This window comes from Oncorhynchus tshawytscha, linkage group LG06 (assembly GCF_018296145.1).
Source record: "Oncorhynchus tshawytscha isolate Ot180627B linkage group LG06, Otsh_v2.0, whole genome shotgun sequence".
In the NCBI taxonomy this organism is placed as follows: domain Eukaryota; kingdom Metazoa; phylum Chordata; class Actinopteri; order Salmoniformes; family Salmonidae; genus Oncorhynchus; species Oncorhynchus tshawytscha.
Window position 1 is genome coordinate 17,558,973 of NC_056434.1, and position 72,089 is coordinate 17,631,061.

Genomic DNA, 72,089 nt, shown 5'->3' on the forward strand with positions numbered 1-72,089 from the left:
ATGCTGCCATTCAGGGTCTTGATGTAGATGCTGGTGTAAGGAAGGTTGTTGGCTCCCACAATGTACTCCACCCTCATTCGCACAGCAGCTAGGTAAACCATTCCTTAACATCCATTGGTGTTGCGTTTCTATGGGAGGTTGCTGCTGGTCCTGAGGTTGAGACAAAACCAAGAGCTGCCTAACTTCACTTGACTCATTGCCTTTCATAGGTATATTGAGCGAAGGTTCTGGTTTTTCAGAAGTCAATACTGGTGGTAGGTTATGCTCTTTAAGCTTGAAATTATTATGGGTCTGCTGCCATTGACTATACTCCTTCAGCCTGTATTTTCCTCTGCATCGGGATTTGAAATTATCCTGCTGGTGATCAATGGTCTCTGTTGAGGGATCTGCTTGATTTGGATTCTGCGTGAAAAACTGGGATGACGATGAGGCCAGGGTGTTCTGAGGATAGGAGTGGGTATACTGCAGAGAAGGAGGAGTTCCCTTAGAAAATGTGGAGAGGCAGTCCTTCAGGAAGCCCTGCTTTGATCGTGGCTGGAAACCTGCCACCCCTGAACCATGTTTTGTACTCGGAGAATAGCAGACAGAGCCACAGTCATCATTAGGACGTTCCACCGTGGTCCCATGCCACTCGGCCATGAGTGGGCTTCCGCGCTGCAGTTCAAGAGTACCACCCACCTGGCTACAAAAGCGTAGGAGTTCTTGATTGCTCAGATGGGAAAGTGTCATTTTTAATGGTGGAGATTTCCTTGGTGGAGCGACTCCATTCGAAGTAGCCAGTGGCAGAGAAGTGGAAGGGGACATGCTGTTAGTGCTCTGCTCTGGTACTAACGTTTGGTGGTGGAGGGCAGTTCCAGAGTAGCAATCCTGCATGACATCAGGGGCTTTGTCTGGTAGGGACTGCCCTCTTGGGTTACTGTGATCGGGGTCTCGGTCATTGCAAGCATCTCCTGTTGAATCAAGCCGAAGTGTTGCATTGGTGGGTTTGACTAGAACCAGCCTCATAATTAATGTATGATGATGATGGTTTATTTACTTTCATGTGTACTATGGCAGCTAAAAGCTAAATTGCAGTAATACATACAAGTAACCACATTTCATTTAATAAAATGTGATTCAAGAAAATGTAAAAGTCAGGGAGTTGAGGCAAGAATGGAAGTAGAACGATCCAAGTGGTGGTGGGAGGGGGGAGCGTCTTGGTTACAGCGAGGGAGGTCAGTAGTCATATCAGAGTCAGTCAGAGACAGGCGCGGAACCTTTAGCACACCTCATTGTCCTCAGCCTCTCCTTATGGACTCCATAGCTAGCTATGAGAAGAGACGCACGCCAACAGAAAGACACATCTCAGTTAAAGCATCAGAGCAAGTAAAACAGCGCCCCTCTGTCTCAGTATGTGTAGAACATGTATCTGATGCTGCCTGGACCAAAAGAGTATGGCATGTCATACTATGTCTGGCCAGACAGCATCAGATACATGGGCTACATATGTAGTGCTGTTTCGCTCGCTCAGATGCTTTCTCTAGCGATATACTGTAGTTTCGGCAGAGAGGAAGAGACGAAGGGAGAGGGCTAACTCTAGTCAAAATATGTCCAGAATAAGCCCAATGCATTTATATGGGAATAAAATGCAGCCCTAAACTTGTCATCTGCCTTCCCGCCTTTAGGACAAAGACTCCCATTGTTAGGGCAGACATGAGCATCTCGTCATTATGTACAGATCTCTGGATTAAGCCTCTTGCAAATTGGAAAGAAAAGTTGGCCTGGATTCAATCTAATCACGTTTTGTCTCCAAAATGTACCTTTTAAAAAGGCAATGTTAACGCATTCACGGAGTCTGCATTCATGGTAAAGGCTGCATGCCTGCTCAATCAGAAATGAACTGTGTCAACAAAGCATGATTGGATTGAATCCCGGCCTAAAGTTGAAGTGTTACAGATTCCACGATAGAAATGTAAAGGTCATTTCCAATTAAGCCGACATATGCAGCATTTACGCTGAATGCTGTCTCCACTAAAGCGGGAACATTGAAATTTCAATTTCAGTCACCGATGATGCAGATTAAATAGAGCCCTACATTTCTGCTCTGTTTGTACAGGATGTGCTATTTTCCAGAATTTTGACTACATAATGTAGCCTACTGTTCTCAGCAACTAGGCTAAAATGAATAATATTGATAACATTTAAATATTTTTAGCTCCTGATGTGTTAAATTATTCACTTTTTATTACTAAATCAGACAATATTGCACCAGGGAATTTATGGAAATGTGTATTAATACCATAATCCCGCTTGTTTTATCATTGTTAAATCCATGCGAGATATGGTTCTGGGTGCAAACATTATAGTGTGCAACATGCTATGCTGAAGAGGTTCCCAACTTTGGCCTCCCCCTGACAGTTTTGTCTGTATGCGTAGCAATTGCCAAAATGGATCTGGGACAATGGCTTGAACAGGCACCTCGACAAGTTCATCAAATAGTACTATAGAGAAAGGTGCTTTACACTGTACAAAAATATAAATGCAACCATTTCAAAGATTTTTCTGATGTAGCAGTGTTGCTTCCGTCCCTCTCTTCACCCCAACCTGGTCTTGAGCCAGGATCCCTCTAAACACATAAACAACTGCCTCCCACTAAGCATCGTTACCTATCGCTCCACAAAATCCTCAGCCCTTGCAGAGCAAGGGAAACAACTACTTCAGGAGCGAGTGACATCACTGATTGACCCGCTAACTAGCTAGCCATTTCACAGCGGTTACACAGAGTTACACAGTTAAGGAAATAAATTCATTAGGCCCTAATCTATGGATTTCATGACTGGGAATACAGATATTCATCTATTAGTCACAACTTTTTATTTTAAGTAGGGGCATGGGTCAGAAAACCAGTCAGTCTGGTGTGACCAACACAAAAAGTTCATCAGGCCGTTGATTGTGACCTCTTCAATGGAATTCTGTCCCACTCCTCTTCAATGGCTGTGCGAAGCTGCTGGATATTGGCGGGAACTGGAACACACTGTCTTACATGTTGACCCAGTGCATCCCAAACATGCTCAATGGGTGATATGTCTGGTGAGTATGCAGGCCATGGAAGAACTGGGACATTTTCAGCTTCCAGGAATTATGTACAGGTCCGTGCGACACGGGGCCATGCATTATCATGTTGAACCATGAGGTGATGGTGGCGGATGAACGGCACGATAATGGGCCTCAGGATCTCATCACAGTATCTCTGTGCATTCAAATTGCCATCGATAAAATGCAATTGTGTTCGTAGCTTATACCTGCCCATACCATAACCCCAACACCACAGGGCACTCTGTTCACAACGTTGACATCAGCAAACCGCTCGTCCATAGGATGCCATGCCATTATGAACATTTATTAGATATCTCAATTATGTTTAATTTAAATTTAAGTTCAATAATCGGTTTAATCGGGAAGAAAAAGTCTGTTGAAACCAGGATTTATCCATGAAGCGCACACTTCTCCGGCATGCCAATGGCCATTTGTCCACTGAAGTCGGTTATGAAGCCAAACTGCAGCCGGGCCAAGACCCTGGTGAGGATGACGAGCTTCCCTGAGACGGTTTCTGACAGTTAGGCCTGAAATTCTTTGGTTGTACAAACCCACAATTTCATCAGCTGTCCGGGTGACGTGTCTCAGATGATCACGCAGGTGATGAAGCCTGATGTGGAGGTCCTGGGCTGGCGTGGTTACACATGATGTGTGGTTGTGAGGCCGGTGGGACATACTGCCAAATTCTCTAAAACGACAGAGAAATGTACATTCAATTCTGTTGTAACAGCTCTGGTGGACATTCCTGCAGTCAGCATGCCAATTGCATGCACCCTAAAAACTTGCGACATCTGTGGTACTGTGTTGTGTGACAAAACTGCACATTTTAGTGTGGCCTTTTACTGTCCCCAGCACAAGGTGCATCGGTGTAATGCTGTTTAATCAGCTTCTTGATATGCCACACCTGTCAGGTGGATGGATTATCTTGGTTTAGGAGAAATGCTCACTAACAGGGATGTAAACAAATTTGTTAACACAATGAGAGAAATAAGCTTTTTGTGTGTTTGCAAAAATGTATGGGATCATTTATTTAAGCTCATGAAACATGGAACCAACACTACTTTATATTTTTGTTCAGTATACTTTAACCTGAAAAAGTAGTCAAAAAAATAAACATCTATTTGACAACCACATTTATTGAAAAGAAAACGAAAGAAAATTAGAAATACAATACTAAGTAAAGAAATACAAATAAATACAAATAAATTACAAGTACAAAAATTTGCTAAGTAATTTACATTTACAAAAGTTTTTTTTCTTTTTCAGAGAAGCCTCTTAAGAGTTTGGGAGATTGCTTGTTGTGCTACCAAATCCAATCTACATACAATAGAACTGTAATAAAATGTTTACCAACAGGATTGTTTTTTAATTCAGTTAGGTAATTAACTTCATTGTATTTCTTGATTTGTTACAAATACACATTTCCCTGAGGAAACAATTCCACTGGAAGTTCAGACTCAGTGTCTGATATGTTCTAAATGCCTCTTAAATGGTTTGTTTCAAACACCGAAATAAAAAGCAGGTGATTAGCGATGTCAACAGGTGGTATAATGTACCTTAAAAAAGAATTTCAACATACACTTAATCGCTTTGATTTAGCAGATAGATTCTTTGTAAGTGAAGGGGAAAATGAGGAAGCATACTAACTATTTGCAAGTTTTAGGGTAATCATCATTGATTGAAAGTTGAAGCATTAAGGTTAGTCTGAATCATTCCCCTAGCAGCAAAATTATCCCTTCTAGACAAGAGAGAGAATACCGGTTGCAATATCCACAGCAATGCACATTCTTCAGCCTATAACATTGAGATTTGACAAAAAAGACAGACAGCGTATATAAAACTCAAAGCATGGTTTACACGTTTAATGTGACAGGTGCTAGTGAAAATGAACATTGAGCTAAAAGGTCAGAATATTTCTGCCCAGAAACAGTGTTTGTCGAGCTGAGGTGCCAATATATTAATAGAATCCCTTACTTCAATCATTAGATTCATGGTAACCGTTTACAGTGAGCACTGAGAGGATATTTCTCACGACTAGATATTCGTTGTAGAGCACAGGCGTCAAAACTAATTTAATGGAGGGCTGAGCGTCTGCATGTTTTCACTCCTTCCTTGTACTTGATTGCTAAATTTAAGGTTATTGATTAGTTGGGAACTGCCTAGGTCTTAATTGGACACAAATTGAAAGGAAAAAACCATTAGACCCTCGGCCCTACATGGAATGAGTTTGACACCCCTGCTTTAGAGATAACTAGACCCCAGTTTTTCCCTGGTTAGGTCACAAGCCCTATTGCAGGGGTATTTAACTTTCACCCTACGACATGTGTCCAACTCATTTCAGAGAGACCATTGTCTGCAGGTTTGCGCTCCTCCCTTGTACTTGATTTATGAATTAAGGTCACTAACTAAAAACTCCCCATCACCTGGTTGTCTAGGCCTTAATTGAATGGAAAAAAACTAAAACCTGCAGACACTAGGCCCTCCACAGACGGAGTTTGACACCCCTTCCCTACGAGGTCCGGCGCCTACCAGTTCTGTTCTACCTGATAATTAATTGCACACACCTAAAATCAGTCCCTGATTAGAGGGGAACAATGGAGAGAAAGAAGAAAAAGGCTAACTGGCTTCGAGGTCCAAAGTTTAGTTTGAGGGCCCTAGTAGTATCAGACAATTGCACCTCAACATCATTGACTTAAATAATTATAGAAATGCCCAATGGACTCATGTCTGATTCAGGAAGATAAACACATAGCATCGCTTGTTCCATAACATTGATAGTGACAAAACACTGGAAAGAAATCCAAACATTACAACAACAAAAAAAGTGTACAAACAACTGATTGTGACAAAACAGTACCGAGAGTAGAAAGCACCACTACAGCCCTTCGATATAAGCGCATTATCCATATTTCAAGCACATCTCTAAACAATGTTTTTGAAGGTACATCTAAAAACACATACTGTAAATGTACATTTTTAAAAATACAGCTAGTCCAATTTTCTTTGTATTATTAACATTAAAAAGTCCATAATGTTCCAGTCTGATTTGGAGGTGGGCTTTTTTGAACTTTCTGGAAACATGACTTGTTTACAACCACTTAAACATTTAAAATGTTTTTACTCTATAATCATTCAACAAAAATTACATTTTTAATTTGAATAACTAAATGTAAAATTGAACATTTTGTTCTGAAAATAAAAATTTGCATCTTGTAGATATTTAGGAAAGATCCCCTCAACATAATTAAATATCAACACCAATGTAAATCATTCTTCAGAAACATTGAGTAAATATACCTTTACTAAAAGCAGAACTGTCATGGATTCAATCTAGAGTTGGTTTGCAGAAACAGGTTAATTGTCACAGGAGGATGTACTCTTGTTCCTGGTCATATATTGTCAATGACCAAAATTGCTGGATATTCCTGGAGAATGTGCTCTCTACTGTGCATTCTTTATACACCTGTGTCATATTACCAACACTCCAAAATCACCTGTGTCATATTACCAACGCTCCAAAATCACCTGTGTCATATTACCAACACTCCAAATATCAGGAACAATATACACTACCGTTCAAGTTGAGTCACTTAGAAATGTCCTTGTTTTGAAAGAAAAGCACATTTTTTGTCCATTAGAATAACAAAATTGATCAGAAATACATTGTGGACATTGATGTTGTAAATGAATATTGGAGCTGGTAACAGCAGATTTTTTAAATGGAATATCTACATAGGTGTACAGAAGCCCATTATCAGCAACCATCAGTCCTGCGTTCCAATGGCATGTTGTGTTAGCTAATCCAAGTTTATCATTTTAATAGGCTAATTGATCATTAGAAAACCCTTTTGCAATTATGTTAGCACAGCTGAAAACTGTCATTCTGATTAAAGAATCAATAAAACTGTCCTTTAGTCTAGTTGAGTATCTGGAGCATCAGCATTTGTGGGTTCCGATTACAGGTTAAAAATGGCTAGAATCAAAACTTTCTTCTGAAACCCGTCAGTCTATTCTTGTTCTGAGAAATGAAGGCTATTCAATGCGAGAAATTACCAAGAAACGGAAGATCCCATACAACGCTGTGTACTACTCTTCACAGAACAGCACAAACTGTCTAACCAGAATAGAAAGAGGAGTGGGAGGCCACAACTGAGAAAGAAGACAAGTACATTAGAGTATCTAGTTTGCGAAAGATGCCTCACAAGTCGTCAACTAGTAGCTTCAATAGTATCCACAAAAAACAAGTCTCAACGTCAATAGCGAAGTGGCGACTCCGGGACGCTGGCCTTCTAGGCAGAGCTGCAAAGCAAAAGCCACTTCAGACTGGCCAATAAAAAGAAAAGATTAAGATAGTCAAAAGAACACAGAGGAACTCTGCCTAGAAGGCCAGCATCCCGGAGTCGCCTCTTCACTGTTGACGTTGAGACTGGTGTTTTGTGGGTACTATTTAATGAAGCTGCCAGTTGAGGACTTGTGAGGCGTCTGTTTCTCAAACTAGACACTAATGTACTTGTCCACTTGCTCAGTTGTGTACCGGGGCCTCCCACTCTTTCTATTCTGGTTAGAGAAAGTTTGTGCTGTTCTGTGAAGGGTGTAGTACACAACGTTGTGCGGGATCTTCTTGGCAATTTCTAGCATGGAATAGACTGACGAGTTTTAGAAGAAACTTATTTGTTTCTGGCCATTTTGAGCCTGTAATCGAACCCACAAATGCTGATGCTCCAGATACTCAACTAGTCTAAAGAAGGCCAGTTTAAAAGCTTCTTTAAAATCAGCACAAGTCTTCAACTGTGCTAACATAATTGCAAAAGGGTTTAATGATCAATTATCCTTCTAAAATAACTTTAATTAGCTAAAAATGTGCCATTGGAACACAGGAGTGATGGTTGCTGAAAATGGGCCTCTGTAGATATTCCATTTGAAAAGAATCCGCTGTTTGCAGCAACAATAGTCATTTACAACATTAACTATGTCTACCCTGTATTTCTGATCAATTGTATGTTATTTTAATGGACAAAAAAAGTGTTTTTCTTTCAAAAACAAGGACATTTCTAAGTGACCCCACACCTTGGAACGGTAGTATGTCTAGTAGAGATCTGGAAGATTTGATCATGCAAATAATGTATAACTAGGACATCTGTTGCTGTCATTCCTGAAATTGAAATGTGAATCTGAAAAATAAAATGAGTTAACACTTTGCCTTAATGGCCCAGTGAAGTCAAAAACGTGATTTTTCTCTGTTTTATATTTTCACACTGAGCTTGGGATAATACTGTGAACTTGTAAAAATGATAACCACTTAGTATAAGAGCTGTTGGGGTGGAGTTTTGGCCTGCCTGGTGACTCCACCAGGTGGTAAATTAGTTAATAGACCAAAAAGAAAGAGGTCAAAACCTCTGCCAATAAATAATAGCTCATTCTCAGTTTTCCCTGCTCCACTCGGAACACTCCCAGCAAAATTGCTATTTGCTAAGAAGCCATTTTTGCTTAGAGCTCACATATAGCCTAAATGAGATTATTATTATGGACAAAGGAGCAAGACTATTTTTATTTGTCAAACTGCAGCCAAGGATGAATTATGTCACCAAAATAAGCCCCTCGATATTTACTGGAAAGAATTAAGCGCATCTACTTGTACTTTCACCACCCTTTGAAGTTCATCATCAATTATTTAGATCTGTAACAAACTGCATGCTTTCCTGATGAGTATTAGTGGGAGGACTACACGTCATCGCGTGACTCCAAGTTCACATCGATATGATGGTTACTATATCATAAAAGCATTACTATTTCCCCCGCATAATAATTTTTACTGATCCCACCTTGTCTAGCGGATTTTATTTTGTCGACATTTGGAAAGTTTCCCGGAAAAAATGGTTTCCATCAGGCCTGTCATGACATTTTTTATCCGACATGTACTTTACTTGCATAAAAAGGTTGGATGTAAACCTGGTTAGTCAGGTACTTAATTGTTACCCAGAAATGATTTGATATTGAGATAAAAACAGCTGCATTGGACCTTTAACACCAAGTAAATACATCATATTTAAAGATTTGAACTTGCATTCTTAGCGATACCTCTCAGTATTGTGTTTCCGGCAATTCTGACACACATTTGGAATGTCATCAAATAAAATATTTACATCAGATGAACACAAACTAGGATCTCTGACGATATGTGACGACCTGCTACTATGAGGAGAAAGACTGGCTTATGACTGACTGGCAGAAAATATGACATGTACAACACATCATGAGGCTGGACAGCAATGCACAATGTACATTTTCTGTTATGAAATAAACTGTTGAGAAAATATATACAGTGACAGAGTGTGTATTGTATCTTTGAGAATTTGGACAACAATGGTGGCTAGTGGGCGGAGATATAGGAGGACGGACTTGTAATGGTTGGAATGAAATTAATTCATCCATTCCAGCCATTACAATGAGCACGTCATCCTATATCTCTACACAGCAGCCTCCTCTGATGGACAATGAGTTTTAAGCCCTTTGATTTCTCTTTTGACTGTGCAGTGAGCAATGCTAATACAATACATTCATGCTACCATGGCTTTAGTAGAGTATACATTGGTAGTACAGTATCTTGCCAGTTGCATGGTTGTATGGAGAGAGCGCACGCATACGGCTAGGTAATGAATTTCACAATGCCTCGCCTTTCACCATTATCATATCATTTTTTTTCTTTTTTAAAGACAGACCTTCTCCATGTGGAGCAACGCTAGCCCATGCGAGGCCAGTTTGACATGATTTTGCAAGTCTATTTGCCTTTAGATGGTTTCTACATGCAGGGGGGTGGGTTGCTGCTACCTGTGATTCCAAGCTGTTTGCATACTGCCTCTTGTTATGCCTAGTTTCATAATACAAAAAGGTTCTGGTCCCTGTTCAGCAATATTAATACTACAGTACTGTTGGGTAAGCAGTAGTATTCCAACCACCATATAACAATGGCTAAACGGAGCTGGGTTCATGCACATCCATGCTTCAAGTCCCCTGTATGATAACCATGTTAGTGGAGATGGCTGGTGGCTGCTTACAAACAAAAGCAAAAATGCGAGAAGGTCTGGAGCTCATGGAGGAATCACGGCAATACCAATTACAATTGTAAAAATCATTACCGTTTTAAGACTACGATTGGAGTTTCGTCAGTTCGCTGCATAGTTCTGCAAGGGTTAAAAAGCAGTGAGGCAATGATTAAACTCATAATAATGACACAGGGGTCTGACTCTGCCACAGGACCCAGCCTGTGGACAACATGGACTCTTGGACTGCAGGTAGACCAGCTGAAGGCGGGGTGGATATAGAGTAGACCATACTGGGGGTGTATTTGTGTAGTAGACAAACCATTGTATACCAGGGGGTGGTGGCAGGTTGAGGGGTTTGGTTGGTGAGGGTTACGTAGACCAGCCAGGGTCTGAACAGTGTGCTGGATCTGAGCAGCAAAGAGCATGGAGAGATCCACACTACCATTACTTCACCCCAAAATCCTTTTCTACCATCACCCCATCTTTCGCCTTGTTCTTTCCATAGACCACTGTTTCTTTTTGTCCTTTTGGTTGGGAGTGTGTGTTTTTGCTTTAGCCAAGAGTGGGGCGGGGGGGTGCTAGGAGTCGGCCATTATCTGGTAGGAGGAGCCATTTTCAGGGGGGTTGCCGGGCAGTGGGTGCTTGGCCTCGGTGGTGGTGGTGGGTTTGGGGGGCCAGTCGGGGTCCACGCTAAGCTCCTGGGCCAGGTGCATGTAGCGCGCCTTGGGTACCTTCCTCCGGCGGCAGCACAGCCACGACAGACACTTGGCTCCCCAGAGGTCGATGCCCCCCTGGAAACAGCACGATAACAACGATGAGAAAAGGGCAAAGGAAACGGCAAAGAAAACAATGAATATTCCCCACTCATTCCCTTTCCAATTGATCCCTTTAAATTAGATTTTTCTTTTCATGCCTTTAGACAGTAGAATGACATCACATGCTTATGTCACCACATGCACTATATAACCAAAAGAAGGTAGCGATGGGATTCAGATTGGTTCACTTTATTGCAGAATGCACATTGTTTTATAATGGTTAATAATTGAGACAATTAAATAATTTCCTGGGGAACTTTCCCCTCAACAGAAAATGTTCTTAGGCCATTCAAATTAACATCCAGCATTGCAATACGTTTTGGGGATTGAAGTTTTTCTGCCAGAGAATTACCTCAAAACAAGCAGACAAGCTAAGATGCTGCAGTTCAGAAAAAAAGGTCATTGTGACTATTTGCAATTGGAAATGGGAGTCCATTTTACCTGCTACATATGGAAGGAGGCCAAGAGTGACTGTGTGGGACATACCAGCTAACCTGCAGTGTATACATACCTGATCTAGGCCATGCTATTTCCACTCTTAGCGGCTTACAGGAAAGCTGTGAGGTACATGCAACAGGGGGAGCTTACTGGAGCAATATCTGTACTACTGCTGGAGCTTTAGATAGGAGGGAAGACTGGGGCAATCTTGTTCCCAGAGGAGAGTAATAACACAGGCGACCCACCAGGGGGCAGAAGAGGGGCCAGAGCACAATCAGGTCTGCACATGCAAGGTCTGGGGAGGGTATATAGAATGAAGGAAAGAAAGAAGAGGGGGGCACAGGGGGAGGTGAAAAGCGACGGTGGAAGAGGAGGAGCGTCAGATTTCCCAACCTGTGTTGTTGGAGCGGCATGGGTGGTGCCATAGCCGCCCTGCTTGTCTCGGCTGAAGACAAGCTTCCATAAGACGACGTCAAGGACGAGGGTCTATGGAATAATAGGCGCAGTGGGCAGGAAAGAATTACAAAGAGTAGAGTGGCTACTTGATCACACAGCGTCTCTCAAGAAGATTTTGTACATTCGTTTTTTTTGAATAGTCAAACTATTGAAAGGACATTAAGGGTGATTTCAGGGCTGTGCCTTAGTCGTGATGATAGGCAAAAGGAGTTACTCTCAAAATAAATGAAAACAAATAAAGCGAGAGAGTGTTAACTTCATCTACAACAGAAGAACGGTGCTTTTTGGAATTTGTTGTGATGATTTTGTTTTGTGACAGATCCGTTGCTGGTGATTATCCATTGAATGTCATTGGTTGGGGAGTGAGGTTGGCAGCTTTGGAGAGAGCACCATTTTGTCACTGCTAAGCTGTTCTTGGGCTTGTGAGGCTCAAGAGGGGGGATAAGAGCAGCACAGTAATATAGTGTCTTCTGAAAGTATTCATACCCCTGGACTTGTTCCAATTTTTTTTGCATTACAGCCTGCATTACAAATGTTTTCCCCCCTCACCCATCTACACACAATACCAAAGTAAAAACATGTTTTTAGAAAATGTTGCACATTTATTGAAAAAGATATACAGAACTATCTATTTTACTTAAGTATTCACACCCTTGAGTCAATCCCCTTTGGCAGTGATTACATCTGTGAGTATTTCTGGGTAAGTCTAAGAGCTGTGCACACCTGGATTGTACAATATTTGCCCACAGAATTTTCTAAATTCTTCAAGTTCTCAAATTGTTGCTGATCATTGCTAGACATCTATTTTCAAGTCTTGCCATAGATTGTCAAGCAAATTTAGGTCAAAACTAACACGGCCACTCAGGAACATTCACTGTCTTCTTGGTAAGCAACCCCAGTGTAGATTTGGCCTTGTGTTTTAGGTTATTGTTCTGCTGAAAGGTGAATTCATATCCCAGTGTCTGGTGGAAAGCAGACAACCAGGTAGTTGCCTGTGCTTAGCTCCATTCCATTTTTTTGGGGACTTTTTCTTATTTTACTCCAGTCCTTAATGATTACAAGTATACCCACAAGATGCATTGGAAATATGGAGAGTGTATTAGTTTGCCCCAAACACAACACTTTGCATTCAGGACCAAAAGTGAATTTCATTGCCTCATTTTTTGCAGTATTACTTTAGTGCCTTGTTGCAAACAGGATGAATGTTTTGGAATATTCTGTACAAGCTTCCTTTTCACTCTTGCAAATAGGTTAGTATTGTGAGGTAAATACAATGTGGATCCATCCTCAATTTTCTCCTATCACAGCCATTAAATGCAAACTGTTTTAAAGTGACCATTGGCCTAATGGTGAAATCCCTGAGCAGTTTAATCCCCCCCCTCCTGTAACTGAGTTAGGAAAGACACCTGTATCGTTGTATTGATACACCATCCAAAGTGTAATGAATAACTTCACCATGCTCAAACGGATACTCAATATCTGCTTTTTGTATTTTTACCCATCAACTAATAGGTGCCCTTCTTAGCGAGACATTGGAAAACTGTGGTTGAATCAGTGTTTGAAATTCACTGCTCGACTGAGGTACCTCACAGATAAACTGTATGTGTGGGGTAGTCATTAACAAATCATATTAACACAAGTACTACACACAATGAGTCCATGTCCTATTAAGCACATTTTTATCCCTGAACTTAATTATGCTTGCCATAACAAAGAGGTTGAATACTTATTGACTCAAGACATTTCAGCTTTTCATTTTGTATTAATTAGTCAAAATAAACATAATGCCACTTTGACGTTATGGGGTATTGTGTGTAGGCCAGTGAAATGTTTTCTTCTCTATTTTAAATTCAGACTGTAACAACATGGAAAAGGTCAAGGGGCGTGAATACTTCCTGAAGGCACTGTAGTGCTACTACTCTACTGTGCAGGGTAAGCCAGGGACATTTTATAATATTAAATCACTGGTGAGCCATTATCATTGGGCCACAAATCTTTAGGTCATCATTTTCTGACACCTGGAGATTGAGAGAGAAAAGGAACTAGGTGTGTAACCAACCACCCATTAGGTTGAATGAGTGGACTACAGTATGGCAGTCACTGTGGTGATTGCAGGTTGTATTTACAGGTAGGAATTATGCGATGAAGGCGATTAAGCCAAAACTTTAAGCCTGTTTTTGTATATCCCGTCAATGAATGTCAAATCTAGGCAGAAATTGAGTGTTCCTTATGTTCCTGGATAGTCACCCGTTGAAGTCCTGGGGTAAGGAATGTTTTTTGGGAGGAATTGTGTGTATGTGTCCGCTAAAAGGTAGAGTTTCATTGGGTTACATCAATGAAAGACAATGAAGAATGTCTGGCTTTTTCATAATGAAAAAGGTAGTCAAATGGTATGTCAGACAGACATTGGCTCAGCCCTCAGCTTCATCTGTTAATATTCTGCGACAGTCACTCTCCAGTCGGTCAGTAGGCCAGTCACTCTCCAGTCGGTCAGTAGGCCAGTCACTCTCCAGTCGGTCAGTAGGCCAGTCACTCTCCAGTCGGTAGGAAACAGTCAACACACAATCCAGCACCTGACTGAAACTAAGTGCCACTAATGAAAACATTGCATGACAAAACAAAAATTGTACATGAGAAAATGACCTATGTAACATGGTGTAAAGAGAGCTCAGAATAATGCAAAATGGACAGCGCACATCTCACTTTGATGTTCATGCGTTAGTGTGTGTGTCTTACCTCCACCAATACAGACACGGCTGCATTGACTATGATGATGAAGAACAGAGTGATTCTCCATTCAAACGGAACACACACAATCTATATAAAAAAGAGAAACAGATTCACAAGAGTACATTTAACAGACAGTGGAGCAGTGCCATGTTAATTCACAATGTCACTATTGTAGGACTCAATTCAACCAAAGCTTGAGGCTAATATCTGTATAAAGCTCGTCTCTCATGGTTGACGTCAACTCACCTCTAGGAATTCATCGATAGCAGACACAGGGTAAAACATGATGAAGAACATAAATATGTACAGGCCAATACATGACACCACAAAAGGCCCTGCAGAGACGGAAGAGAGACGATAAAACCAACATGTCAGTCACACAGCAAAAGACACTCCCCCCAATGTTGCACTTTCAACAAATCTCAATCCGTCAACTGATTTTAGAACCAACACTTAAACCTTTATCTGATTTTCAGGTAGGTATGTGGGAACATTGGTGTAAGTAGTGATCCTCACAGTTTTTGTAGCTGGGCTGTCTGAAGGGCTTCCCCTTGGAGAAGACGATGGCCACGATGAGGTACTGGAAGGAGGAGACGTAGAACAGGGAGGTGTTCTCGTAGTTCTTGATGTTGTGGTCGTCCCTCTCCTCTGAGGAGTTGTGTTCTGGCCCCAAGTTGGCACGGAGGGACGAGTTGCAGGCACTGGGAGAGGAGACACACAGGGCACACACACAGATGTTTTGCAGGAAGCAGCTTTACAAGTCAAAAGCTTACTGGCGACGTCCCTACTCTTTGAGGTAATGACATACAGGAAGACAATCACGGCTAATGTTAGTGTTTACAGTTGGTTATTGGTTTGTTTTGGGTCTGGTACAGTTGTCTCATTGGTCCAATTGGTGTTTTGTTACAGGTGTCTTATTTGTGATTTTAGACTGATACAGCCATCCTCCAAATAGTGTGTTTTGAATAGGTCCAGTAGTTATTGTGGGGGTTGAACTTGGACTCACTCGGACTGTGGCGTCCAGATGTGGTACCAGGCCTGGTGTCGGACCCAGAGGAAGGCAATGGTCTGGAAGCCCAGACAGATGAGGATCTGAGTCAGCACGGAAAACAGCAGAGGGCCTGAGATCAGACCTGAGGGGGGACGCCTCGACACCAGCTCCTTCCACGCTGGGTTCAGAGACACTGGACAGAGAAGGTGGGAGAGAAAAAGAGAAGTAAGGAACCAGAAGATAGAAAGTTGGTACTAGATCAAACAAGTAATGTCTGCAGCATCAAAAAAGGGAATTTTGCAATAACATAATGCTCCATCTAACTGGTGTTGTTTACTTACTGGTGAAGACTACGAGGAGGATGATTGCGATGTCGATGAAGAGGAACTGGAAGTCTCCCAGGTTACTGAGGATCTGACAGGGTTAGAGAGAGAAGGTCAGAGGTCAGCTACTGTATACACCAGAGAGTAATATCCATAGAATGACATATTTAATAGGATCTCTGAGGTATTCTCCTGACAGGAGTGCAGAGACTAAAGGAGGGGTACTGTACTCACAGAGTAGAGCAGGGTGACACTGATGTACTGGATGATGCTGTAGAGGGCCATGAACTTGAATACACAGAAGGAGGTGATGAGAGCCGCTCGCCCTTCTCTGTGGAAAAAAGAGTCGTTTTTTATTGCGGCGCAAACGAGTGAGTCAGCATGCAAGTTCATAAGGCTGACTGATTAGCCTGGAAGCTTGGTAGTAGGATGGTGTTAGTTTGTTAGCCATGTTCAGCTGATGGTGTAGGGTAGTATTGTGGTGCTCGAGGTCCAGGGCAGGCCTACCTGATGAGGCTAGGCACACAGGAGATGTTGGGTGTCCTGGAAGTGAAGGGAGAGGCTACAGAGGCCTCCAGCTCAGAGAGAGAGATCCCACCGTGAGCCCTCTTCAAAGCCTGGAGAGCGAGGGTGGAGGAGACGGTAGAAAGTTGTCAGAAACAAGAACATTTAAAGGAATGATGGTGTCTTTACTTCTATTTGCATGCTTTCAAAGAGTCTGTACTTACACCACAATCGTTTGCGCCGTCTCCACACATGCCCACAAAATAACTGCAGATGGGGAAAAAGAAAAGATCATTTGACTGTGGTAAATGTAATTAATGAAATGTTTAAATATTTGAAAAGATCTATGAAGAGGGTGAACTGAGTCAACAGGGTTTCTACTCACTCCACACTCTGCAGTGCCTCAATGAGCTCGGTCTTCTGGTCGGGGGCCATTCTGGCAAACACGGTGCCATGCAGCACCAACTACACCAGATAGGTCAACAACAATGCATTAGACACAACCAAATCACAACAGCAGTAGCTATGCGTTTATAGGGGAATGGAGGGGTGGTGTACCTTTTGCAGCAGGTCCTGAAAGTGCTCGGTGATGACAGCAAAGGACTTGCCACTCATAGCAAAGTGGTACTGGTCCTGAGGCTTTTGAGTGTGATGCACATCCTCTAGATTGATCTGTACTTCCTGTTGGGACAGGAAGGGGCAGGGAAAAGCAGGTGCAGGTGAGCAAGGGAAGAATGACATCTTGTAAATGATTGAATGGTACAACATGGCCTTTGTAGATTAACAATCGTTCAAGATAGAGACGAACAACTTCAGTTTCCATATAAACTGACGTGGAGACCTCGAGGTATGCCACTAAATATACATATCCCTGATAGCATCTAGATACAATCTGACACAATGACTGGCTGGCGGTGTGACCTCTGTGTGTGCCAGTGTCTGGAACACAGAACACACACATTCATTCATCCATCCATTCCTGCTGCGTGTGCTCACTGGGCAATTTCTGAGTTCTGATGTTTTCCTGCATGGATCTAAGGGGGATCAGTGTGTGTGTACATTTGTGTGTGTGTGTGTGTGTGTGTGTGTGTCTGTCGGAGCTGTAATGAGCCACACCCACCACCAGGGGTCCCTCACCTCCAGGCGTGGTGCTTTGCCCACATGTTTGCTGGGGTTATCTGCGTAGCGCCAAGTGATCTTGGCCGCCTGGCCATCTTTAGGGGGCAGCGCGTCGGCGATGATGACCTGGTCCTGAGGGGGAATCATGCCACAGTCCCTAGCCACCGAGATGGCCGTTAACATGTTGTCACCTGGAGGAGAGATGTTTTACACTGAGTATACAAAACATTAAAAACACACATTCCATGACAGACTGACCAGATTAATTCAGGTGAAAACTATGATCCCTTATTGATGTCATTGGGAAGGTGTGCAACTCAATATTATGAAGGTGTTCCTAATGTTTGGTATACTCCGTGTATGTTGCCCTTAAGCACAAACCTATTCAAAACCATGAGGGGGAACTCCAAACAAATAATTTCCTAAGAGGGGACTTCATTCTATCCTCGAGTGTGAGACAGGGGTATTGTCCTGGCGCTCTCCCCATTGTGACACTCCAAACCTGGGTAGGGGTTGTGAGTGGGATCGGGTGGCCTGCGGGTACTGGCTCTGGACCAGCGACCTGCATGAAAGGACTTGGCGGGCGCTGAAATTCTATCTGATAGTTTGATTACATTTACACTGCTGAAAGCGACAGAGAGAGAGAGCGCGAGCGAGCGAGAGACAAAAAGAGAGAAAGAGAGAGAGAGAAAAAAAGAGGGGGACAGGCTGGACTTTGGAGCTTTCTGCCTGTTAAGCTGCAAGACCCAGAACTATATTCGTCAGGATTCCAGGAATACCCCCATCAAACTTTGAAAACGACAACAAAAAGTAAAGTCTACTGCAGGGAGGAAGGATAGATTTAGTGTGTTACGGAATGTCTGTTTATATGTTAAACATGTTGGTGTGCCAGCTTTCTCACCAGTGACCATGACAGTGCGGATGTGTGCCCTGCGGAGGTCCTGCAGTACCCCGGAGGTCTCAGCCTTCAGCTTGTTCTGCATGATGATCAGCCCCAGGAACTCCATGTTGGCCTCCATCTGATCCCTGTTGACATTCTGTACTTTGTGCCAGGTGAGTTTGGACTCGAGGCGGCGGTGGGCCAGGGCGATGACCCGGAAGCCCTGCTTGGTGTAGTCCTCCAGAACCTCTGCAAAGTCTTCTGGAACTACACACACACAGACAGAGAGACAAAGAGACAGACAGAGACGCACAGACGGAGAGAGACGCACAGACGGAGAGAGACAGGAGAATTAGACCCAACCAAATCATGAGAAAAACAAAAAGATAATTACTTGACACATTGGAAAAACAGAGCAAACTAGAATGCTATTTGGCCCTAAACAGAGAGTACACAGTGGCAGAATACCTGACCACTGTGACTGACTCAAACTTAAGGAAAGCTTTGACTATGTACAGACTCAGTGAGCATAGCCTTGCTATTGAGAAAGGCCGCCGTAGGCAGACCTGGCTCTCAAGAGAAGACAGGCTATGTGCACACTGCCCACAAAATGATGTGGAAACTGAGCTGCACTTCCTAACCTCCTGCCAATGTATGACAATATTAGAGACACATATTTCCCTCAGATTACACAGACCCACAAATAATTAAAGAACAAATCCAATTTTGATAAACTTCCATATCTATTGGGTGAAATACCAGTGTGCCATCACAGCAGATTTGTGACCTGCTGCCACAAGAAAAAGGGCAACCAGTGAAGAACAAAAACCATTGTAAACACAACCTATATTTATGTTTATTCATGTTATGTATTTGCACATCATTACAACACTGTATAAATTCAGCAAAAAAAAGAAATGTCCCTTTTTCAGGACCCTGTCTTTCAAAGATAATTCGTAAAAATCCAGATCTTCATTGTAAAGGGTTTAAACACTGTTTCCTATGCTTGTTCAATGAACCATAAACAATTAATGAACATGCACCTGTGGACCGGTCATTAAGACACTAACAGCTTACAGACGGTAGGCATTCAAGGTCACATTTCTGAAAACTTAGGACACGAAAGAGGCCTTTCTACTGAGGAAAACACCAAAAGAAAGATGCCCAGGGTCTCTGCTCATCTGCGTGAACGTGCCTTAGGCATGCTGCTAGGAGGCATGAGGACTGCAGATGTGGCCAGGCAAATAAATTGCAATGTTCGTACTGTGAGATGCCTAAGAGACAATACGGACAGCTGATCGTCCTCGCAGTGGCAGATTACGTGTAACAACACCAGCACAGGATCAGTACATCCGAACATCACACCTGCGGAAAGGTACAGGATGGCAACAACTGCCAGAGTTACACCAGGAATGCACAATCCCTCCATCAGTGCTCAGACTGTCCGCAATAGGCTGAGAGGCTGGAATGAGGGCTTGTAGGCCTGTTGTAAGGCAGGTCCTCACCAGACATCACCGGCAACAACGTTGCCTATGGGCACAAACCCACTGTTGCTGGACCAGACAAGACTGGCAAAAAGTGCTCTTCACTGACGAGTTGCGGTTTTGTCTCACCTGAGGTAATGGTCGGATTTGCGTTTATCGTTGAAGGAATGAGCGTAACACCGAGGCCTGTACTCTGGAGCGGGATCGATTTGGAGGTGGAGGGTCCGTCATGGTCTGGAGCGGTGTGTCACAGCATCATCGGACTGAGCTTGTTGTCATTGCAGGCAATCTCAACGCTGTGCGTTACAGGGAAGACGTCCTTCTCCCTCATGTGGTACCCTTCCTGCAGGCTCATCCTGACATAACCCTCCAGCATGACAATGCCACCAGTCATACTGCTCGTTCTGTGCGTGAATTCCTGCAAGAGAGGAATGTTCGTGTTCTGCCATGGCCAGTGAAGAGCCCGGATCTCTTTGAGCACGTCTGGGACCTGTTGGATCGGAGGGTGAGGGATAGGGCCATTCCCCCCAGCAATGTCTGGGAACTTGCAGGTGCCTTGGTGGAAGAGTGGGGTAACATCTCACAGCAAGAACAGGCAAATCTGATGCAATCCATGAGGAGGAGACGCACTACAGTACTTAATGCAGCTGGTGGCCACACCAGATACTGACTGTTACTTTTGATTTTGACCCCCCCTTTGTTCAGGGACACATTATTACATTTCTGTTAGTCACATGTCTGTGGAACTTGTTCAGTTTGTATCGGTTGTTGAATCTTATGTTCAAACAAATATTTACACATGTTAAGTTTGCTGAAAATAAACGCAGTTGACAGGGGACATTTCTTTTTTTGCTGAGTTTAGACATATGACATTGAAATGTCTATTATTTTAGAACTTGTGTAAGTGTAATGTTCTCAGTAAATGTTTTATAGTTTATTATCCATTTCACTTGCTTTGGCAAAGTAAACATTGGTTTCCCATGCCAATATAGCCCTTAAATAGACATTGTTTGTGTGTGTGAGAGAGAGTGAGAGATGGGTTCAGAAACTTCTTGGAAATGAAGGAAAAGACAAGATTCCAGGCAGTAAACCTTTGAAACTGCTGGTCTTTGATCATGCCACTACACCGTTGACATCAAAGCGGTCAATTATCTCACTTGGTTAGACCAAGGGACTAACAATTCAGTAGCAGAGCATTCGTTCATTACTACACTGACCGTAACTTCTTCTCAATAGGAGCGTCTGCAAAGTGTATAAGCATATTCAGAGTAAACAGTTAAGAGACCAACCAGTGTCTTTCTTGCAGAGGCTGGCCACCACCTCTGGCGCCCCCTTGAGGTAGGCATCCATGCGCTTCTCCCCCAGCAGACGGGCCACCACACACATCCTCTGCAGCGCCGAGGAGAAGGGGAACTGACGCACGATACCAATCTCATAGGCCGACTGCATGAGGACACAACACACAGAATGACCTTTAACCTCCAGATCTTTCACCTCTACGTAAAGGTACAATAAATATTAAAAACTTGAGATAGCACTACTTACCGCCAAGTCATACAGCTCCTACAATGTAAAAGACAAGAACATAGAGTGAACGTACAGTCAAACAGTGCATTTCAAAGAATGCGAGAGCAACATAGAATGTGAACATAGAAAATCCAGATACCATTCAGAACTATGATTAACATGACAAAGAGCTAACAGCAACAGACCAAATCAACATGTGATGAAGGAGACATGATCAATGCTGAGGGTGTGTGTCCATTGGGGGCAGCACTGAGCCTTGCTCTAAGGAGGGGTAACCTGTTCGCACCATGTCCTGTTCAGGTGACATGACGGGCTCGGGGGGCATCAGTTGCTTGGGGGGCCGCACCACGGTGGGCATGATACGGTTGTGGAGGGAGGTCTCCTCCTCAGTGGCCTCCTCCAGGATCTGACAGGGAGAGCAGTCAACATTAGAAAATCTAAGCAGCATCGAAAGTCAAGATTTCAGCTGACCAGCATCTCAAAATGGATACCATAAGTGTGATCGGAACAACATTGAAAGTCAGGGAGAAGCAAATACATGTCTGAAAATAGAAGCCGGAAAATCTCTCAAAGCAACATATTTTGAGTCAACATTTCTGAGCATGAAACACATTGTTTGGGTAAAGAAAGAGTGAAGGACACACAGGTTAGAGATTAAGGGTAAAGTTTCAGTCACTCACCCAGCCTGTGGCCTCGAACATCTTCAGATCCAGAGGGTCTCCGGACAGCTTGCCATCGATATTGGTAAGAGAGTGGCAGGTGGCCATGCAGGCTACAAACTGGGACTTAACCAGAGTGTCCTTGTAGGCATTCTCCTCTGACAGGTGGAAAGTCCCCTTCTCCACTCTCTGGACTCCCCACAGGTCTAATCCATCCTCTGTGAGTGTACCTGTCTGAAGACAAAGGCACAAAGTGAATAGGGGAGATATATAGCACTAACTGTTGAGCAGGGCGATTACCATACCGGATCACCACACCACGACTAGTTTCCCCAGCACAGCCTCTCCTCTACCAATGTGTGTGTGTGTGTGTGTGTGTGCCTACCTTGTCGAAGCAGACCAGGTTGAGCTGGCCACAGATGTTGATCCTCTGGGGGCTGATGCAGAAGATGCCGATGCGTTTGAGGCGGCGCTGGGCGTACACGATGCCTGCCGTCATGGCAGCGGGCAGCGCGGGGGGCACAGTGATGGTGATGATGTCTAGGGACTCAATGATGATGGTCTTGGCTGGCACCTGGGGTACAGTAGACAAGGAAAAAAATGACAATACAGCAGGGGTTACTGTAGGGATTGAATTGGTCGTGAAGCTAACTAGCCATAATAGTCCACTGTGACCTAGAAACCTTCTACAGCCTCTATAGGACTAGTCACTCTCCCTCCCACTCCCTCCCTCCCCAGCCCAGCCAGAGTATAGTGTACTGTGTGGCCCAGTACATTGTTCATGATGCTGAGGACGATGGAGTAGACAAAGCCGATGCCAGCTATAGCCACCAGGCACAGCAGGAAGAGGTAGGCGTCGCGGTACAGCTTGAAGTCGGTGGGCTTGGGGTACAGAATGGAGCGCACCAGCTGGCCCTTAGCTGTGCTGAAACCTGGGGGGATGGAGGAGGAGCTACATTCAGAATATGGTAAACACTCCTTATTTTATTATCCAAAATCAGATCATGATCGTACAACAATTTGAAAAGGCATACTGTGTGTGTTGTGACTGAGGACACGAACGGACACACAGACGGCTAACCTGTGCGGACCACCACTGCCTTGACCAGCTCCCCTGAGTAGAAGCGGGTCTGTATGACGTGCGTGCCACAGAAGAGGGTGTGTCTCTTGTGCTCCTCCATGCTGTAAGCTGCGTCACCCTCCTTGTCCCCTTCGCCCGGGTTGGGGAGGTTGGTCTTGGTGACTGGCACACTCTCGCCTTGGGGGAGGGGGAAGAGCTAGGTATTTACAGAGTGTAGTGTTGTGTGAGGCTTTGCACAAATGTCAAATAAATGTATTTTAGAATTCTGTATTTGGCAAGTGACCAGCAGTGAGAGAATGAGAAGGCATAATCTCCAAGTCTCACCTGTCAGCATGCTCTCGTTGACGATGCAGGTGCCGCTGATCAGCACCGCGTCGCAGGGCATAATGGTCCCATTGCTAGGGATGACCATGACGTCGCCGGGCACCAGGTCAGTGGACAGGGCCTCCTCGATGTCTATTAGGATTCAACAGAGGGGAGAGCAGGTGTGGAGAGGAGGAGAATGCAGGGAAAGTACAGAGGGAGAGAGAAGTGGAAGGAAGGGAGGAGGATAAAAGAGGTATTCTGTGCGTCAGAGCCCCAGTCTTGTTCAGAACATCTCTCATTACTCACGCCCTTCTGGGCAGCAGGGGGAAAATGCTGAGGCATCACATGCACAGCCTGAGCCCGCTGTGGGAGCGCACACACACACACGGATAAGTGTGCCGTTCTACTGGTGAATTGAACACTAGTCAAAGTGCATGAAATCTTAGTTAGTGAGTTATATTAGACAAACCGTTGCTGGCTCTGCAGACTGAAACTCGGACAATACTGTGTGCTGACACCATGTCATGAAGCGTGACATATTGCTGAAAAGGAGAGAACAGCCAATAAGCATAACCACACATCAGGTGCTACAAAACCAGTTAATAGATTCTCAATGTCCTTTGAAATTCCCAGAGAAGCCTTTGCTGCCCCCTCCCCATCCATCCAACCTCTCTCTTTATCTCCCTCTTCCATATGCTGTGTGATTCTAAGGGGGCGATCTCCTTCTTTGTGTAAACCTAGGGCCCCAGGTGAAGCCTCCACCCCTTCACCTCCCTCCATCTCTCTACTTATGCATTGTGATTGTAAGGGGGTGAACCCAGGGCCCTAGAGTGGGGAGGGGGCTAAAGTCTGTTTTAGTCCAGATGAGCCTAATTCAGCCTGGTTCCAGCCAGTTCAGAAAGGCCCCAGACTCACCTTTTGATTATTGAATACATTTTTCCAAATTGTGGAAGGAATAATAAGATTGGGGATGAGAGGGGTTGAGAAAGAGAGGACAGACAAAAAGGGATAGATCAAAATCAAAGTTTATTTGTCACGTATTTGTCATAGACCTTACAGTGAAATGCTTACTTACAGGCTCTAACCAATAGTGCTGAGAAAAAAAAGTGTGCGCGTAGGTAAGTAAAGAAATAAGAGGAGACCAAGGGGCGGGGACAGACATACCTTTTTGATGGTGTACAGCGAGGTAGCTATGGAAATGACCGACATAAAGACGATGGCTGCGGCATAGTAGTAGTACTCATCAGCGCTCCACAGGATCACACTGAAGAGCTGGAAGATGTAGAAAGGGTTGAGGACCTGCAGGAGGGAAGGAAAGGAGGGAAAGAAAGAGGCATGTCAAACAACTTCTTCAAAACAACAAGCTGCAACAAGACATCCACTTTGATATTCACTAGAATAATGCCTGATTAAGCCCTATAGCAGGCTAACCATAATATGTCATGTTTGGCTCAATAGTGGGAAAAGGGTATAAATGTGAAATACCTCGACACATATGGTTCAATTTGTTTCTTTATACAGAGAGTGCAGCATACAGAGTGAGGGAGACAGACAGAGCACAGAGACATGGAGACTGTCGCAGAGACCGTGGGGTCAAAGAGAGCGAGAGAGACGTCAGAGAAATAGAAAGACAATAAGGAGCTGAGCGGAACTGCGGAGGTGGAAAATGCTGTTTTTACTGCCATTGTTGGCCCTGTTCACAGTGTTCACTCATTAGACTAAAGACAACCTCCCTGCAACAACTCAGAATCTAAATCTGTCTGGTCAGAAAAAAAAGCTTAAAGCCAAGTTGGCTTCCATTCAACAGAACTTTCCCATTAAAATGCCAGGCACAGGAGCTCATTATCTTGATCATTATCTCAGCTAAATTAGCTATTGATTTTGATAGGCACCTTTGGATGTAAATAATTCATATAGACTTATGTTATCAATTAGGTGTCAGAGAAAATGAGCTCTGGTAAGAAAATCAAGCATCCTTTAAGTACTGGGTATGAACACCGTATTCACATTTACACCCAAAACCTCTCATACCTCTTTGATTAGAAGCTTGAAAACTGAAGGCACTTTCACTGCAATTTCATTCACTCCGAAAAACAGTCTCCTGTGGGAAAGCACGAGAGAACAAAGGTTTAACATTTACAGTTCAAACTAACAACTCATTCAACTTTATAACAAATGTTTGTCTCTCACACACACAGACACAATGTGTCTAATAAATCCATTGATAAGGTGTGACACTAACAGTGCTACATTAAGTAGGTCAGAGTCACACACATGAACACACTCACTCCCTCTAGATGCTGGGTGAGTGACACATGGGGAACAGAAGGCCAGCTCTGAGCAGACTGACACCCAACAGGGCTATTAGAAGGTGTTGTCAGGGCATAGAGAGGCTGCTGTGGCCTGCAGTATCTGCTTTCAACCGTGAGGTCTGGGCGCCTAAGGTGACAGAGAGGCTGCTGTGGCCTGCAGTATCTGCTTTCAACCGTGAGGTCTGGGCGTCTAAGGTGACAGAGAGGCTGCTGTGGCCTACAGTATCTGCTTTCAACCGTGAAGTCTGGGCGTCTAAGGTGACAGAGAGGCTGCTGTGGCCTGCAGTATCTGCTTTCAACTGTGAAGTCTGGGCGTCTAAGGTGACAGAGAGGCTGCTGTGGCCTGCAGTATCTGCTTTCAACCGTGAAGTCTGGGCGTCTAAGGTGACAGAGAGGCTGCTGTGGCCTGCAGTATCTGCTTTCAACCGTGAAGTCTGGCAGTGGGGGATGGGGGTAATGAATCTACCGTAGGAAGGCCAGGGTTAAGTGTAATAGAGTAACAATATACATTTTGCGGGTACCAGTACCACCTTTGAGTGACTTAGCTAATGCACCAAAACCAAGCATTCCTATGGGGTGAATTTAACCTCAACACATCACATTGCTCAAACCATACATACCGTACAAGGTGTTTGGTATAAGTTACCTGTACTCCTGCTGGTTGCTGGTGAGCCCCGTGCTGTGCTCTGAGTGGACGGTGGAACAGGTCACCTCCCGGTCCTCCAGGCCCCTGTGTGTGTGTGTGTGTGTGTGTGTGTGTGTGTGAGTGAGTGAGTGAAAGAAGGGAAACGAGGCCTCCATTAGAATATTTGCTTGGACATGCATTACACAAACCATTTGGAAAGTATCCAGGTCACTAGCTATAATAATGGTCTGTTAAATTGCTTACGTTAATACTTCAAAATTGTGGACCTCGTCGTTCCAGTAGTACTTTGTGCTATGGAGTGTAAAATAGCGAATCTGAAGGGAGAAAGAAATAAGAATGTTAGCAAAAATAACTAAGGCAGAAACTTTTTTGATTTGTGCTTTTCCCTTCCCATTTCATTGACCATGAAGATATATACTTTTGAGCGTGAGCGTATGTGAGAAAGAAACTAGTAAAGAAAGCAAAAAGACAGATGTGTGTTATTGTGTGTGCCATCGAGTGGTATTACCTGAGTGGGTTGGTACTCTGCGTACTTCCTGATTAACTCCTGGGTGAAGCCGTCTGAGGGGTGGGGGGAGTGTCCATTGGTCATGGGGGGAGTGGTCTGGGTCTCCAGGCTGTCAAAGGGGTTTCTTCCAGGGGCCAGCATCACACGCACCTTGGCCAGGAACCAGCGCTTAAAGTCATCCTGAGACACACACATACCATCAGCGGTGACAGGTTCTCTGGTATTCACGTATTTGGACAGTGAAGCTAAATTTCCTTCGTATGTGAAGAGCCTACGATTCAGTGAAGGACATTTAGATTTTGATGCATTATACATGTTTGTACAGGTGGTGCAAAAAGTCAGATTGATACCTTAAGTCAACTTCTCTCATATCCTACAGTAGGAAGGAACATTAATATGATTGATAAGATTCCCAATAAGTATTGAATGGTGACGTGTGTCCTGAAAGTGGCCATTGTGATTACCATGGAAGTTTCGATGCTAATTGTTTACGTCACATTTTTTGTTGAATGTTGGCTGTATTTCATGAACCTACACAAATCCAGTGTCAGGAAATCCTTATAAACTTTTGCTCATGGGTGTGGAGATGGTTATTAAGGATTGTCCAATAACACATGACTTATGTTTGAATAAGACAACACTTAATTAAGGACTAATAAATGGCTAATAAGATACTTAAAAATACACTAATGAACTACAAATTGGTGGCTGATATGTCTACTTTAAAGTCTTGTGAAAATATTCAGAATGGCTTACGGTTGATTGGAGCAACACCACTTCGGCCTCTCTGACGGTGGTCCGGGTGCAGGTAGCCTTCACACACCATTCTGGCATCCAGTAGAGCAGCAGCAGGAGGAAACCCCCTGTACACAGCACCCCCAGGCTCACCACTGCCACACGCCACCGACACACACGGTACCCCTGGAGCTCCTAGCGGGGGCCAGAGGGGACGATTAAAATGGCAGTTCATATGGGGTCATCAGGGGAGTTTGAGTCAAGTTTTAACATGAGTTCGTATCCCATTTGATAAACTATTAGGCGTTGGCATATGTGCAATTCAGAGCGGGAAAGAAATTGCGAGAGAGCGGGAGGGGTAGGAAGAGTGGGAGGGAAAAGAAGAGCGGGAGGGAAAAGAAGAGTGGGAGGGAAAAGAACTCAGAGGTAAAATAAGAAAACACACCATCTCATCCTCCTCATCCTTATTCACGATCTTCAGTTCTTCCTTCTCCATTCTGCAGATAAGTCACCAAGGCCACAGAGCACAGCTTCATTGAAACAAGAACACAATGACACCACTACATGAGAATGTGAGTCTTCCCCAGTACGAGAGGAAAAGTATATCCCAGAGTATGTGTCCAACCCAGTGCATACTAGAATGTGAATCAACCACACCACTAGTGTAGTGACTGAAACCAGAACCATATACACACAGACATCTGAATGAATGATGAACTAGAATAGACCGGACAGGGCTTGAATATTTGGGAGCAAACATTAGGGTTGGCAATTGCCAGGGACCTCACGATACGATATAATCACGATTCTTAGTTGCCAATACAATATGTATTTGATACTGAAATATTATTGTGATTTGATGTTCCAAACATATTACTCACTATTAGGGTTGCACATTTTGGGGAATATTCAGGAGGTGGAAACTATGTGGGAATTAACGGGAATATATGGGAATTAATATTAATACCATTTAAAATGTAGATGTTTATTTGCATTGGATATATTTACCATATCATATGGAGACAAACATTTGACCTAGACATAATTGCAAATGATTAAATCCTTCCAATAGAAAAAACAAAAAAACTGAACTTTAATTAAATGAGTTGACTCTTCACATGGGATGATTTCATTGAACAAAAAAGGGAATATTGAATGACCCCCAATGATCCATTGCATCTCCCAAAAACGTTTTCAACATACATCTGTAAAATTCCTTAACTATTTATCTGTAGATGGAATTCTATTTGGGGAAACATTTTTTCTTCTTCTAATCTTTACAGGAAAATGCCACGGGCACTATCTGATGTGTGGAGACATTTCACTGCAGCTAATGTATAAGGAAAAGCTGTGTACATTTTGCAAATACTGTGCTAAATCATGTGTGAAGAATGCAACAAAGTGTATAAAGTTCTCAGCGCTCACAACAAGCAACCTCTGACAAAAGTCCCGCTACTTCTATTCGAGGTGAAAATGATGAATCAGATAGATACCTTATAGATAGCAACAAATCATGACACGCCTGGATTCAGAAGTGTTGTAGGCTCAATGGAGGAACAATCAGAAATGCCGATGATTGTCTCGCTCAAGCTGTGTATCGCAACTGGTTCACCTCTGATGCTCACAGGCAAGGTGTATTGGAAGAGATTTCTGAATGTACTTCACCCAGCATACACCCCTCCAACCAGACATGCTTTATCTACTTATTTGCTGGAGGCAGAGTTCAAGAGTTCAAGTGAAGGTCAAGCAAATCATAGAGACCGCAGACTGTATTGCAGTCATCTCTGATGGGTGGTCGAATGTTCGTGGGCAAGGAATAATTAACTACATCATCTCCACCCCTCAACCAGCATTCTACAAGAGTAGAGACACAAGGGACAACAGACACACCGGACTCTACATTGCAGATGTCATCAATGACCTTGGACCACAGAAGGTATTTGCACTGGTGGCAGACAATGCTGTGAACATGAAGGCTGCTTGGTCTAAAGTGGAGGAGTCTCTCCAAGAAATGTCCATATCACAGTCTGCCGATATGGACAGCCCCATCAACAGGATCCTCCTGGATGATGTATTTTGGGAGAGAGTGGTAAGCAGCCTGAAACTCCTGAAACATATTGCAGTAGCCATTGCACAGATTGAGGGAGACAATGCCATCCTGATGTTCAGACTCTGCTTGCAGATGGAGGAGAAGAAATCCATACTGCCCTGCCCACTTCACTGTTGCTCCAAGCAGAGGAAACTGCAGTTTTGAAATGCTTCAAAAAGCGTGAAGACTTCTGCCTGAAGCCCATACACACCACTACATGCATGTTGTACCCCAAGTATGCTGGCAAGAGCATACTGTCTGGCGCAGAGATCAACAAGGCCTATGGTGTCATCACTACCGTGTCCCACCACCTTGGCCTGGATGAGGGCAAGGTTCTTGACAGTCTGGCAAAGTACACTTCCAAGCAAGGGCTTTGGGATGGAGATACAATATGGCAGTCGTGCCAACATATCTCATCAGCCAGCTGTTGGAAGGGACTTTGTGGATCTGAGGCTCTTTCCCCTGTTGCCTCAATCATCCTCCAAATCCCACCAACATCAGCCGCCTCAGAGCGCAACTGGTCCTTGTTTGGGAACACACACACGCACCAAAGCACGCAACAGGCTGACCAATACAAGGGTTGAAAAATTGGTGGCCATCTGGGCAAATTTGAGGCTTTTTGAGCATGACAACGAGCCATCCTCAACAAGGTTGGAAAGTGACAGTGAAGATGAGACCTCAGAGTCTGATGTTCAAGAGGTGGACATTGAGGAGGTCCAGGGAGAAGATATGGAAGCCTGAGAGGAAGACAACCAAAGCTTAAGTTTCTGGACTATAATTTTACAGATGTATGTTGAAAATGTTTTTGGGAGATGCAATGTATCATTGGGGATCATTCAATATTCCCTTTCTTTTGTTGTTCAGTGAAATCATCCCATGTGAAGAGTCAACCCATTTAATTAAAGTTCTATTCGTAACTAAAAAGTTTGTTTTATTTCAATTGGAAGGATTTAATAATTTGCCATTATGACTACTTATGATAAGGTAAAAGGTTTACGTTTGAAATGAAAAAGGTAGCGGAGATGGCTAGAAGGCCGGTGACGCCGAACGCCGCCCGAACAAGGAGAGGAGCTGACTTCGGTGGAAGTCGTGACACATTCACCCATTTAAATTTGTGTGTATTAGGTAGTTGTTGGGGAAATGTTAGATTACTTGTTAGATATTACTGCACTGTCGGAATTAGAAGCACAAGCATTTTGCTACACTCTCATTAACATCTCCTAACCATGTGTATGTGACCAATAACATTTGATTTTGAAGTAGCGACGTAATCTATAAAAACGGACGTTACACACAGCGTATAACATTTAACAAAACAAAACATTCAAATACCGCTATAAAGTAAAAACCCAAACCGGTTCGAGCATCAGTACCTGTATATCGTAAAATATGGTACACCGCCCAGCCCTAGTATCACATTCTAAAATGAAGCAGTGTTGCACAGGAACTCTTATTCTTCTTTCCAAACTAAACTCAGCAAAAAAAGAAATGTCCCTTTTCAGTCCCTGTCTTTCAAAGATAATTTGTAAAAATCCAAATAACTTCACAGATCTTCATGGTAAAGGGTTTAAACGCTGTTTCCCATGCTTGTTCAATGAACCATAAACAACTAATGAACGTGCACCTGTGGAACGGTCGTTAAGATACTAACAGCTTTCAGATAGTAGGCAATTAAGGTCACATTTATGAAAACTTAGGACACGAGAGAGGCCTTTCTACGGACTCTGAAAAACCCCAAAAGAAGGATGTCCAGGGTCCCTTCTCACCTGCGTGAACGTGCCTTAGGCATGCTATAAGGAGACATGAGGATTGCAGATGTGGCCAGGGCAATAAATTGCAATGTCCGTACTGTGAGATGCCTAAGACAGCACTACAGGGAGACAGGATGGACAGCTGATCGTCCTCGCAGTGGCAGACCACATGTAACACCTGCACAAGATTGGTACATCAGAAAATCACACCTGCGGGACAGGTACAGGATGGCAACAACTGCCCAAGTTACACCAGGAACGCACAATCCCTCCATCAGTGCTCAGACTGTCCGCAATAGGCTGAGAGGCTGGACTGAGGGCTTGTAGGCCTATTGTAAGGCAGGTCCTCACCAAACATCACCGGCAACAACGTCACCTATGGGCACAAACCCACCGTTGCTGGACCAGATAGGACTGGCAAAAAGTGCTCATCACTGACGAGTCGCGGTTTTGTCTCACCAGGGGTGATGGTCGGATTCGCATTTATCGTCTAAGGAATGAGCGTTTCGCCGGGGCTTGATTTGGAGGTGGAGGGTTCGTCATGGTCTGGGGCGGTGTGACATAGCATCATCGGACTGAGCTTGTTGTCATTGCAGGCAATCTCAACACTGTGCGGTACAGGGAAGACGTCCTTCTCCCTCATGTGGTACCCTTCCTGCAGGCTCATCCTGACATAACCCTCCAGCATGACAATGCTACCAGTCATACGGCTCGTTCTGTGCGTGATTTCCTGCAAGACAGGAATGTCAGTGTTCTGCCAAGAGTCCGGATCTCAATCCCATTGAGCATGTCTGGGACCTGTTGGATCAGAGAGTGAGGGCTAGGGCCATTCCCCCAAGAAATGTCCGGGAACTTGCAGGTGCCTTATTGAGAAATGTATTGAAAATAAACAAATATTACATTTACTTAAGTATTCAGACCCTTAGTACTTTGCTGATGCACCTTTGGCAGCGATTACAGCCTCGAGTCTTCTTGGGTATGACATTCCAAGCTTGTCACACCTGTATTCGGGGCGTTTCTCCCGTTATTCTCTGCAGATCCTCTCAAGATCTGTCAGGTTGGATGGGGAGCGTCGCTGCACAGCTATTTTCAGGTCTCTCCAGATACAGTGGGGAGAACAAGTATTTGATAACCTGCAAAATCGGCAGTGTTCCTACTCACAAAGCATGTAGAGGTCTGTCATTTTTAACATAGGTACACTTCAACTGTGAGAGACAGTATTTGATACATCAGAAAAGCAGAACTTAATATTTGGTACAGAAACCTTTGTTTGCAATTACAGAGATCATACGTTTCCTGTAGTTCTTGACCAGGTTTGCACACACTGCAGCAGGGATTATGGCCCACTCCTCCATACAGACCTTCTCCAGATCCTTCAGGTTTCGGGGCTGTCGCTGGGCAATACGGACTTTCAGCTCCCTCCAAAGATTTTCTATTGGGTTCAGGTCTGGAGACTGGCTAGGCCACTCCAGGACCTTGAGATGCTTCTTACGGAGCCACTCCTTAGTTGCCCTGGCTGTGTGTTTCGGGTCCTTGTCATGCTGGAAGACCGTGCCACGACCCATCTTCAATGCTCTTAGTGAGGGAAGGAGGTTGTTGGCCAAGATCTCGTGATACATGGCCCCATCCATCCTCCCCTCAATACGGTGCAGTCGTCCTGTCCCCTTTGCAGAAAAGCATCCCCAAAGAATGATGTTTCCACCTCAATGCTTCACAGTTGGGATGGTGTTCTTGGGGTTGTACTCATCCTTCTTTCTCCAAACACGGCGAGTGGAGTTTAGACCAAAAAGCTCTATTTTTGTCTCATCAGACCACATGACCTTCTCCCATTCCTCCTCTGGATCATCCAGATGGTCATTGGCAAGCTTCAGATGGGCCCAGACATGCGCTGGCTTGAGCAGGGGGACCTTGCGTGCGCTGCAGGATTTTAATCCATGACGGCGTAGTGTGTTACTAATTCTTTCAGACTGTGGTCCCAGCTCTCTTCAGGTCATTGACCAGGTCCTGCCGTGTAGTTCTGAGCTGATCCCTCACCTTCCTCATGATCATTGATGCCCCACGAGGTGAGATCTTGCATGGAGCCCCAGACCGAGGGTGATTGACCGTCATCTTCTTCCATTTTCTAATAATTGCACCAACAGTTGTTGCCTTCTCACCAAGCTGCTTGCCTATTGTCCTGTAGCCCATCCCAGCCTTGTGCAGGTCTACAATTTTATCCCTGATGTCCTTACACAGCTCTCTGGTCTTGGTCATTGTGGAGAGGTTGGAGTCTGTTTGATTGTGTGTGGACAGGTGTCTTTTATACAGGTAACGAGTTCAAACAGGTGCAGTTAATACAGGTAATGAGTGGAGAACAGGAGGGCTTCTTAAAGAAAAACGAACAGGTCTGTGAAAGCCAGAATTCTTACTGGTTGGTAGGTGATCAAATACTTATGTCATACAATAAAATGCAAATTCATTACTTAAAAATCATACAATGTGGTTTTCTGGATTTTTGTTTTAGATTCCGTCCCTCACAGTTGAAGTGTACCTATGATAAAAATTACAGACCTCTACATGCTTTGTAAGTAGGAAAACCTGCAAAATCGGCAGTGTATCAAATACTTGTTCTCCCCACTGTATACCACACACACACACACACACACACGTGACAAATCCAATGGATGATGCTGCCTCAAATTACCCCAGTGCTCTGCTTTGTGCATTGACTTCAGTGCAAACCATCCAGCAATGTTTAACAATGAGTGGCCTCAAAAGTCCCATACTGGTATACTGTCGACACTTGGGGTGTTCCACTAACTTTGCCCTGGGGGCTGCATTTGGTCTTCAATGAGGTCCGGAAGGCCACACTGCAAATTGGTTATATTTCCTTGCGGTCAAAATTAGCAAAAAAAAATAGTGCTCTATTCATCGTTTTTGGAATTTACGATGCTCACTAACGGTTTAGCTTTAATTTAGATGAGTATTAGCGAGCAGGACACAGTCAAGAAACTAAAGTCATTTTAAAGTATCTTGAGTTTGTCCCCTTCCCCCAAACTACCAGCGACCCTGGGCCGGCTTGGACCCTCTCTCGGGCTGGATCCGGCACTCGGGCCATATGTTTGACACCCCTGGTATAAACTGTTATGAAATGTCTACTTGTCTTTAATACACAGCCCATGTCATTTCCACACACTAGAGGGTGACCTGCCCAGCTCGGGATCCTGACCTGCTGTTAAATAGTAGGAAGGGCTTGGTCCCAAGAAAAATATCCCGCTGTGTGCGGGGAGGGGAAGAAAGGGCCAGAGCGCTGGGGTCAGATAAGATCAGGGCCGGGGGCCAGTGGCACAGGGCAGGGGCACGTTGCAAAGGGACGGCCCAACCCACTGCTCCAGCCCCGACAGTCAGCCAGGGTCAGTCCCTCTGCTGGGCCCCCCTTCTTTGCTCCCTCTCTCCCCATCTCTTTTCCCTTGCGTCGCTCCATTGTTTATACAATGGCATGTTCTGCCAAAAGTCTTTTAAAACGCTGCCGACCGGCCTCCCTCAGGCGTCTTTTTTTCTTCACCTTTGGGCCTCGAGTAAAGACAGTCCCTTGAGAGCACAGGCAAAGTGTCTGCTCAGAGGCCTTGTTGGGGTAGGAATAGTCTCTGTAGTCTGTACCATAGAGTGACCTACACTGTGTATGCAGAAGCAGGAGGCACCTGCTGTGTGCAATGCTTCAATGGGGCTCGACCTATATGTTGCTGCACAACTACGGAATCTGTTTGTGTTTTTAGTGGACACCTAATAAAAGTTGAGGCTTTGATGATTATAATAACCACTGGCAGCAAAAAGCTTGTCGGTTTCCAATGTTAACTGGCAAGCTTAATCCTGTAAGAGCAACAGAGTTGGAGCCTTTTGTCCTTATGAGTGCTGTGGTGCGCACAGCCCCCGCTGCAGATATACATGAACTCATCGGGATTCTCTCCAGCATGATACGACACCAGCCCAGCGATGGTAAAACCCACCCTGTTTATGTTGGGTGTGTGTGTTTAAACGTGCATCTCCCTTGCTGCAGCTAATCACAGACATGCATGCACGGGCTAGCCAGTTTTCCCCCTAAGCCCCCCTCTCAGCAATTAGCCCAGATAAATAATCTGGCCTTCCAGCACCACACTACCGGCACATGTATAAGGAGAGGATGAACCTCCCTCTGGGTCAACCAGGCTTGCTATTGTAAAAAAATAATTTAATAGTGTTTTATTTATATTTTCATTGCTACCCAGTGCACCTGGCACAATGTTTTTTTTAATGTGGGGAATTTCAACCTTCTGCCGCCATACTCTGGTGGGCTTCATGAAGTCGAACGCGGTTATCCATCGGGAAGCCTTCTGTAGTGACTTCCTGGTCCCTTGCTTTGGGCATCATGTCAGGATATATGATAAAACATTCCATGGGTTATTCGGTTGGATTTCAGTCTAGGGCTGATGTGTTGATGTTGGACGCGTTGATTGAAAGAAGACGATGTAAGGGAATGCAGTCCCTTCATGACCAAAACACTGGGGAAGTTTTAGAGTGGAGCAATCAGGCCCATGGGAGGTTAACTAATTGTTTTGAAACAGACCGTTGCTGCAGACACTACACATATAGTTGAATGAATAGATGTTTATTTAGCCAGCTGCACTTTCTGTAGCGTCTCTTGGTGCATCTTTGATTCTCCTTTTATCGTTGGCTGTACTGGTTTATTCCAACTGCCCGTTGACCCTGACATTCCCCTTCAACACCGTCCTCTCTGGTACAGAGGCCTAGGTCAGGTTCAACTCATACAGGTGGCGGGAGCCTTCAAGATCATTGCAGAACACACGCACAGAGACTCCTGAGTCATCAGATGGGTGTTACTCAATGTCCCCCATGCCTCTTCTCTCTCCCTCTCAGCTGTCCTACAGGGCAGGCCAGCTGTTTGGAAAGGAGCTTGTCATTGTCTGTGGGAGTGTTCATACTGGGTGTCATAGCTTCGCCACTCAGGTGCTCTCAGGTCAACCGACTGTCTATGCCTGTAGGACCCCGCATAGGCAAGCCCAGTCATACGCAAGCCCACGGTCATACAGTAGGGATACATAGACTGTCGGAGCTAGAAACACAAGCATTTTGCTTCACCTGCAACAACATCTGCTAAACACACGCATGTGACCAATAAAATTTGATTTGATTTTACTTAATTTGGCAGACTCGAGTAGGACAGTGTGTTTGCTTGTGATGGGGGGGGGGGTTAATCGATAGATGCATATCCCAATGTTATTTTGAACGATGTTATATAGATACTTTGACTGCAAGTAGGGTTACGCATTTTGGGGAATATTCAGAGATGGACACTTTCCGTGGGATTTAACAGAAATATATGTAAATTATAATAATACCATTTAAAATGTTTTTTTTTTTTGCATTGGACATATTTACCAGAGACAGAAACGTAAAGGTAAAAGGTTTATCATAAGTAGACATAATTGGAAATTATTAAATCCTTCCAATAGAAATAAAAATATATATTTAGTTACAAATTGAACTTTAATTAAATTAGTTGACTCTTCACATGGGATGATTTCACTGCAACAAAAGAAAAGGAATATTGAATGATCACCAATGATCCATTGCATCTCCCAAAAACATCTTTAACATGCATCTGTAAATTTATAGTCTAGAAACTAAAGATTTGGTTGTCTTCCTCTCAGGCTTCCATGTCTTCTCCCTGGACCTCCTCAATGTCCACCTTGAACATCAGACTCTTGACGCCTCATCTTCACTGTCACTTTCCAACCTTGTTGAGGATGGCTCGTTGTCAGGCTCAAAAAGCCTCAAATTTGCCCGGATGGCCACCAATTTTCAACCCTTGTATTGGTCAGCCTGTTGCGTGCTTTGGTGTGTGTGTTCCCAAATAAGGACCAATTGCGCTCTGAAGCGGCTGATGTTGGGTGGGATTTGGAGGATGATGGAGGCAACAGGGGAAAGAGCCTCAGATCCACAAAGTCCCTTCCACCAGGTGGCTGATGAGATATTTTGACTGCCATATTGCATCTCCATTCCAAAGCCCTTGTTTGGAAGTGTACTTCGCCAGGCTGCCAAGAACCTTGCCCTCACGGTAGTGATGACACCATAGGCCTTGTTGATCTCTGCGCCAGACAGGATGCTCTTGCCAGCATACTTGGGGTCCAACATGTACGTAGCGGCGTGTATGGGCTTCAGGCAGAAGTCTTCACGCTTTTTGATGTATTTCAAAATTGCAGTTTCCTCTGCTTGGAGCAACAGTGAAGTGGGCAGGGCAGTATGGATTTCTTCTCCTACATCTGCAAGCAGAGTCTGAACATCAGGATGGCATTGTCTCCCTCAATCTGTGCAATGGTTACTGCTATAGGTTTCAGGAGTTTCAGGCTGCTTACCACTCTCTCCCAAAATGATTCATCCAGGAGGATCCTATTGATGGGGCTGTTCATGTCGGCAGACTGTGATATAGCCATTTCTTGGCGAGACTCCTTCCCCTCCAGGAGACTGTCAAACATGATAACTCCACCCCAACAGGTGTCGCTGGGCAGCTTCAATGTGGTGCTCTTATTCTTCTCACTTTGCTTGGTGAGGTAGATTGCTGCTATAACTTGATGAAGCTTCAAATACCTAACCATTTCCTTGGCTCTCTTGTAGAGTGTATCCATTGTTTTCAGTGCCATGTCGTCCTTGAGGAGCAGATTCAATGCATGAGCAGCACAGCCAATGGGTGTGATGTGAGGGTAGAACTCCTCCACTTTAGACCAAGCAGCCTTTATTTTCACAGCATTGTCTGTCACCTGTGCAAATACCTTCTGTGGTTCAAGGTCGTTGATGACTGCCTTCAGCTCATCTGCAATGTAGAGACCGGTGTGTCTGTTGTCCCTTGTGTCTGTGCTCTTGTGGAATGCTAGTTAAGGGGTGGAGATGATGTAGTTAATTAGTCCTTGCCCACGAACATTCGACCACGCATCAGAGATGATTGCAATACAGCCTGCCATCTCTGATTTGCTTGACCATTACTTGAATTCTGTATCCATCAAATGAGTAGATAAAGCATGTCTGGTTGGAGGGGTGTATGCTTGGTGAAAAACATTCAGAAATCTCTTCCAATACACCTTGCCTGTGAGCATCAGAGGTGAACCAGTTGCAATACACAGCTTTAGTCAGAGGTTGCTTGTTGTGAGCGCTAAGGGAACTTCGTGGACTTGGCCAGATGATTCTACATCTTTGTTGCATTCTTTACATATGATTTTGCACAGTATTTGCAAAATGTACACAGCTTTTCCTTCTACATTAGCTGCAGTGAAATGTCTCCACACATCAGATAGTGCCCGTGGCATTTTCCTGTAAAGATTAGAAAAAAATGTATTAAGAAAATGAATAAATACAATTCCATGTACAGATAAATAGTTAAGCAGTTAGATTAAACTCCTTTGTAAGATAAATGTTTTTAAATGAAACATGTATGGAAACAGGTGAATTAGCACTCAGTTAGCAGGCTCAAGCAAGCTAAAACCTACATGGTAGCAAAAACTAACCAGCAGAAATTGTTAAAAGATTAGAAATGATTTAAACACACTTTCCTGTAGGCTACTATTTACTAGTTAACAAAAAATAATGTGTCACAGAAAATATATTCACCCCACCCAGTATTGTAATCAAAACTTACCAGAAAGCATGTAGTCCTTGGCTCAGACAGTGTAGTAGTGTGGGCTCAATTAGCATCTTACTAGTGTGCAAGATCTTGAGAATCAGCTGTGCATGTGATGGAAGAATGCACTGTGCATGCAGAGGGTTGCAATTCCATTGAATTGGGGAGTTTCACAAAACAATATCCAACAAGATCTAGAATTGCCTTGTGTATCCCACAAAAAAAGTTAACTGTTATAAGCTAACTTTTGATGAATTTAAGCAAAATTCCGCAAATTCCCATGGAAAATTCCCAGAAATTTACCGGGAAAGTTTCCGATCCTTTGCAACCCTAAAAGGGACTTCCGCACATCACGGACAAACCTGCAGCACCGCCCATATTTTACAACAGGCGAACGGACACACAGTTCCACAGGCAGTTTGTAGTTGTACTTCATGTTGCCTTTTCTACGAGAGACTCAAACAAAGCTTGGTTTTCTAACAACGTTCTGAGTGAAATCAGTTCAATACATTCAAATAGGGCTGGGCGATATGACGATATACACTGCACAAAAAAAAGGGAACACTTAAACACAATGTAACTCCAAGTCAATCACACTTCTGTGAAATCAAACATGCTGTTTGCAAATGGAATAGACAACAGGTGGAAATTATAGGCAATTAGCAAGACACCCCCAATAAAGGAGTGGTTCTGCAGGTGGTGACCACAGACCACTTCTCAGTTCCTATGCTTTCTGGCTGATGTTTTGGTCACTTTAGAATGCTGGCGGTGCTTTCACTCTAGTGGTAGCATGAGAGGAAGTCTACAACCCACACAAGTGGTTCAGGTAGTGCAGCTCATCCAGGATGGCACATCAATGCGAGCTGTGGCAAGAAGGTTTGCTGTGTCTGTCAGCGTAGTGTCCAGAGCAGGGAGGCGCTACCAGGAGACAGGCCAGTACATCAGGAGACGTGGAGGAGGCCGTAGGAGGGCAACAACCCAGCAGCAGGACCGCTACATCCGCCTTTGTGCAGGAAGGAGCACTGCCAGAGCCCTGCAAAATGACCTCCAGCAGGCCACAAATGTGCATGTGTCTGCGCAAACGGTCAGAAACAGACTCCATGAGGGCATGACGTCCACAGGTGGGGGTTGTGCTTGCAGCCCAACACCGTGCAGGACGTTTGGCATTTGCCAGAGAACACCAAGATTGGCAAATTCGCCACTGGCGCCCTGTGCTCTTCACAGATGAAAGCAGGTTCACACTGAGCACATGTGACAGACGTGACAGAGTCTGGAGATGCCGTGGAGAACGTTCTTTGGGGGGGCCGCACAGCCCTCCATGTGCTCGCCAGAGGTAGCCTGACTGCCATTAGGTATCGAGATGAGATGGGTTCCTCCTAATGCAAGACAATGCTAGACCTCATGTGGCTGGAGTGTGTCAGGAGTTCCTGCAAGAGGAAGGCATTGATGCTATGGACTGGCCCGCCCGTTCCCCAGACCCGAATCCAATTGAGCACATCTGGGACATCATGTCTCGCTCCATCCACCAACGCCACGTTGCACCACAGACTGTCCAGGAGTTGGCGGATGCTTTAGTCCAGGTCTGGGAGGAGATCCCACAGGAGACCATCCGCCACCTCATCAGGAGCATGCCCAGGCGTTGTAGGGAGGCCACACACACACACACACACACACACACACACACACACACACACACACACTACTGAGCCTCATTTTGACTTGTTTTAAGGACATTACATCAAAGTTGGATCAGCCTGTAGTGTGGTTTTCCACTTTAATTTTGAGTGTGACTCCAAATCCAGACCTCCATGAGTTGATAAATTTGATTTCCATTGATTATTTGTGTGTGATTTTGTTGTCAGCACATTCAACTATGTAAAGAAAAAAGTATTTAATAAGAATATTTCATTCATTCAGATCTAGGATGTGTTATTTTAGTGTTCCCTTTATTTTTTTGAGCAGTGTATCGTGTGATGATATAAAAACATCTATTGTTTCATATTATGCTCATCGTTTATTTAGTTGCGTTGCAAATCACACTTCGCGGCAATATTTTGTCAATAGGACGATGCTTTGCGCTCTTACATAAGTGCCGTGTGGAAGGAAATTTGCAACACAAAAAAAAACATGGAGTGAACATGACACAGAGCTCGTATCTAAAAGAGGGGCTACTTCGGTCGCATGGACGGGATTTGGGTATGAAAAGTCTGGACACGGACCAGAAATCCGTCCTCTGCAAAATATGCCGCAGGGAGGTCCCGACAACAGGCTCAAACAACTACGCAAAAATCATGTGAAACAGTACGGAGAGTCTACGGATGAGACCCAAAAAGGTAGAGCTGAGAGCTCAAAACAAACGCCCGACTCAGACGTTGCAAGAGGGTTTTTGCCTGCGGCACAACATATGGCAAAGAATCACGAAGATGGAAGGAGATAACAGCTGCCGTTACAACTTACATCTGCAAAAACATGGCCCCAAATTTACACGGTCGAGAAACGGGGGTTTCCTGAGTTGGTGCTAACACTCGATCCAAGATACCAAATGCAAATTGATATGTAACAAAATAATATGCAAAACAGGCAAGTCCCCAAACATATTTTTTAGGCCTATATTTATTTTGAAGTGTTTTCTATTTACCTTTTTAGATTTTATACATCAATATATTTTGTTACATGCTTAATTGAAAATTTGCACAAAGGTTCTAAATAAAAGGAGAAATAATTAAAGGACTCTGATCAGTCTTTACCCAGCAGGTTTGTTTTGTATTCTTTAACATTTTTGTCCTAAATGTCATGAGTTTGTTCTCAGGATGAAAACAGTTGATGGCAGCCGGGCAGATTTGTACACGCCACTCTATGGTTGAGCACTCTCTGTCATCGAGGAGGCTTTTCTTAGTCAGCAGCAACAATTCAGCCACCCACACCGGCTGCATACATTTCAAAACAACCTGAATGAAAGGCTTGACTTCAGGGAAACCAAGCCTTCAAAAACCAGTAACTCAGCAATTTGGATGGCTCAGAAGAGACAGACGCCAGTCCTTCTCTTGTTTTCCCTCTCCTGTTCTTGGACACTGAGAGAATAGCTAACAATGAGCCCTGACCCAATGACGGAGGTCATAATTCATGGAAGCATTTGGAGGAAAAATGTTTTGTTGCAGTCATGCTCTCAACTCAATACGCTTTCTTTATCACTTCCCCTCCTAATCACAGGGCTTTGTTCCCGGCCATGCTAACATTCAGTGGTATATCACCCCCCGCCAGTGGCCTTGGTCACCTGCTCTCAGATCAGCTCTGGCCAGGACCCTGGACCCCCTGCCTCGACTCGCAGGTCAGTGCTGCCTTGGCTTTTGTTCTAGTGTGAACCCCCCTCCTGTTAGAGCCTCTACTGAGCCAAGTACCAGACAAGGTACTGTGAAATCCATGGTTGCAATTCATGTGTCCCTCTCTCGACTGTACATTTTGTGGTATGAGATTAATTCAAAGAGCAATAATTTCTGTTAAACGGGTGCAATTAAAGTTGAATTGAACTGGATTGATTGTAGAGGTAAAGTAGAAACATGTTTTACAACCAATGCAAATGGCAGGAGTATTTAGATCAAAAAAAAAAAAAATTTAAAACCTTGACGTTTTAACAGAAAGAGCACCAGCCTTTTGCAAATGTATATGCAATGCTGAACTCAATCCCAACCTGTCAAAACAACATGACTCACCTAGTCAAACTCACCTTAAGATGCAGTAGGAGTCCCTAACTCTAAGCCATAGCCAAAAGTAGTAGTCAGGTCTCACTCAATCTTATTAGTGTCAAGATGAGGGACTCAAGTAATCCTAGGTAGAGACCGCTCAAACTCTATATCTCAGAACAGACAAGACCATGGAGCTAATGTTAGAGATGGCATTCATACACCAACCAGGACGGGGGAGAAAAAAAATGTAAAATACATTTCTTTAAATCAAGAGATGAGATCGGGGAGTGAGGTTAAAAATGGTCTAATGCAGCCGTTACCTCAATATCAAATCGTAGTACCTTAGTACCGTAGTACCGTAGTATCGAAGTACCTTACTCGGTTTCCAATTAAAATGGTCAAAAATAAAACAAAAATAGCTTAGCTTCTTAGCTAAGAGAAATTTCTCAAGCAAGAATTTCTGGAAGTGGTATGAGTAGAGATGAGAAAAATGAAAACCAGATGTTATTAACTATTAACTAATTTATCGCCTGGTATCACCAGGCAGATCAAAACTCCATCCCATCAGGCAGAACTTTTAGGCAGTCCTCAAAACAGGGCAGTGTGGAAATACATAAAACACAGAAACATCTACACCCTGGTTAGAGGTGTGTGTAGGCCAGGAGAGAGGAACTCAGAGGAGAAGACAAAAATAAAATGTAGACATCAAAACGGCCGTGGAGCCCTAAATCAGAACACATGCTCCTGGATTAGCCGTGGCATGGCCCTACAGCCTGGGAAAAACTGCTGATAACACCCTCAGAGAGATTAAGCAATGTTTTTTACATAAGAGACACATGCTTCTTGGCACGGCAAGTGTAGGTCCTCAGAACAAACCTAGGAACTCTTTATGAATGAATTTTGTAATACAAAAAACACGAGAGGTAATGACTTCCCTCTGATCCAGAACTAACTAGCTAGATCTCTAGCAAAGTGCCTTTCAAGGAGAGACATGCTTGATAAGCACTTCAAAGTGGAGGGAGGTCCACATATCACAAGTCTATGTCCACATGCAACAGTGAGGCTATAAAACCCACTGAGCTTAGTGAGTATACATGTGAGGACTCAACCCTTGGGATATAGTTTCAGTGTGACATAACATCTCACTTCAATGTTCAGTCCTTGAGGGCACAAGTTTGGAATCCTCGTTTTGGCCGAAAAGCTTGTCTCTGGTTCACGCCGCTGTGCAAAATTACAAGGTTGTTTCTATTTTAAATCAAAAGCTCTTAAATCATGCTTCCAGTGATGGGGGTTGCTGGTTTGTCTTGGGCTTGTTGGAGGTAAACCGCAGGGCCGGGACTAGAAAGGCCTGCTTATCTGCAACGCGGCCAGGGGGCTCGGAGTGCAAACAGTGCCTGGCTGCTGAAGGGACTTGCATCATGTCAGAATATTTCTCACCCCAGCATTGGCAGACCTTCTGTCATAGGCTGCTGTATTTCAGCTCACCTGTGAAAAGTACACAGGCCTCGGCTCAAAGGCCTAGGGGAGATTGGCGCCGCGCTTCCCAAGCCTTCACTAACCACCTCCAAATCTCCAGTTTGGCCAGGACATCCTGTATGCATTTGAACTTTCCAGAAAGCAGGGAGTTCAGGGGTCAACTGGGCAAGGTCAATAAGAGGCATTTCTAACCGTGATCCTGAACCCTGCAGCCAGACGCAGAAAAAGCAACAAGGTACTGGTCTACATCCTGAGAATGAAATAGACATTATCAATGGGATACAAATCAAGGCGAAAAATTATGCTCAAGAGCCTTGCATCAAGATTTTCTCTGCAGTTGGAGCATTCATGAGGAAACTAAGGTGAAAACTTGAGGCCAAGAGGAGACTGTCAAGTCTTAACTTAAACTAAAGCTGATACAGCCAGGCTAATCTCCTATTATCAAAGATTTAGCCTACCTCCACGATGCTCCTGATCACAGAAAATAAAAATAGGCTAGTAGAAGTCATTTTATTCCTCCCAAGCAGTTTAGTTATTTTTTCAAATAAACATATTTCCTGTTCACTTTTATCCCAAGGTTCAATCAAGTTCCTTGATTTGGGGTAAGCTCTAATTTCCTTAAGGGCCTAGTTGACACACCAAGTGAAGGCCAGAAATGACTCAAGGAGTAAACACTCCGGGGAGAGAGAGGTCTCATGATGATTTGTAATTTCAAAGAGTGACTCATCCTTCCCAATTGAAGGGTGATTGTGACAATGATATCATCATATCCCTGAAAGGGAATAGTGAATCAGTCAGTAGTAAAAACCCGCTATGGGTCAACAGAACCTACAGCGTCATATTTAGTTTGGCAAGTCTTGGCATTGACCGGTGAACCACTACAGGAAAGGTCAGACTCATACTTAAAGCCACACAAACAATGGGTTAATCATTGGCATGACAGCACCTCTGGATTGTTAGAGGAGAAATACCATTAACACTATCTGCCTTAGATATGGTAAAGTCTAGCCTATTTCTAAAATGACAAACTAGGAAACGGGCAAAAGCAGTGCGGGAGGAGCGCCCTTCTTAAAGCTAACATTAAATCTGCGCTGCTCAGTCGTGTTGTCAACAACGGAGCAGGATACATTTTCAGAAACATATCAAATCAAATTCATAGAACATCTCTTTTCGATAAAACATGTTTTGAAATGTCAAATTAGTCTTTATCTGCCTTCCCAATAAAAACTATCAAAAGAAATCACTTTTGAATTTGAAAACAGATTCCTACTCATTACTCTGCATGCTTTTGTTTTGAGTAGACATCACACTCGGCTAAGACAGGCCACCTGGCTCACGCCCGGGAGAAAGCCTGGTTCCAAAATAAGGTTATGCAACGTAGGCATACAGTATCAAATGATATTGATACCCTATGCCTACTAATACAAAGAGCAAAAAAAAATTAAGGAACCGGAAAGAAAGTTGCGCATATTATATTTGTGCAGAGTTCCATATAGTTCTCCACTTCCTTCTTGGTCTTTCTATTCAACCTTCATTCATTGCTTTTACATGGATCATATCTACTAGAAAAACCCACAAATTTCTATACACTCATGGATAACGTTTATTCTCAAGCCCTGAAAAGCATTTCAGTGGACAAAAGAAAATATGCTATGTCACAAAACATGACAACTAAGTTACTTCCACAGAAGTAGAATGCGGTTTAGCCAACAGGAACAATAAGCTAGCCCACTTAACTAGAAACAACTGTTGGATTTAATTGATTTTTCATTATCATTCAATTTGAATAAGAATCCAGATTCAACAATGAAAGAATGTTCCACAAAATGTGAACTAATTTTTAAAGAGAATAATGTATGACAGAAAAATGCAGATAATTTCCAAACCAAGCTGTAGCAGTCTTAAAAATCTAAATACAATTCAACCATCAAGCTTAAAATCATGGGAAGAAATGATTTACCAATGATGTCTAACCTTTATCAAACCAGTATGTAGTACGGAGTAACTATCGCTGTAACAAAAATTGAGAAAGCATAGCATACACTACAGAAGGGAACATTGATATGACTAACTGGCACTGACTATCATCCAATCAAAAACAAAACACTATAATGAACATTGGGGTTCAGTGTAGAGGTCAACCGATTAATTAGGGCCGATTTCAAGTTTTCATAACAATCGGAAATCTGTATTTTTGGGGCGCCATTTTATTTTTTTATACCTTTATTTAACTAGGCAAGTCTGTTAAGAACACATTCTTATTTTCAATAACGGTGGGTTAACTGCCTCGTTCAGGGGCAGAACGGCAGATTTTTACCTTGTCAGCTCAGGGGATCCAATCTTGCAACCTTACAGTTAACCAGACCAACGCTCTAACCACCTGATTACAATTGCACTCCACGAGGAGCCTGCCTGTTATGCAAATGCAGTAAGCCAAGGTAAGTTGCTAGCTAGCATTAAACTTATCTTATAAAAAAAACAATCAACGACTGTCGTTGCTCCAATGTGTACTTAACCATAAACATCAATGCCTTTTTTAAAATCAATACACAAGTATACATTTTTAAACCTGCATATTTAGCTAAAAGAAATCCAGGTTAGCAGGCAATATTAACCAGGTGAAATTGTGTCACCTCGAGTTCATTGCACAGAGTCAGTGTATATGCAACAGTTTGGGCGGCCTAATTTGCCAGAATTTTACATAATTATGACATAACATTGAAGGTTGTGCAATATAACAGGAATAGTTAGACTCATGGATGCCACCCGTTAAGATAAAATACGGAACGGAATAAACGTTTTGTTTGAGGTGATAGTTTTCGGATTTGACCTAAGGCTCGTATTTCTGTGTGTTTATTATAGTTAAGTCTATGATAGCACAGTCTGATTGAGGGGTGGTAGGCAGCAGCAGACTCATAGTCAAAGGTATGTGGTTTAGAGAGAAATAGTCGACGCATTATAATTCCTGTAATAACTTGCGGCTTAACTTGAAAGGGGTTCCTTCGTTATTTTACCGTTCATGTCTTCCATAGTAGATCAAGACATTCTCTTCAAATAAGGTCTGTGTTTCGTGCAGGCTTAAACCGCCTCAGCGTTTTGATACCTGTGTAAATTTCACTAGGATAAGGTAACGTTTGTCAACATATTTTCATAAATCCACTCTAAAAAATATGATCTTCGCTTATATTTAGCCAATATTGATCAGAGTTACCTTGTCCTATGAAAATCTACAGTTATAAAATTGGCAAGGTGGTGTAAGCCTACACGAAACACAGACCTTATTTTAAGTGAATCTAAAAATATCCTATGGAATAAATGAATGAAGGAACCGCTTTTCAGATTTTGCTAGAAGGTATCATGGGAATTATGACTCACACTTTGGTAGTCAATTCTTACCAAGCCCATTATTAAAATAAGATTTCCTGCATATAGAAATTATAGTTTTGTGTTCAACATTCATCACAGGTAACTTAAAACACTATTTTTATTCAAACAGTTGAGAGTATTTGTCTCCTAAGCAGACTCTTCAGTATCATTGACACTTCAGAGCTGTGTGTGTGTGTGTTTTACAGATGGCAGAGAAAAGCAGAGCACCAGTGTGGGACTGTTACATGGAATTGGCACCAGGGAAAGCAAGGTGTCTTATTTGTGATAAAGATGTAAGCATGGGGTCAGCAACGGCTAATGGGAATTTAAAAAACACCAACCTGTGGAATCACCTTAAGAACACCCATCCAAAAGTATTGTTGCAATTGACATTATTACAAACGTGTGTGTGTATATATATATATATATATATATTTATTTATTTTTAAATCGGCATCGGCTCTTTTTGTCCTCCAATAATCGGTATCAACATTGAAAAATCATAATCGGTCGACCATTAGTTCAGTGTTTGGGTAGTGTCAACTGTCATTCAAATAGCTGGCCATCAGTTGTGAAAGCTATACTGACTGACTTGACAGGTAGCTGAGCTGGCAAGTTCACAGCTGAGAGAGAAAACTGCCAGAAGACATCTAACAATCAAGTTTACCTCCCCATTCTCCATCTGACAACTCTCGAGTTACATTGTTGAATGATTTCTAGTGCTCCCACTGAGTCAGTCAGGACATGGAAAAGAGAATAACGTTGGTCACACTTACTTATAATCATTATTTAAAATCACTTATTCACATCCTGGGCTGTGTGATGTTGCTGACTGTGTGTGATGTTGCTGACCCATCTTATGGCAAATCCTAATCATTCTGCGATGATGGAATGCACATGTAGACCGGGCAGTGGACCAGACAGCGATGATACGGTGCATTTGGAAAGTATTCAGACTCCTTACATTGTCACGTTACAGCCTTATTCTAAAATGGACTAAATAGTTTCTCCCTCTCAATCTACACACAATACCCCATAATGACAAAGCAAAAACAGGTTTTTAGAAAGTTTTGCAAATGTATATAAAAAAATATTTAAAAAATGAAATCACATTTATATAAGTACACAGAACCGTTAATCAGTAATTTGTTGAAGCACCTTTGGAAGCAATTACAGCCTCGATTCTTTTTGCGTATGACGCTACAAGCTTGGCACACCAGTATTTGTGGAGTTTATCCCATTCTTCTCTGCAGAACAAAAGGTTCTACAGCTGTACCATCGAGAGCATCCTGACGGGTTGCATGAGTGCCTGGTATGGCAACTGCTCGGCCTCCGACCGCAAGACACTACAGAGGGTAGTGCGTACGGCCCAGTACATCACTGGGGCCAAGCTTCCTGCCATCCAGGACCTCTATACCAGGGGGTGCCAGGAGGAAGGACCTAATAATTGTCAGACTCCAGCCACCCTAGTCACAGACTGTTCTCTGCTACCGCATGGCAAGCGGTACCGGAGCGCCAAGTCTAGGACCAAAGGGCTTCCAGACTATTTGCTTTGCCCCCCTTTTACGCTACCGTTACTGATATTATCTATGCATAGTCACTTTAATAACTCCACCTACATATTACCACAATTACCTTGAATAACCGGTTTCCCCACACATTGACTCTGTACCGGTACCCCCTGTATATAGCCTCGCTAGTGTTATTTTACTGCTGCTCTAAATATTTCTTACTTTTATTGCTTATATTTCTAACAACTGCATTGTTGGTTAAGGGCTTGTAAGTAGCATTTCACTGTAAGATCTACACCTGTTGAATTCAGCGCGTGTGACAAATAAAATTTGATTTTGAGATCCTCAAGCTCTGTCAGGTTGGATGGGGAGCGTTGTTGCACAGCTATTTTCAGGTCTCTCCAGAGATGTTCGATCAGGTTCAAGTCCGGGCTCTGGTTGCGCCACTTCAGAGACTTATCCCGAAGCCACTCCTGCATTGTCTTGGCTGTGTATTTAGGGTCGTTATCCTGTTGGAATGTGAACCGTCACCCTAGTCTAAGGCCCTGAGCCCTCAGGAGCAGGTTGTCATCAAGGCTCTCTCTGTACTTTGCTCCGTTCATCTTTCCCCTCGATCCTGACCAGTCTCCCAGTCCCTGCCGCAAATAAACATCCCCACAGCATGCTGCCACCACGCTTCACCGTAGGGAAGGTATTGGCCAGATGAGCAGTTCCTGGTTTCTTCCAGATGTGACGCTTGGCATTCAGGCCAAAGAGTTCAAACTTGGTTTCATCAGATCAGAGAGTCTTGTTTCTCATTGTCTGAGAGTCCTTTAGGTGCCTTTTGGCTGGCGGTCATGTAGCTTTTACTGAGTGGTTTTGTCTGGCACTCTACAATAAAAAGGCCTGATTGGTGGAGTGCTGCAGAGATGATTGTCCTTCCTTCTGGAAGGTTCTCCCATCTCCACAGAGGAACTCTGGTTCTTGGTCACCTCCCTGACCAAGGTCCTTCTCCCGATTGCTCAGTTTGGCCTGGCGGCCACCTTAAGGAAGAATCTTGGTGGTTCCAAACTTCTTCCATTTAAGAATGATGGAGGCCACTGTGTTCTTAGAGCCCTTCAATGCTGCGGAAATGTTTTGGTACCCTTCCCCAGAACTGTTCCTCAACATAATTCTGTCGCAGAGCTCTACGGACAATTCTTTCAACCTCGTGGCTTGGTTTTCATTCTTGACATACACTGTCAACTGTCGGACCTTATATAGACAGGTGTGTGCCTTTCCAGATCATGTCCAATCAATTGAAATTACCACAGATGGACTCCAATCAAGTTGTAGAAACATCAAGAATGATCAATGGAAACATACACCCGAGCTCAACTTCAAGTCTCATGACAAAAGGCTCTAAATACTTATGTCAATTTAAAATTTTATTATAATTTTTTAAACCTGTTTTTTCCTTTGTCATTATGGGATAGTGTGTAGATTGACAGGAAAAAGGAGTCTTTCCGAATGCACTGTATATCTACACACACACACAGCTCGTCCTTATATTTATACATTTCTTAATTCCATTATTTTACTTTTAGATGTGTGTATTGTTTGATATTACTGCACTGTTGCAGCTAGAAACACCCGCAATAAAATCTGCCAAAGAAACTCAGCAAAAAAAGAAAACGTCCCTTTTTCAGGACCCTGTCTTTCAAAGACAATTCGTAAAAATGGACAGCTGATCGTCCTCGCAGTGGCAGACCACATGTAACACCTGCACAGGATCGGTACATCAGAAAAATCACACCTGCGGGACAGGTACAGGATGGCAACAACTGCCCAAGTTACACCAGGAACACACAATCCCTCCATCAGTGCTCAGACTGTCCGCAATAGGCTGAGAGGCTGGACTGAGGGCTTGTAGGCCTGTTGTAAGGCAGGTCCTCACCAGGCATCACCGGCAACAACGTCGCCTATGGGCAAAAACCCACCGTTGCTGGACCAGATAGGACTGGCAAAAAGTGCTCTTCACTGACGAGTTGCAGTTTTGTCTCACCAGGGGTGATGGTCGGATTCGCATTTATCGTCGAAGGAATGAGCGTTACACTGAGACATGTACTCTGGAGCGGGATCGATTTGGAGGTGGAGGGTTCGTCATGGTCTGACGCGGTGACACAGCATCATCGGACTGAGCTTGTTGTCATTGCAGGCAATCTCAACGCTGTGCGTTACAGGGAAGACATCCTTCTCCCTCATGTGGTACCCTTCCTGCAGGATCATCCTGACATGACCCTCCAGCATGACAATGCCACCAGTCATACTGCTCGTTCTGTGCGTGATTTCCTGCAAGAGAGGAATGTTCGTGTTCTGCCATGGCCAGTGAAGAGCCCAGATCTCTTTGAGCACGTCTGGGACCTGTTGGATCGGAGGGGTGAGGGCTAGGGCCATTCCCCCCAGAAATGTCCGGGAACTTGCAGGTGCCTTGGTGGAAGAGTGGGGTAACGTCTCACAGCAAGAACTGGCAAATCTGGTGCAGTCCATGAGGAGATGCACTGCAGTACTTAATGCAGCTGGTGGCCACACCAGATACTGACTTACTTTTGATTTTGACCCCCCCCCCTTTGTTCAGGGACAGATAATTCCATTTCTGTTAGTCACGTCTGTGGAACTTGTTCAGTTTATGTCTCAGTTGTTGAGTCTTATGTTCATATAAATATTTACACGTTAAGTTTGCTGAAAATAAACGCAGTTGACAGAGGACGTTTCTTTTTTTGCTGAGTTTGTGTATGCGACCAATAACATTTTTATGTATTTATCCTGGGCACATTCTTAACCTCACTAGGTTACGTGGGACGGTAGCGTCCCACCTGACCAACATCCAGTGAAATTGCAGAGCGCGAAATTCAAAAAATACTAAATTCAAATATTTAACATTCTTGAAAATATGTGTTATACATCAAAATAAAGCTCAACTTCTTGTTAATCCAGCCGTCGTGTCAGATTTCCTCCACGCGTTTGGCAACACTACAGCCAAAATGGGAGCCACCTAGAAAAACTACACTTTTTCCAAAAACCAGCCTGAAACTCCTTCTAAAGACTGTTGACATCTAGGGGAAGCCCTTGGAACTGCAATTTGGGAGGACTTGGGCTTATAAATTATAGTACTAGCCATTGAAAATAGTGTGGGGGGGGTTGTCCTCGGGTTTCGCCTGCCATATCAGTTCTGTTGTCCTCACAGACATAATTTTAACAGTTTTAAAAACTTTAGTGTGTTTTCTATCTAAATCTAAACCAATTATATGCATATCCTAGCTTCTGTGCCTGAGCAACAGGCAGTTTACTTTGGGCACGCTTTTCATCTGGATGTCAAAATACTGCCCCCTACCCCAGAGAGGTTAGCAGGTTGGCCTGTCAATCCATCCCTGTGGGTGGGATTGTCATGGTGGAGCAGGGTATTTGAGACAGTCACAGAGTTGGTAGGGTTTCAGACTAGAGGTCGACCGATTATTGGAGAATCAAAAAAACAATACCGATTAAATCAGCCGATTTTGTATTTTTATTTATTTATTTGTAATAAAGACAATTACAACAATACTGAATTAACACCTATTTTAACTTAATATAATACATCAATAAAATAAATTTTGGCTCAAATAATGAAACATTCAATTTGGATTAAATAATGCAAAAACAAAGTGTTGGAGAAGAAAGTAAAAGTGCAATATGTGCCATGTAAAAAAGCTAACATTTCAATTCCTTGCTCAGAACATGAGAACATATGAAAGCTGGTGGTTCCTTTCAACATGAGTCTTCAATATTCTCAGGTAAGAAGTTAGAAGTTGTAGTTATTATAGCTATAGTTATTGTAGCTATTTCTCTCTATATTATTTGGTATTTCATATACTTTTGACTATTGGATGTTCTTATAGGCACTACAGTATTGCCAGTGTAACAGTATAGCTTCCGTCCCTCTCCTTTCCCCTACTTGGGCTTGAACCAGGGACAAATCGACAACAGCCACCCTCGAAGCATCATTACCCATCACTCCACAAAAGCCGCGGAGCAAGGGGAACAACTACTTCAAGGTCTCAGAACGAGTGATGTCACCGATTGAAAAGCTATTGGCGCAACCCGCTAACCATTTCACATCGGTTACACCAGCCTAATCTTAGGAGTTGATGAGCTGTTTATGACTTCAAGCCTAATGCTTGAAGCACAGTGAAGAGCTGATGGCAAATGCAGGAAAGTTTAATGCTAGCTAGCAACTTACCTTGGCTTCTTGCGGCTCTCGCGAAACAGGTCGTCCAGCCTGCCAGTCTTCTCGTGGAGTGCAATGTAAATCAAATCAAATTGTATTTGTCACATACACATGGTTAGCAGATGTTAATGCGAGTGTAGCGAAATGCTTGTGCTTCTAGTTCCGACAATGCAGTAATAACCAACAAGTAATCTAACTAACAATTCCAAAACTACTGTCTTATACACACAAGTGTAAGGGGATAAAGAATATGTACATAAAGATATATGAATGAGTGATGGTACAGAGCGGCATAGGCAAGATACAGTAGATGGTATTGAGTACAGTATATAAATATGAGATGAGTATGTAAACAAAGTGGCATAGTTAAAGTGGCTAGTGATACATGTATTACATAAAGATGCAGTAGATGATATAGAGTACAGTATATACATATGAGATGAATAATGTAGGGTATGTAAAAATTATATTAGGTAGCATTGTTTAAAGTGGCTAGTGATATATTTTACATAATTTCCCATCAATTCCCATTATTAAAGTGGCTGGAGTTGAGTCAGTGTGTTGGCAGCAGCCACTCAATGTTAGTGGTGGCTGTTTAACAGTCTGATGGCCTTGAGATAGAAGCTGTTTTTCAGTCTCTCGGTCCCAGCTTTAATGCACCTGTACTGACCTCGCCTTCTGGATGATAGCGGGGTGAACAGGCAGTGGCTCGGGTGGTTGTTGTCCTTGATGATCTTTATGGCCTTCCTGTGACATCGGGTGGTGTAGGTGTCCTGGAGGGCAGGTAGTTTGCCCCCGGTGATGCGTTGTGCAGACCTCACTACCCTCTGGAGAGCCTTACGGTTGTGGGCGGAGCAGTTGCCGTACCAGGCGGTGATACAGCCCGCCAGGATGCTCTCGATTGTGCATCTGTAGAAGTTTGTGAGTGCTTTTGGTGACAAGGCAAATTTCTTCAGCCTCCTGAGGTTGAAGGGGCGCTGCTGCGCCTTCTTCACGATGCTGTCTGTGTGGGTGGACCAATTCAGTTTGTCTGTGATGTGTATGCCGAGGAACTTAAAACTTGCTACCCTCTCCACTACTGTTCCATCGATGTGGATAGGGGGGTGTTCCCTCTGCTGTTTCCTGAAGTCCACAATCATCTCCTTAGTTTTGTTGATTTTGAGTGTGAGGTTATTTTCCTGACACCACACTCCGAGGACCCTCACCTCCTCCCTGTAGGCCGTCTCGTCGTTGTTGGTAATCAAGCCTACCACTGTTGTGTCGTCCACAAACTTGATGATTGAGTTGGAGGCGTGCGTGGCCACGCAGTCGTGGGTGAACAGGGAGTACAGGAGAGGGCTCAGAACGCACCCTTGTGGGGCCCCAGTGTTGAGGATCAGCGGGGTGGAGATGTTGCCTACCCTCACCACCTGGGGGCGGCCCGTCAGGAAGTCCAGTACCCAGTTGCACAGGGCGGGGTCGAGACCCAGGGTCTCGAGCTTGATGACGAGCTTGGAGGGTACTATGGTGTTAAATGCCGAGCTGTAGTCGATGAACAGCATTCTCACATAGGTATTCCTCTTGTCCAGATGGGTTAGGGCAGTGTGCAGTGTGGTTGAGATTGCATCGTCTGTGGACCTATTTGGGGAGTAAGCAAATTGGAGTGGGTCTAGGGTGTCAGGTAGGGTGGAGGTGATATGGTCCTTGACTAGTCTCTCAAAGCACTTCATGATAACGGAAGTGAGTGCTACGGGGCGGTAGTCGTTTAGCTCAGTTACCTTAGCATTCTTGGGAACAGGAACAATGGTGGCCCTCTTGAAGCATGTGGGAACAGCAGACTGGGATAGGGATTGATTGAATATGTCCTTAAACACACCAGCCAGCTGGTCTGCGCATGCTCTGAGGGAGCGGCTGGGGATGCCGTCTGGGCCTGCAGCCTTGCGAGGGTTAACACGTTTAAATGTTTTACTCACCTCGGCTGCAGTGAAGGAGAGGCCGCATGTTTTGGTTGCAGGCTGTGTCAGTGGCACTGTATTGTCCTCAAAGCGGGCAAAAAAGTTATTTAGTCTGCCTGGGAGCAAGACATCCTGGTCCGTGACAGGGCTGGTTATCTTTTTGTAATCCGTGATTGACTGTAGACCCTGCCACATACCGCGTGTCTGAGCCGTTGAATTGAGATTCTACTTTGTCTCTATACTGACGCTTAGCTTGTTTGATTGCCTTGCGGAGGGAATAACTACACTGTTTGTATTCGGTCATGTTTCCGGTCACCTTGCCCTGATTAAAAGCAGTGGTTCGCGCTTTCAGTTTCACGCGAATGCTGCCATCAATCCACGGTTTCTGGTTTGGGAATGTTTTAATCGTTGCTATGGGAACGACATCTTCAACGCACGTTCTAATGAACTCGCACACCGAATCAGCGTATTCGTCAATGTTGTTGTCTGACGCAATACGAAACATCTCCCAGTCCACGTGATGGAAGCAGTCTTGGAGTGTGGAATCAGATTGGTCGGACCAGCGTTGAACAGACCTCAGCGCGGGAGCTTCTTGTTTTAGTTTCTGTCTGTAGGCAGGGATCAACAAAATGGAGTCGTGGTCAGCTTTTCCGAAAGGAGGGCGGGGCAGGGCCTTATATGCGTCGCGGAAGTTAGAATAGCAGTGATCCAAGGTTTTGCCAGCCCTGGTTGCGCAATCGATATGCTGATACAATTTAGGGAGTCTTGTTTTCAGATTAGCCTTGTTAAAATCCCCAGCTACAATGAATGCAGCCTCAGGATGTATGGATTCCAGTTTGCAAAGAGTCAAATAAAGTTCGTTCAGAGCCATCGATGTGTCTGCTTGGGGGGGGGGAATATATACGGGTGTGATTATAATCGAAGAGAATTCCCTTAGTAGATAATGCGGTCGACATTTGATTGTGAGGAATTCTAAATCAGGTGAACAGAAGGACTTGAGTTCCTGTATGCTTTTGTGACCACACCACGTCTCGTTAGCCATAAGGCATACGCCCCCGCCCCTCTTCTTACCAGAAATATGTTTGTTTCTGTCGGCGCGATGCATGGAGAAACCAGCTGGCTGCACCGACTCCGATAGAGTCTCTCCAGTGAGCCAAGTTTCCGTGAAGCAAAGAACGTTACAGTCTCTGATGTCCCTCTGGAATGCTACCCTTGCTCGGATTTCGTCAACCTTGTTGTCAAGAGACTGGACATTGGCGAGAAGTATACTGGGGAGTGGTACACGATGTGCCCGTCTCCGGAGTCTGACCAGAAGACCGCTACGTTTCCCTCTTTTACGAAGTTGTTTTTTTGGGTCGCCGGCTGGGATCCATTCCGTTGTCCTGGGTGAAAGGCAGAACACAGGATCCGCTTCGCGAAAGTCAAATTCTTGGTCGTACTGATGGTGAGTTGACGCTGCTCTTATATTCAGTAGTTCTTCTCGACTGTATGTAATGAAACCTAAGATGACCTGGGGTACTAATGTAAGAAATAACACGTAAAAAAAAACAACAACTGCATAGTTTCCTAGGAACGCGAAGCGAGGCGGCCATCTCTGTCGGCGCCGGAACTTTCCGATCGGACACCGATCGGCCACAATCGGTGTCTGAAAATGCAGATCACCGATTGTTATGAAAACTCGAAATCGGCCCTAATTAAATCTTCCATTCCAATTAAATCGGTCGACCTCTATTTCAGACCTATCAATCGATCACTATCAGTGGGATTTTCAAGGAAGGGATGTTTGAGAGTCCCAGGGTTGTTAGGGTTTCAGACCTGTTATTTAATTATTGGGGGTGGGATTTTCGTGGGAAGGGAATAGGTTAGTAATCTAGTAATTTAAACACTTTTCCCCCCAATAGGCTTGGGTGGTAACGAGACTGTCATACTGGGATATTTGATAATACTGGCACTGAACACAGGGGGCGCTGTTGTCAAACCCCACTAATATTCTGTCATCCGAAGGTTAGCAATGCTAACAAGTATACTGAACAAAAACAAACATGAAACAATTTCAAAGATTTTACTGAGTTACAGTTCTTATGAGAAAATCAGTCGATTGAAATAAATTCATTAGGCCCTAATCTACAGATTTCACATGATTGGGAATACAGATCTGATCAAAATGGTCTTCAAAATGGGCCTCAGGATCACGTCACAGTATTTTTGTGCATTCAAATTGCCACCGATAAAATGCTATTTTGTTCGTGGTCCAAAGCTCATGCCTGCCCATACCATAACCTCACAGCCACCATGGGGCACTCAACATTGACATCAGCAAACCTCTCGCCCACAAAACGCCATACACATGGTCTGCGATTGTGGGGCAAGTTGGATGTACTGACAAATTCTCTAAAACAATATTTCAGGCAGCTTATGGTAGAGAAATAAACATTAAATTCTCTGGCAACAGCACTGTTGGACATTCCATGAGTCAGCATGCCAATTTCACACTCCCTCAAAACTTGAGACACCTATGGCATTGTGTTGTGTGACAAAACTGCACATTTTAGAGTGGCCTTTTAGGTGCACCTGTGTAATAATCAGCTCCTTGATATGCCACACCTGTCAGGTAGGTGGATTATCTTAGCAAAGGAGTAATGCTTATTAACAGGTATGGAAACACATTTAGCCACCAAATTTGAGAGAAATAAGCATTGTTCGTATGGAACATTTCTGCAATCTTTTATTTCAGCTCATGAGACCAACCATTTCCATGTTGCGTATATATTTTTGTTCAGTGTACATGTAAAATTCCATAGGGAATGCTAACTAAATGCTGATGAGTGCATTGCAAACATTTTGTAGAGCTTCGGATCTAAACTATACAAGTATATGTAAATAAGAATGTTCTTAACTGTTTTGCCCAAATGTAAATTTTAAAAATTAGAATAAGTTACTCAAATGCTACTCACAGTTTGCTGCACGCGCAAAACAAATAGGCAGCAAGGCTCTTGATCTATGAGGGGATTCTATGCTGTTACCAAGCAAATAATTGATTTAGGACATAGCTAACCACTTAACTAGATAGCTAAATAGCTACTAAATTAGCACACCAAAATGCACAACTGCAGAGCATTTAGCACATTTTAGACAGTAACTTAATAGTTATAAGATATCTAGCTGGCAAAAATGTAGCTGTGAATTCCTTACTGTAATTAGATCACCTGGAGCATGCTGCACAACAGTGAGTTACTCACAAGGCTCCGGACAAACACCACGTGACATGTGACTGGGGACTACCGTAAGCTTCATAATATTGTGACAAGTGAAATTCAGAACGTACTGTGCAAGTTGACTGCAGGTATTTACTTAAGGTACATATCAGTATTCAAATGTATAAAGTAAATAGTTTCAATGGTATTGAAAAACCATCCTGTGGCATTTTCCAAATATCTCGGTATACAGTATATACGGTTTACCAAAGCCTATTTTCCAATATAATTTGTGGCTAAACCTAAGAAAAATAGTTGTTCGGTTCATAAATATGGATTCCCCCTGTTAAGAAACTGTGTTGAAATGTTTACACTCAAATTTTCTGGACACACACACACTCCCTCCCAAGCTTTTGCACCCCCACTTTCAGACAAAGTTAGACACCCGTGCACTACCTACCTAGTTAGTAACAAAAGCAAATGCTTGTGTTATTTAATGTTAGTCATCTTAGTGACTTTAGACAGACAATGCAGTGATGAACTGCATACAATAGCAGCTAAAACATTCTCGCTAGCTAACCAAGTAACCTTAACTAGCTAATGTTCTCAGATAATAGGGAGAGGGGGACCAATATGACAGAGCAAGAAAGCTAGCTCGCTCATAGAAATTAAATTAGCTGGACAAATAGCTAGCTTAAGACGCTCGTTCTAGTTTAGCTGTCAATGTGAAACACAGGAGAGACAGCAAACGGACTGGAGGAATCCCCATTTCGTGATACACAAGAACTGGCTACACTACTATGGTATGGCTGAGCATGACTGAACTGTGGCTAGTTGTTAACGTTAGCTTTCTTAGGCTGCGTTTAGACAGGCAGCCCAATTCAGATTTTTTTTCTCTCCAATTTCTCTTTAGACTAAAAAGATCTGTTCTGAAAAAGAGCTGATGTGAATGTGATTGGTTAAAAGAACAATCAGTGGAAAAAATATCAGAAGTGACTGCCTGCCTGTTTTTTTTTTTTAGCTCGCTAGCAAGCAAGCAATCTCCAACACATGGGGTGATGTGAAATTAAATAAAGACACTTACCAGAACCACCTGGACTCTTTGACGATCACCTGAGAGTCATAGTAAGACGAGAGCAGCTGTTTTCAAAAAGAAAAACGTTGTTGCAGAGAAGTATAGCTGGCTATATATATTTTATATCGAATGTAGTCGCCTCACAATTAAATGTTGACAGCTCAGTGAAAGAACGAATGAGGCGTCGGATTAACTGCCTGAAACTTCCTCACTTACTAAGAGGAAGTGAAGGCGTGAGGCACAGGATATGAGATCACGAAAGAACATACGCGGTTATAAACTCCGTGGTCAAATAGCGCACATATTTCTGCCTTATATTATCATCACAATATCTTCATTCACCTCGCTGGGGTCACATTTGTTGTATTTAAACATTACAATCTACATGTCATACATACTTGTACGCCGGCATGCATACCCACAGCATGGAAGGGTGTTTTCCATTCATGATTCCATCTGGCTAGGTGTGTTCTTCTTGCATGAAATATTATTGTATAAATAACATGGATTCATTCAAGACCAGACAATATAGCTTAATTGCTTTAACACGGCAATTTCTTGTATTTTACTCTGGATGGCAGAACATTATGAGATCTATTGAAACTACCGAGGACAGTCTGTCATAGCATATGACGAGCAAAAGCTCATACAGTTTAGACCGGCTATAATACATCCCACGTCTCTCTTCCCTCAGAGCGAGCGACCAATGACGTACTCACCAATCCTAAAGAAAAACAAGAAAGCCCATTCAGGACTGGTGCCTCAGATGTTCTAATCCTTGCTCCCAGTCAGTTGTGCAAACAGAATTCCAACTATTTATATGGAAGGACAGTTTGTTTTAATTTTCCCCAGTCTCGGAAGGGAAAATAATCAACCTCAGGACCTGGCACCTCACAGCCCAGAGGCTGGGCAATGCCAGCTCAGCATTCAGACTACATCAGAACACAAGGCACTGGCAGTGACTGGGCTTCAGGACCTGCATGTACTCTGTATGTGTGCTATGCTGTCTCTGTTTTCAGCATGTCAAAGGAGCTTGAGACAAATATGGTAATAAGCCTTTATAGATGTGCAATATAAAATAAAATGTAATGAGGACACTGACATTCATTGTCACAAGAATTCGTGTTGATGTAGTCAAGAGGTTTTAAATTAATGGCAAATTTCTACTGTTTATCAGCAATTGCTTGGCTAGCCCTCGTTCTTATCACAGACCAATGTCTTCAGCAGACATTTCACCAAAGGAAATGTAATGGGGTGGAGAAGAATGTGCTTCACAACTTTGCTCTAATCTATGTATTGTCCTATTATCAGAACCCAGGGAAGTCACTTGAATGCCCATCAGTTAAAACAAGTCTGTGACTCTGGCACTGTACTACCCAGCCCGCAGTTCGAGAAACGGGCCAGACAGGCAGGGGAGTGGGAGCTACTGGGAAGGACGGAGGAGCCCATTCCGTCTAGTCTGGCCCTTATCAGGTTTGCTGGGCCTTTTCCAGTTCAGCCCTGATAACCCGACCTTACTAGTAAAATACAGGAAGTGAACCCTTGACCTTGCGAGGCGGCCAGGGAGTGACACTGTTTTATAAGGGGAGGTTTACGGTGACACATCCCTAATGGGTCTTGTTAGTTAGTGCAGCCCATGCAAAAGCCAGGCTGATAAGTAGTTTGGGTGTCATCCGTTTAATGAGCAGTGCAAACCCATAACAGGCAAGCTGTCTGCAAGGCCAACTGAGCATCTGAGGAGCGATAACGGCATTTGTAGTCGATACACTGAGAAAGAGAATAACAAGACAGATACACGGCCATATAATGTGTATATGAGCCATTTAACCCAGTCATTCAATATTTAATGAAACAACAAACTGCTGGATCAATGTCCAAATTGTTATGTAAACTCCACAGGACACTTATGATGGCAAACCAATAACATATATGACACCCAATGAAAGCATGAGACATGACAATAAAAACACAAAGTTTGATGACAGATACATTATTTGCACTTTTATTACCTTATATAGTCACAATACAAAACACAGATCTGACACAATGTGATATAATGAGGAACTATTACCAGGTCATTCACCAGTGTTTGAAATGATCATGCCACTCCAGTCACCACTCTGCTTGATATGCTCTTTATAGTCTGTCCAATGATGCAACAGATTCAGACAGTGGGTTTTGGGCTTCGGTTCTTTGGTCATTCTTGCAGGGGAAACTGCTACACTTTCTCATGCTCTTTTGGCAGTTTTTTCCACTGTGCATTTGCTTTTTCAAAATCCCACCGTTGTTTTGTTATAAGGCAGAGATACTGTTTATCTATTATGCATATTTACTATGAATGACATGTTGTTTATGTCTACATCTTAATCACATGATTGTGTTCTTGTTCTCTATGGAAATATTCTACACTGCAATAAAACACAACAATGTTAATTTTTTCACTCCAACCTGCAAACTGTGATACTCAATGATGTCACATGTTCAACCAATCAACTCCTCAGTCCTTGGAGAGCAATATACAAAATGTTGAGCCAAGCCCCTGACCAGCAGGCATCACACAGGAGACTGTAAACAGCTCCCAAAATATCAGGGCCAAGTGACGAATCCCCTATAGACTAGGCAACCATTTTGCTTGCTTCCGAGGCAGACTGGCCCTGCCTCAGTCTTTAATCAAAGATCTTTAACAGAAGAACAATCGGGCCACAATGCAAATCTTGAACAATTCAACCCCTCCACCTCACCCCTACTCCACTAGAACGAGCACTCAGCAGAAATGAGCTAGAAACACAATAGAAAGCAAATTCCAAACAGCTTTCTTGTGGCTGGGGTTGTTTTTATATTATGAAGAAACAGAGCCAGAGTCCTGTGGTGAGATTATGCAGCTGGCAATTTGCAAAAGGCCTAATTTCCTCATGGGATTTCAATGCAAAAGCAATTAGGAAATGCAAAACAACCTAAATTATTTCAGTTAACTTCATGATTTATGCAAATTATTTTAATATCATTCAGTTGTAAAACAAAATACTTTAAATCCTTATCCCATTTGTTCTCCAAATAAGATCAAACAACTTTACAGCTCCATGGCCTAAGCCTAGAGTTTAGTTTTATAAAATATAAAGGTACACTACCGTTCCAAAGTTCGGGGTCACTTACAGTTGAAGTCGGAAGTTTACATACACTTAGGTTTGACTCCTTAAAACACATTTTTCAACCTCTCCACACATTTCTTGTTAACAAACTACAGTTTGGAAAGTCAGTTAAGACATCTACTTTGTGCACGACTGTCACGTCGTCCTGGCCATAGAGAGGCTTTTATTCTCTATTTTGGTTAGGCCAGGGTGTGACTATGGTGGGCATTCTAGTTTCTTTAATTCTATGTTTTCTATTTCTTTGTTTTTTGCAGAGTGTGGTTCAGAGGCAGCTGTTTATCGTTGTCTCTGATTGTGGATCACATACAGTGGGGCAAAAAAGTATTTAGTCAGCCACCAATTGTGCAAGTTCTCCCACTTAAAACGATGAGAGAGGCCTGTAATTTTCATCATATGTACACTTCAACTATGACAGACAAAATGAGGGAAAAACATCCAGAAAATCACATTGTAGGATTTCTTATGAATTTATTTGCAAATTATGGTGGGAAATAAGTATTTGGTCAATAACAAAAGTTTATCTCAATACTTTGTTATATACCCTTTGTTGGCAATGACAGAGGTCAAATGTTTACTGTAAGTCTTCACAAGGTTTTCACACACTGTTGCTGGTATTTTGGCCCATTCCTCCATGCAGATCTCCTCTAGAGCAGTGATGTTTTGGGGCTGTTGCTGGGCAACATGGACTTTCAACTCCCTCCAAAGATTTCCTATGGGGTTGAGATCTGGAGACTGGCTAGGCCAGTTAATGCTTCTTACGAAGTCACTCCTTCGTTGCCCGGGCGGTGTGTTTGGGATCATTGTCATGCTGAAAGACCCAGCCACGTTTCATCTCCAATGCCCTTGCTGATGGAAGGAGGTTTTCACTCAAAATCTTACGATACATGGCCCAATTCATTCTTTCCTTTACACGGATCAGTCATCCGGGTCCCTTTGCAGAAAAACAGCCCCAAAGCATGATGTTTACACCCCCATGCTTCACAGTAGGTATGGTGTTCTTTGGATGCAACTCAGTATTCTTTGTCCTCCAAACACGACGAGTTGAGTTTTTACCAAAAAGTTATATTTTGGTTTCAACTGACCATATGACATTCTCCCAATCTTCTTCTGGATCATCCAAATGCTCTCTAGCAAACTTCAGACGGGCCTGGACATGTACTGGCTTAAGCAGGGGGACACGTCTGGCACTGCAGGATTTGAGTCCCTGGCGGCATAGTGTGTTACTGATGGTAGGCTTTGTTACTTTGGTCCCAGCTCTCTGCAGGTCATTCACTAGGTCCCCCGTGTGGTTCTGAGATTTTTGCTCGCCGTTCTTGTGATCATTTTGACCCCACGGGGTGAGATCTTGCGTGGAGCCCCAGATCGAGGGAGATTATCAGTGGTCTTGTATGTCTTCCATTTCCTAATAATTGCTCCCACAGTTGATTTCTTCAAACCAAGCTGCTTACCTATTGCAGATTAAGTCTTCCCAGCCTGGTGCAGGTCTACAATTTTGTTTCTGGTTTCCTTTGACAGCTCTTTGGTCTTGGCCATAGTGGAGTTTGGAGTGTGACTGTTTGAGGTTGTGGACAGGTGTCTTTTATACTGATAACAAGTTCAAACAGGTGCCATTAATACAGGTAATGAGTGGAGGACAGAGGAGCCTCTTAAATAAGAAGTTACAGGTCTGTGAGAGCCAGAAATCGTGCTTGTTTGTAGGTGACCAAATACTTATTTTCCACCATAATTTGCAAATAAATTCATTCAAAATCCTACAATGTGATTTTCTGGATTTTTTTCTTCGCATTTTGTCTGTCATAGTTGAAGTGTACTTATGATGAAAATTACAGGCCTCTCTCATCTTTTTAAGTGGGAGAACTTGCACAATTGGTGGCTGACTAAATACTTTTTTGCCCCACTGTATAAGCTGTCATTCTCCTTTTGGTGTTTGTTGGGATCTTGTTTTTTGTTAGCTCTGTGAAGCCTGCAGTACGTGACGTTCGTTATTCTTTTTGTTGTTTTTGTTTGGTGTTCTGAGAAATGAAAGAATCATGAACACTTACCACGCTGCACCTTGGTCTCCTTCCGACGACAAACATTACAGAAGATCCCACCACAAACGGAGCAAGCAGCATGGTCAGGAGGACGGGACATGGGAGGACATCCTGGATGGCAAAGGATACTGGACGTGGGAGGAGATCCTGGCCGTAAGGGATCCTCTCCCATGGGAACAGGTGGAAGCAGGGAGGGAGTCACGGCAACGAAGTAAGCATGAGAGGCAGCCCCAAAACATTTTTGGGGGGGGCACACGGGGAGATTGGTGGAGTCAGTTTGTAGACCTGAGCCAACTCCCCATGCTTACCGTGGGGAGAGAATGACTGGTCAAGCACAGTGTTATCCAGTTCTGCGCACCATGCCTTCGGTGCGCAGCCACAGCCCAGTGCGCTCTCTGCAAGCTCCCCGCAGTTGCCGTGCTAGAGTGGCATTCAGCCAGGAGGGATTGTGCCAGCTCAGCGCTCCTGGCCTCCGGTGAGTCTCTTTAGCCCAGGTTATCCTGCGCCAGCTCTACGCACGGTATCCCCAGTTCGCCAGGACAACCCAGTGCGGCCTGTTCCCGCTCCCCGCAGTTGCCGGGCTAAGGGGGGTATCCAGCTAGGACGAGTTATGCCAGCTCTGCGCTCCAGACCTCCGGTGCACCTCCCCGGTCCAGTGTGTCCTGCGCTGGCTCTACGCACTATGCCTCCAGTGCGCCGTCATAGCCCAGTGTGTCCTGTGCCAGCTCTCCACACTCACCGAGCTAGAGTGGGTATCCAGCCAGGTCGTGTTGTGGCAGCTCCACTCACTAGGCTGCCAGTACGTCTCCTCAGTCCGGTGAGACCTGTTCCAGCTCCACGTTCAAAGCCTCCAGTGATGATCCATGGCCCGAAGCCTCCACTCATGATCCATGGCACGAAGCCTCCAGTAATGATCCATGGCATGAAGCCTCCAGTGATGATCCATGGTACGGAGCCTCCAGTGATGATCCATGGCACGGAGCCTCCAGTGATGATCCATGGTACGGAGCCTCCAGTGATGATCCATGGCACGGAGCCTCCAGTGATGATCCATGGCACGAAGCCTCCAGCGACGGTCTCCAATCCGGAGCCTCCAGCGACGGTCCGGAGCCTCCGGGCAATGATCGGTGGTCTGGTTCCGCCGGCGATGATCTGCGGCCCGGTTCCTCCAGTGAAGGTCCATGCACCAGGGCTGCCACCAAAGCTAAGGGATCTGCGGGCGGAGGGGGGTCTACGTCCCGCACCAGAGCCGCCGCCATGAAGAGATGCCCACCCGGACCCTACCCTTTAGAGTCAGGTTTTGCTGCCGGAGTCCGCACCTTTGGGTGGGGGTACTGTCACGCCCTGGCCATAGAGGCTTTTATTCTCTATTTTGGTTAGGCCAGGGTGTGACTAGGTTGGCCATTATAGTTTCTTGATTTCTATGTTTTCTATTTCTTTGTTTTTTGCAGAGTGTGGTTCCCAATCAGAGGCAGATTATTTCACTTATATTCACTGTATTACTATTCCAGTGGGTCAGAAGTTTACATACACTAAGTTGACTGTGCCTTTATACAGCTAGGAAAATTCCAGAAAATGATGTCATGGCTTTGGAAGCTTTTGATAGTCTAATTGACACAATTTGAGTCAATTGGAGGTGTACCTGTGGATGTATTTTAAGGCCAACCTTCAAACTCTGTGCCTCTTTGCTTGACATCATGGGAAAATCAAAAGAAAACAGCCAAGACCTCAGAAAATAAATGGTAGACCTCCAAAAGTATGGTTCATCCTTGGGAGCATTTTCCAAAGGCCTGAAGGTACCACATTCACCTGTACAAACAATAGCACGCAAGTATAAACACCATGGGACCATGCATCCGTCATACCGCTCAGGAAGGTCACGCGCTTTGTCTCCTAGAGAAGAACTTACTTTGGTGCGAAAAGTGAAAATCAATCCCAGAACAACAGCAAAGGACCTTGTGAAGATGCTGGAGGAAACAGGTACAAAAGTATCTATATCCACAGTAAAACAAGTCCTATATCGACATAACCTGAAAGGCCGCTCAGCAAGAAAGAAGCCAATGCTCCAAAACCACCATAAAAAGCCAGACTATGGTTTGCAACTGCACATGGGGACAATGATCATACTTTTTGGAGAAATGTCCTCTGGTCTGATGAAACCAAAATAGAAAGGGAAAGCTTGCAAGCCGAAGAACACCCTCCCAACCGTGAAGCACAGGGGTGGCAGAATCATGTGTGGCAGCATCATGTTGTGGGGGTGCTTTGCTGCAGGAGGGACTGGTGCACTTCACAAAATAGATAACATCATGAGGAGAAAATGATGTGGCTATATTGAAGCAACATCTCAAGACATCAGTCAGGAAGTTAAAGCTTGGTTGCAAATGGGTCTTCCAAATGGACAATGACCCCAAGCATACTTCCAAAGTTGTGGCAAAATGGCTTAAGGGCAACAAAGCCCTGACCTCATCCTATAGAACATTTGTGGGCAGAACTGAAAAAGTGTGTGCGAGCAAGGAGGCCTACAACCTGACTCAGTTACACAAGCTCTGTCAGGAGGAATGAGCCAAAATTCACCCAACTTATTGTGGGAAGCTTGTGGAAGGCTACCCAAAAAGTTTGACCCAAGTTAAACAATTTAAAGGCAATGCTACCAAATACTAATTGAGTGTATGTACATTTCTGACCTACTGGGAATGTGATGAAAGAAATAAAAGCTGAAATATTTAATTCACTCTACTATTATTCTGACATTACTCATTATTAAAATGAAGTGGTGATCCTAACTGACCTAAGACAGGGAATTTTTACTCGTGTTAAATTACAGGAATTGTGAAAAACTGAGTTTAAAGGTAGTTGGCTAAGTTGTATGTAAACTTCCGACATCTGTAAATGAAACTGTACATTTTCTTATTTTTGAAAGAAAAGCTCCATTAAAATAACATCAAATTGATCAGAAATACAGTATAGACATTGTTTATTTTTTACCCCTCTTTTCATGGTATCCAATTGTTAATAGTTACTATCTTGTCTCATCGCTGCTACTCCCATATGGCCTCGGGAGAGACAAAGGTCGAAAGCCATGCATCCGCCGAAACACAACCCAACCAAGCAGCACTGCTTCTTAACACAGCGTGCATCCAACCCGGAAACCAGCCGGATATCCCTACCGGCCAAGCCCTCCCTAACCCGGACGACGCTAGGCCAATTGTTTTGTTGCCCCACGGACCTCCAGGTTGCAGCCAGCTGCGACGGAGCCTGGGCGCGAACTCTGGGTGTGCGATGCAGTGCCCTAGACCACTGCGCCACCCGGGAGGCCCTGCCAGTGTAGACAATGTTAATGTTGTAAATGACTATTGGAGCTGGAAACGGCAAATTTTTTATGGAATATCTACATAGGCGAACAGATGCCCATTATCAGGAAACATCACTCCTGTGTTCCAATGGCACATTGTGTTAGCTAATCTAGATTCATCATTTTAAAAGGCTAATTGATCATTAGAAAACCCTTTTGCAATTATGTTAGCACAGCTGAAAACTGTTGTTCTGATTAAAGAAGCAATAAAACTGGGCTTATTTAGACTAGTTGAGTATCTGGAGCATCAGCATTTGTGAGTTCGATTACAGGCTCAAAATGGCCAGAAAGAAATAAGTTTCTACTGAAACTTCTCAGTCTAGTCTTGTTCTGAGAAATGAAGGCTATTCCATGCAATAAATTGCCAAGAAACTGAAGATCTCGTTCTACACTGTATACTCCTCCCTTCACAGAACAGCGCAAACTGTCTCTAACCAGAATAGAGAGAGGAGTGGGAGGCCCCAGTGCACAACTGAGCAAGAGGACAAGTACATTAGAGTGTCTAGTTTGAGAAACAGACGCCTTACAAGTCCTCAGCTGGCAACTTCATTAAATAGTACCCGCAAAACATCAGTCTCAATGTTAACAGTGAAGAGGCGACTCCGGGATGCTGGCCTTCTAGGCAGAGTTGCATAGAAAAAGCCCTATCTCAGACTAAGATTAAGATGGGCAAAAGAACACAGACACTGGACAGAGGAAGACTGGAGAAAAGTGTTATGGACAGACTAATCTAAATTTGAGGTGTTCGGATCACAAAGAACGTCATTCGTGAGACGCAGAAAAAATGAAAAGATGCTGGATGAGTGCTTGACGCCATCTGTCAAGCATTGTGGAGACAATGTGATGGTCTGGGGGTGCTTTGGTGTTGGTTAAGTGGGAGATTTATACAGGTTAAAAGGGATAATGAAGAAGGAAGCCTATCATTCCATTTTGCAACACCATGCCATACCCTGTGGACGGCGTTTAATTGGAGACATTTTTCCTACAACAGGACAATGACCCACAGCACAGCTCCAAACTATGCAAGAACTATTTAGGGAAGAAGCAGTCAACTGGTATTCTGTCTATAATGAAGTGGCCAGCACAGTCACCGGATCTCAACCCTATTGAGCTGTTGTGGGAGCAGCTTGACTGTATGGTGCGTAAGAAGTGCCCATCAAGCCATTCCAATTTGTGGGAGGTGCTTCAGGAAGCATGGGGTGAAATCTCTTCAGATTACCTCAACAAATTCACAACTAGAATGCCAAAGGTCTGCAAGGCTGTAATTGCTGCAAATTGAAGATTCTTTGACGAAAGAAAAGTTTGATGGACAATTATTATTTCAATTAAAAATCATTATTTATAACCTTGTCAACTTCTTGACTATATTTCCTCTTAATTTTGCAACTCATTTCATGTATATTTTCATGGAAAACAAGGACACTTCTAAGTGACCCTAAACTGTTGAACGGTGGTGTAGCTGGCACTGCAATAAGAATAGCACTTCTCAGACGTATAGGAACACATTTGGCAGGCTGCCAGCCCATCCCCATTTATAGATGATTTGTCAGTGTTAGTGATTGAAGATTATGCAATATGTGTCGACGGAACTGAGCGGGAGTCGTTCCCCCGCCATATTACTAAGTAATTGGATGTCTGACCTTTGTCAGACCTTGGTAAATTCTAACCAGAGGGAAAGAATAACATTTGAAATGTTAAGTAATTGGATGAAAAAGACCTCAAATACTTGCATGCCACTGCTGACAAAATGACAACGACTCAATTCAAAGCCATGTTAACTACAATATGTTCTGAACCCCTGTTTGGGCCCTACTGCTCTTTGACACACTTAACCAGGGGAGGTTCACATCATTAGCTTTTTCCTGTTTGGTGAATAGTATAAAGTTCCAATTGTTTTCGCTCACACCATTTGCAATTGTTTCAGATTAAATGACGTCCTCCATGACTTTACTTTCAGAGAGCTCCATTATTCTAAAGATGTGAGGGACAAAAGGGTGCCAATAGAAAATGTATTTTCCACAAGGCACTAAAGACATCACACAATCACCACCCTAACAATTCTAAACTCTTTTCCTAATTATGAGGTTGACAGGTTGCTTATGAGTCGTTCCACATGATTTCAATCCCTTTCTGACAGCACCCCTTTCATACATGTTTGCCCGTGGTAGAAGTGATCAGAAAGTTACTTTTTTGACCTGAATGAATGCCAAAACATTCACATGATCGAGGTGCTCAAAATTGATCCACTTTGCATACCATACCATTAGACATCCGTCTTCATCACTGAAAAACAGAAACGGTTGAGTTTGATATCATTTGAAATCTTTGTCAAATTAGGGTTGATTAAACTATTTCATACATTTTTTTAAAACAGATTTTTACCTTTAATGTCAATATCTAAAAATGCATACACTTTTTCTCATGTTCATAGCTTAGAACTTAGAACCTATTTTACATCAGAGGTGTTTGTTGTGCCCACCATCGGTTGACACTAAGCGTGCTCTTGAATACAGGGTGGACGTCATGTTTTGGCTGATAAATGTACTAAAATGTGAGTACAATTCAACTTCATCTTTCAAATGGTACCATAAAGATGGTTGAAGATTCCCACATCAGAAAATGTTTAACAGGAAACCTATTGAAATCATAGACATATATATACTAGAATAGACATTCCCATTAAAGTTGACATTCGACTGTGGGTGGACCAGCAGCCATATTTTTGGTTGTAATTGGAAGTAAAATGTAAATTCAATTTAAAAAAAAAATGTCAATGGTGTACCAGCTAAATTGCATTTGTCTCAAGTGATAAGTCCATTCTATGAATTATGTTTCTATAATTGAAATGACACCCTGTATTGAAAAGTATGCTGTGTCTGGCACAACACAAACTCCCAGGGCCGTCTCCAGCATTTTGTGGTTCCAAACGAGATATGGTTGTGGGACCCTCCCACCCCGTGGAAAAACATTTAAGGGCCCCCCTCTTGACATTGAAAATATATATAAACAGCTCTGGAAAAAATTAAGAGACCACTGCAAAATTGTCAGTTTCTCTGGTTTTACTATTTATAGGTATGTGCTTGGGTTAAAATATAATTTTTGTTTTATTCTTTGAACTACTGACAACATTTCTCCTAAATTCCAAATAAAAATAGTCATTTAGAGCATTTATTTGGAGAAAATGACAACTGGTCAAAATAACAAAAAAGCTGCAGTGTTGTCAGACCTCAAATAATGCAAAGAAAATAAGTTCATATTCATTTTTACCTTACAGATAATTGTGTGTGAAGGGTGCAGAGATAATGTATTCATTCAAACATCATGTTAAACACTATTATTGCACACAGAGTGAGTCCATGCAACTTATGTGACTTGTTAAGCAAATGTTTACCCCTGAACTTATTTAGGCTTGCCATAACAAAGGGGTTGATAACAAAGGGATTAACAAAGGGGTTGAAGAACCCGCTCTGCTTGCGGATCCACCATCTTTGGTGGTGGCTCTGGTGCGGGCTGAAGAACCCGCTCATCCCGCAAATCCAGCCATGGACCCAGGCTGAACACTGTGCCTGGACTGGACCTAGATGCCGAGGAAGGCTCCTGCCATGGAGCGGGACTGGACACCGGCCCTGGCCTGGACATCGGTGCAGAGGAAGACTCCTGCCATGGAGCTGGACTGGACACCATCCCTGGCCTGGACATCGGTGCAGAGGAAGACTCCTGCCATGGAGCGGGACTGGACACCGGCCCTGGCCTGGACATCGGTGCAGAGGAAGGCTCCTGCCCTGGAGCTGTACTGGATGCCGTGATTGGACTAGACATCGGCTCAGAGGAAGGCTCCTGCCCTGGAGCTGGACTGGACGCCGTGATTGGACTAGACATCGGCGCAGAGGAAGGCTCCTGCCCTGGAGCTGAAGGTTCTGGACCGTGGACTGTCACAGGAGGTTTCGTACCGTGGACCGTCTCAGGAGGTT

At 43.7% G+C, this 72,089-nt stretch overlaps 1 protein-coding gene across 2 annotated transcripts; it reads right to left on the reverse strand.

Moving 5' to 3' along the window:
* Positions 1-7,567: 7,567 nt before the first annotated feature.
* atp13a3 (ATPase 13A3) lies at positions 7,568-59,810 on the reverse strand. Of its 2 annotated transcripts, XM_024423161.2 has the most exons (31): positions 59,594-59,810; positions 28,078-28,162; positions 27,654-27,827; positions 26,898-27,077; positions 26,633-26,703; positions 26,390-26,473; positions 25,463-25,532; positions 24,596-24,730; positions 23,901-23,973; positions 23,450-23,581; positions 23,126-23,302; positions 22,819-22,976; positions 22,430-22,618; positions 22,066-22,278; positions 21,672-21,791; positions 21,404-21,421; positions 21,148-21,301; positions 18,396-18,641; positions 17,513-17,685; positions 16,934-17,056; positions 16,761-16,840; positions 16,600-16,642; positions 16,379-16,488; positions 16,106-16,202; positions 15,890-15,962; positions 15,564-15,741; positions 15,074-15,258; positions 14,804-14,892; positions 14,564-14,644; positions 11,765-11,857; positions 7,568-10,909 (listed from the first exon to the last, which is right to left on the reverse strand). In XM_024423161.2, exons 2-31 carry the CDS (start codon positions 28,126-28,128, stop codon positions 10,697-10,699), a joined length of 3,783 nt encoding a protein of 1,260 aa, XP_024278929.1. In that variant the 5' UTR covers positions 28,129-28,162; positions 59,594-59,810; the 3' UTR covers positions 7,568-10,696. The 2 variants fall into 2 exon arrangements, with proteins under 2 accessions (XP_024278929.1, XP_024278930.1); XM_024423162.2 differs by lacking the exon at positions 11,765-11,857.
* Between the last annotated feature and the right edge of the window lie 12,279 nt (positions 59,811-72,089).

Bases quoted from the DNA above. Each gene is read 5' to 3' on its own strand.
- atp13a3 (XM_024423161.2), bottom strand. From the start codon at position 28,128: ATGGAGAAGGAAGAACTGAAGATCGTGAATAAGGATGAGGAGGATGAG. The intron at 16,643-16,760 runs GTGAGTAGAAAC...CCCCATCTGCAG, and splicing joins GAGGCACTGCAGAGTGTGGA to TTATTTTGTGGGCATGTGTG. The intron at 15,742-15,889 runs GTAAGTAAACAA...TTCTCTGTCCAG, and splicing joins CCTCCTCGTAGTCTTCACCA to TGTCTCTGAACCCAGCGTGG.